Raw genomic sequence first — 72,089 nt, 5'->3', positions numbered from 1 at the left:
AGACCTTAAGAAAAATATGTTCCAATAGCAATATTCAAGGTCATGATAAGAGAAAAAATATTTATAAAATAATTAGAAGATAAAGTTTCATTTTTGAGCTCCATTCGACTAAACTCTCATCAATTCCTAAGACTCAATTTCTAACTTTATGACTTTCATACATTTACTTTGAATCTTGGCTTACATAATCTTGTTCTTTCTCATCTTGGATTTATCTTGAGATGCCTTTGAGTATTCTTCCTCCTTAGGTGCAACTTCAAAGGTTCTTTATAAATAAGAGAAAGAATCTATACATCACTTTAACGTTGGGTTAGATAGATTCTGTTTGAGTTTTGTTATCATCAAAATCAATGCTCATTTTGAGCTACACGGGGTCAACAGATTGGATTAGCAATGGGGACAAATTAAACACTAAGTATTTCCCATGCCATGGAAATAACCAGACAAAATAGAAACATGATTGAGGCTCTCCGATATGAGGCAGATCAATGGTACAGGGATGCAAGAAATTTGCAACAACTTGCTCTTTCATATTTTGTCAACACATATCATGAGTCATTGCCTGTTAGAGTTAATTATATAATTTGTAATTTCTTTCCCGCTTTTTCCTCGACTCAGTGTGATTTTCTTTCTCGTCTTCTTAGAAATCTGAGCTTAGGAGGCTCAATTTAGTATCAGTGCCCACAAGGCTTTAGGCCCAGATAGTTTACCTGAGATTTTGGGACATGATTTCAGAGCAGCTTCTTGATTGCATTCATATTGTGCAATGTACTTTATAAGGTGATTTCTAATAGTAATATTGCTAATATGATCAAGCCTTGCATGGAGGGATTAATGGGAGAAGAGTAGTGCAGTTTCGTACGCAACAGACATATCTCAAATAATATTATCCTAGTTAATCATTGGAGTGCCAAGTAGAGAAACACCACTTGGCCCTTTAATCCTTTTTGTCTTGCCTTTTAGCAATCTGTTACATCTGATCAGGGAATGATGTTAGCTGTTCAATATCCTTGGAGACCTTCCCGCTATTTCTTTGTTCGTCAAACTCTCTACAGTACTAGCTAATACACATGCCAACCAATCAGAAACCATCCAATTCGATGACTATAATTAATTATTATTACTCGTTAAATGCCCGTACTGTTGCACTTAGATTTATTAATTTTTAATTTTTAGTATTTAAATTATTAATGTATTTATATTTAAAATTAATATTAAACTATTATAATCAAAGAAATATAAATTTAATGTTACCTAACTTAATTAAAGTCATAACTATAAAATGAATTAAGAATATATAAAAGATTAACGAAATAATTATCAGTATAAACTTACATTAATATTTCAAATAATTAAAAAAATATTATAAATAAAAAGAAAAATAAAATAGAAAATATATTTTCAATTAAAACATTGAAATTAATTCATTTTAAATATGATACTATCAGTTATAACATTATATTACTTTTTCATGTGCATTATTTAAAATTGATTGTAAAACTTTTAAAAGTTGAAGAAGCAATTAAATAATAATCTTAGTGCAATGATATGAGATTATTTAAATAATATTATATAACTTAATTATGTATAAACAGATTTAATGTACTACATATTTAAGGAGATAATATTGTAATAATGATGTAAAATTCTCTCTAAAAGTTAAAATACATTTCAAATGGTAACAATGATATAAAGTATGTATTTATTATTTAATCAATATGAAATAAATTATAATAATTATTTTTTCATAAAAAAAAGAAAGAAATTTTATTAATCAGAAATTGAATAAAAAATAAAAATAAATCAATATATTATTTTTTGGTATAAATAAAATTATACAAAAAGCAATATAATAAATTTTTTAAATAACAAATTTAGTCACAAAGCCTTGAATTTTGACAATTAATTGATAAAGAAATAATCATTTAAATTATAAAAATTAATGTAGTAATGGAAATAATAATGATACAAAATAGAAAAATAAAATAAAAATTCAATAGTTAGTATAAAAGATAATTAAACATTTACTTTTTATAGAGGGTGGCATGCGACAGAAATATGAGAAAGTTATACTCACTTTTTATAAAAAGTGCCACGTAATAATAATACCTGCTTGCTTTATATTATTATTAGGAATTGCTCGTGTTGATGCACATGGTTACTAATAATTTTAATATATAAATAATATTAATTTATATATTTTTCTTTTAGTTTTAATAAATGAAAATTAAACAATGTCTCAAATTTTTTATTAATTATTTCATATTTTATTTATATATTTTTTATTTTGTATTAATTACATATTATTTCATATTTTTAAATTTTTTTTTTTATCTTTTATACCTTTAATGAAGATATCTTAGTAAAAATATAGTAATACAATAGAAATATTGATTAAAAATATAGAATTATTTGAAATTGGTTTAATTATGTGATTTATTTTATCATTTTAAATATCAAAATTTTTTTATATCATCTTCATATATTAAAGAAATATACTATATTTAAATATTATCTTTATTTATTAATATTAAAATTATTTTTAAAAGCAACATAATGATATGAAAAAACATAATATATATATATATATAATTGGGGAATTAATAATTTAATTATAATTTAAAACAATTGGATAACTAATTAATAAAAAAATTTAATTAAATTAAATAAATTATATTTTATAAATAAATTGTCATTTTGTATAATTTCAAAAAACAAAATCTGTGTGCTATATATGCATGAATATTAAATAAAAATATTATTATTTTTATTTTTAGGTAAAAAGTAATGTAATAATTTATAAATAATAAATTTAATTAAAATAATCTTGAGTTTTGATAATTATTTATATTAAAAGAATCATTTACATTATAAGAATTTAGCAATGATAATAATAATACACTTATAAGAAGAATAAAAAAAATTAATTAGATAACACTATGTAACGTGACAATATTATGAAGAATAAAAATTAATGATATGAAAAAACATAATATATATATATATATATATATATATATATATATATATAATTTCAGGTATATATAATAATATATTATAATTTACCTTATAATACTGACTACTTATTATAATATTAAGAGGATAACGATTAAATAATTTATAACTTATATGTATAATTGGAGAATTAATAACTTAGTTTTAATTTAAAATAATTTAATAACTAATTAATAAAAAGGAGAGAATTCAATTAAATTAAATTAATTATATTTTATAAATAAATAATCACTTTGCATAATTTAAAAAAAATCTGCAAGCTACATATACATGAATTTTAAATAAAAATATTATTATTTTTATTTTTATGAAAAAGTAATATAATAATTTATAAATAATAAATTTAATTAAAATAACCTTGAGTTTTGATAATTATTTATTAAAAATAATCATTTACATCATAAGAATTTAATAATAATAATAATAATAATAATATATTTAAAAAAAGAAAAAGAAAAAACACCAGGTAACAATATCATGACGAATAATGTCACGTGTCAATTCTTTATATATATATATATATATATATATATATATATATATATATATATATATATATATATATATATTACATAGTGTGTATTTTTAATCGATAGCAATCAACTTGTATGTAATTTTTTTTATTTAACTTTTAGTAAAGAATTCTAATGAATTTAGTCATACTAAGTAAGCTGGCTGCTTTTTGTTGAACGAGTGTTAAATATTATCCCATGGATGTAGGCATGAGGCATGTTTCATCATCATCACATGCTTCATCGGGATAAATAATTTTGGCTTTCTTTTTTTTTTGATAATTATTTAATTAGCAACTTGTAATATTAATGGACTGTGTCTTTTTTTTTAGTTAACCATCGGGATAAATAATTCTTTTTTTTTTAGTTAACCATAACAATAATTTTTTTTTTTAAATCCCAAATATATGGATATTTCACGCCTTTTTCCTCCTATAAATGCCCATCTAACGTGAAGAAATCGTCACCACTCTCATTCAAGTTTTCATCCCTTAATATTGTTTTTAAGTTATAGTCATTGATATTATAATTAATTTCTTTGACTTGATTTATTCGAACTGGGACTAATTAATATATTTGAAAGAAAAAATAAATTACATGGTTTTATGGTTTAGATGCAATAATAGACATTTTTTTTTCTTAATTAATAGAAAGGCGATTTAAAAATCAATGAAAAAAAAAATCTTCTATTAATGTCATGATTTATGAAATTCACCAAGAAAATCAATTAAATTCGAGTGTATTCGTTGCATCTTCGAAGGTGTATTTTCATTCCAGATTTATTAAAGTTAAATAATTATTTATCTATATAATAATAATAATAATAATAATAATAATAATAATAATAATAATAATAATAATAATAATAATAATAATAATAATAATAATAATAATCTGTATGAAAGGGGAGACATTGAGTTTGACAAAAATACCCATGATTATTTATTGATATAAAAATAAAGAACTGATTTTATTTTATTTTAATTTATTAATAGAAAAAAAATTAATCTTAATAAGAAATATGAATCCTAATAGATTTTTAATTGATATTAAAAATCAATTTATTTCTATTCTTAATCTAAAATAGAGAAAGTTTTATAATATTATTAGTTAAAAAGTCTTATTATTTTGTTGTTAATTTAACGATTTTTAAGAATGTATTTAACAAGTAATTTTACTAATAATTACAAAACTGTAAATTAGAATTCTAATTTAATGGAGTGATCTTGAAAGATTTCGTAATTCAAAGAAGCAATAATGTGGTGGAAAGAGCTCTAGATGACATAATTTCTTTATCTTGTTTAGCTTTTGGGGTTCCCTTGTATACTTGCAGCTTTGGGTTGTTTAAGGTGTTGATCTATCCTTCTTTTTGTGTGTTGGTGTGCTTTGCTTGTGCTTTTGGACTTTTTCCTTGCTTAGCTAGCATTGGTCATCTAAGTTTTCCTTGAATAAAACTTTTGTTTATAAAAAAAAAAAAAAAAAAAAAAATGAAATAAATGAGCAACCGCGATAGTTTGAATAAACATCCAATCCATGGCACTCGCCTTCAAAAAAGGTCTTATGTTTGCTTCTTGGAAATGATCAGCATGCTTTTCTTTCAAAGAGATCACACCAGACTCAAAACTCATTACACCCTGAATATGTTTTCTGTGGACAAGTTCTACATCAAATGTGAGATGACTGCCGCCTTAATCTATAATGTAATAAAAACCTGCCATCAAAATGAAACCAGATTATGTATGCATTGAAATAACCATTTGAACATAATAATCGAAATATGCGATAATTATACATCAATATACTTGATGGATCGATTTGATTATAACTATTTTCTATTGACACATCAAATGAGCCTAAATTATAAGATAGCTAGATGATTTTTCTCATTTTTTATAATTAAAATCAACATACTCATTAGGATAAATTAAGAAAGTGTGAAAATTTGAGAAATAATAACATTAAAAACTTAAAATATAAAATAATCAATCAAATAAAAAAAATTATAAGATACAAATCTAACTAACATTATATTTGCTTATTAACAAAATGAATTTATTATTTAGAAAAAAAAAATATTTGAATTTCAGTGGGTTGATATTGATTAATTAATTTGAATTGGATTTGTGATCCCCCTTACTCGTCTACTGTATAGCCGAGCAAGAAGTGTCACATTCGGTGCTGGAGCACTCTATCTTGTTTTATCATATCTATTGTAAACTTTTGATGTCATTTAAAACATGTATTCTATGTGTAGAAATTTTTTTTTTATGACTTATTTCTGTGGAGACCGGAACAAAGCCTCCCCTGTTTTATTAGCATCTGGCGGGTTCCACTATTACCTGTTAACATATTCATAGTCATCTCACATATTCCATATTATATTCTCTTTTATCATATCATTCACAACTATTTATGAGATCTCAAAATGAAGTATCATCTATTGCATTCATATGGAAATTCATAGATAATAAATTACAAGTTTTCATTTCAATCTCAAATTTAATTTCAAGTCCAAAATGAAATACATCATAAACTAGTAATTACATCATGACTAAACATAATGAACCAAAATACTAGGGCCCTACCAAAATACAACTATAGAGGTGACTAGTAAACACTGGCAGATCTGATCGGTCTCTGTGTGAGCACTACTACTGCTGCTGCTGTGGCTGTTGGGACTGATCTCCAGTACCTACGCGATGGAAAACCAACGCGCTAAGCATAACGCTTAGTGGTGCATAATTTATAATAACAATAATTTAACAATTTAAATAATAATTGTAAATTCATAATTTTTGTATCTTTTACATTTTTATTTCACTTTGGGAACAATTTAATTTATCAGGATCTTTTCTGTTTACTCATTGTATATTCAATCTTAATTAATCATTTTCAATGCCCAAAAAACCTATAACAAATTATAAAAGCTGGATGCATGGGTATATACTAGTTAGACAGCTATATGTCCGCCCAAAGATATCGTCATAGGCACGAGGCCACCGTATCGGACACGAGACTACCACAGCTTGTAAAGCCAGAAATAAAGTAGGCACAATGGCCAGTAAGTAGGCATATAGCCTGTAGAACAATCATACCAGACTTATATTGTTAGTTCATGATTTTCTTGGTAGGCAGTACTGCTATCTGTAGTCCTTAATTGGTATACCAATTTATCCAAACTAAATAAATAAGTTTAGGTATACTATAGGCAATTAAATATTTTTAATTAATTTAGTAATATTCACTGTTACTATTTTCTTGTAATGGCCCGGCCCACTAGTGATATTGTCCGCTCTGGGCCGAAGCCCTCACGGTTTTAAAACGCGTCAATAGGGGTTAGGAACCTCCATCTTATGAACCCAGCATCTCTCTTGTGTTTTGTCGATATGGGATTTGCCTAGGGTGTTACAATCCACCCCCCTTATGGGACTCAGCGTCCTCGCTGAGGTTTGCCCCACCATCGTTCAAGGTTGCACGCGAACCAGGCTCTGATACCACAAATGTAATGGCCCGGCCCACTAGTGATATTGTCCGCTCTGGGCCGAAGCCCTCACGGTTTTAAAACGCGTCAATAGGGGTTAGGAACCTCCATCTTATGAACCCAGCATCTCTCCCGTGTTTTGTCGATGTGGGATTTGCCTAGGGTGTTACAATTCTAGTACTGTTTATTGGTACCATTAACTTCATATTAATAGGACATTAGTCCCAATTTATATATTCATATCATTTTTAATATTTAATTATCCTTATGAGTATTTTAATTATCATATATAGCATTTTTCCCATGAACCTTTCTTTAGGTTCATGTTGATGTGTTATCTTTATCTAGGAATTTGACTAGGTTAGGATGTCCATTTAGTCACACTTCCTTCATAACAATTGCTCTCTATGTTTAAACTTGAATTTCAATTTTTGAATCATTGAATTTGGAGTTATAGAACTCAAGTTATGGTCAAAATACCAAAGGAACAGTATTTTGGACAATTTCTGGGTTGGCAGTTTTAGTGACTTAAATTGTGCTAACAATTTGATTTGGTTAAAGGCAAAACGGGGTTAAATGGTCTTCATGAAAAGTGTAGCCCTATTTCTAAGCTTTCCATTGATGTAAATTTTAGGTCATTTGGACCAGTATAGAGAGAGTTATGACCAAATGAACACGTACTGTTCATTTGGTCATTTTCTAGGTTTCAGTGTTTGGTCATCCGGGTTTGGGTAGAGAATTGGTCATGATTTTGACAAAATTTAGGCAGGGTTCCTTCTTGAAAAATGAAGGTATGGATGTCTCAAAACACTTCCAATTGGCCTCATACCAATTGGGGCAACACAAAGGGAGATATGGCAATAAAAAACTACTGGATTCAATAATAACACAACCTATAGAAAATTCACACTCCCAATTTCAATCTCCTCCTTCTCCCAAACTCCAAATAAGCATATATGGCACTTCTATAAGCATAAATCTCCACTCAACCAAGTTAATTTCAAGTATTTACATAAAGTCCCCACATCATATATATAAACCCTAATTCCAATCACCCAATTTACACAAACTCAACTCTTTTACACTTCTTATCATATCAACTATTCAAACATCCTTATGGAACCATTTTTTATCATTTAAAAATAGCAAACCTCACAAGATTCATGGCTGCCAAAATTAGAGTTCTTCAATTTCTTTTTATTTATTTTCATTTTCATAGAATACTCACTCATCTCATTATTCTTACAAGATTTAAAGAAGAGAGAGAGTGATATTTTTTCACTTACCTTGTGACCCAACTTGCAAACTTCAATTTCTCTTCTTCAAATAGGTATCTAAAGCTTTCTTAGGGTGTGGGGAGTATTTTTAATGAAGAGTGTTATCGGTTTTGGTGAGGAAATGAGGGAGAAATCAAGCTTGGAGCTTGAATGACAATGGTGGAAATGATGGACCAAGGGTGGGCGGCAACTTGAGGGAGAGAGAGAGAAAGAGTGGAGAAGAAGATGGTGTTTGGTGGCTTTTGTCTCTTATGGATATATATATATATATATATATATACACATTTATGTATACTTAAATTTTTTTTTTAATGCCATAAGTCTTTTTATTTTCCTTTCTTTTCTTTTCTTTCCTTTTCTTCTTCTTTCCTAATTCAACTCATAATATTAATTTGTGTTAATTATTTTTATTCTCTAAATTTTATTTTGACATTTAGGTCAAAATTCACCTCTAGGAGTGAAATGACCAAAATGCCCTTCATAATGCATATCGGGTTATTTTTATTATTTTTGTATCAATTTATAAATCCTCTAAACTTTAATTTATTTTTCTCCAAATTTTTTCTATATTTTATTAACATTTATTTCTTCAATTTATGCCTCCTCACTATAGTTTAGGCATAGTTCCAGACATTTTGACTGTCCTAACAGACATTAGTCGTCGAAACAGTAAAATGTACGGACTACCTATGGTGAGGGCGTTACAATTCTTCCCCTCTAATAACAATTTCATCCTCGAAATTTACCCAATGTGAAGAGCTGAGGGAACTATTGCCTCATCGTCTCCTCGCGCTCCCATGTCGCTTCTTCCGTGTTGTGGTGTCTCCACAAGACTTTCACTAGTGGGATCCTATTATTTCTGAGTTCTTTCACTTCCCGTGCCAAGATTCTGACTGGTTCTTCTTCATATGTCAGATCAGGTTGCACAATTATCTCCTCTGCTGAAATGACATGTGAAGGATCTGATCTGTATCTCCTGAGCATCGACACATGGAATACACTGTGGATCTTATCCAGCTCAAGTGGTAAAGCTAGCCTTTAGGCTACTAGACCCACACGCTCAATGACATCGTATGGACCAATAAACCTAGGGCTCAACTTACCCTTCTCACCAAATCTCAGCACTTTCTTCCAAGGTGATACCTTAATAAAGATCTTATCGCCAACCTCATACTCTATATCATTTCTCTTCAAGTCGGCATATGACTTCTGTCTATCCGAGGTGATTTTCAAATTGTCTCTGATGAGTTTCACTTTTTTCTCTGTTTGTCTCACTAAATCTGGGCCCACTACTTTCTCCTCACCCATTTCTGTCCAGCATAAGGGAGTTCTACATCTCCTCCCATACAATGCTTCATATGGAGCCATTTTTATACTGGCTTGGTAGCTGTTGTTGTAAGCAAACTCTACCAAAGGAAGATACTTCTCCTAACTTCCTTCAAAATCAATGACGCAGCATCTGAACATATCCTCCAATACCTATTATGTGATTCATGTCACTTTTAGTAGTATTTTAACATTTATAATAATTTAATAGGTTCTAAGGGTTACTTGAATCACCCGTTCTGACTGTCCATCCGTATGTGGATGAAAAGCCGTACTGAAGTGTAGTCGAGTGCCTAAAGACTCCTGTAGCCTCTTCCAAAACCTCGAAGTAAATCTCGGGTCTCGGTCAGATATGATCAATGTTGGCACTCCATGTAGCCAGACTATCTCATCTATGTAAATTTCTGCTAATCTCTCTAATGAGTAGTCGGTTCTAACTGGTAGGAAATGAGCTGACTTGGTCAATCTATCCACAATCACCCATATAGTATCATGCTTCCTCTGTGTCAATGGTAGCCCAGTCACAAAATCCATGGTAACGTGGTCCCATTTCCATTCTGGTATGGATATAGGTTGCAACAACCCTGATGGAACCTGATGCTCAGCCTTAACCTGCTGGCATGTCAAACATCTAGTCACAAAATCACCAATCTCTTTCTTCATTCTAGGCTACCAATAATGTGTTTGCAGGTCTTGGTACATCTTAGTACTTCTTGGGTGCATAGCATGGAAGCTACTGTGCGCCTCTTTCAAGATATTCTTCTTCAGTTCCTCATCTCTTGGTACACATATTTTGCCTTTATAGTGCAGGCACCCATCTCCTTTTAACTCATAATTAGTCTCCTTCCCCTCTTGAGTTCTGCCCATAATAGTTAGCAACTTTTCATCCCTTAACTGTGCTTCTTGTATTTGCTGTAGCAAGTTTGGCTTTACAAGCAACTCAGCCATAAGTACCCTATCCTGTGCTAAAGACAATCGAGCATTCAATGCTCTTAAAGCCATCATGGACTTCCTGCTTAGGGCTTCAGCCACTACATTTACCTTCCCAGGATGGTAGTCGATCACACAGTCATAGTCTTTAAGGAATTCAATCCATCTCCTCTGTCTCAGATTGAGTTCCTTCTGAGTTGGCAAGTACTTTAGACTCTTGTGATCAGTGTAGATGTAACACTTCTCACCATATAGGTAATGCCTCCATATCTTTAATGCAAATATTATTACCGCCAATTCCAGATCATGAGTTGGGTAGTTCTTTTCATGTGGCCTTAGCTATCTAGAAGTATAGGCAACTACTTTCCCTTCCTGCATTAGAATACACCCAAGCCCATTGTGATAGGCATCACTATAGATCACATAGTCTTTCTCTGACTCTGGCTGTGTCAACACGGGAGCTTCTGTAAGCATAACCTTCGGCTTCTCAAAGTTAGTTTGACATTTATCATTCTGGTCAAACTTTGCATTCTTATGTAATAACTTAGTTAGTGGGGCTGCTATAAGGGAAAATTCCTTCACAAATCTCCTGTAGTATCCAGCTAACCCCAAAAAGCTTTTGACTTCTGTTACATTTCTGGGAGGCTTCCATTCAACTATTGCTTCAATCTTCATTGGATCTACCCTGATTCCATCTGCTGACATAATGTGTCCAAGAAAGGATATCTCATCCAACCAGAAGTCACACTTGGATAACTTGGCATACAACTGCTTTTCTCGCAGTGTCTGTAGTACTACTCTCAAGTGTTCATCATGCTCCTCCCAGTTCTTAGAATACACCAATATATCATCTATAAAGACCACAACAAACCGATCTAAGTAGGGATGAAAGATGCGATTCATTATGTCCATGAAAGCTACTGGTGCATTTGTCAGCCCAAATGGCATCACTAGGAACTCATAGTGTCCATACCGGGTCCTAAAAGCAGTTTTAGGAACATCTGAAACATCCACCCGTCAATAATCTGCACTCTCTTCTATGGGTTCTACCACAATGTACGCAAGCAAGTGGTGGGGCTGATCCCCGTGTAGCTGCACTAGGTGAACTACCCACTGATGCACCAGATTGTCCTCCTCCTCTCCTTGGAGCAAAATGAGACTTCTATTTCTTGCTCTGACCCTGAGTCTGACCCTGAAACTCCTTAGGCCTCTTACTACCTGTGTCTGCTGAACCGGACTGATAAGACCCAGAACCCCTTTTGCGTTGCTTATCCTTTCTGGACTGCTCTTCATTTCTGACTCTCTCAACATCAAGGGTTGATGCTATCAACAGAGAGAAATCTGTGAAGTGGTGAGATGTCACTATCAACCTGATGTTGTCATTCAGTTCGTCCTCAAATCTTTTGCATTTATCAACCTCTGTCGGCATTAATTCCAATGCATATTCGCTAAGTCTCACGAATTCTCGCTCATATTTGGAGACTGTCAACTGCCTCTGTCTCAATGCCAGGAATTCTCTACTTCTGCCCTTCAAGTACACATGACTGATGTATTTCTTTCTGAATTCAGCCATAAAGAAATCCCAGGTGATCTGTGCAGGCTGTACTACTCTAGATACTGTCACCCACTATTTATATGCATCCTCCTGTAGCAGTGACAGAGCACACTCCAACTGCTGCTCTGGGGTGCAATGCAACTGCTATAATACCCTCTCTGTCCTCTCCAACCAATACTCTGCCGTGGCTAGATCATCATCCCTCTTACCTCTAAAGTCAACTGCCCCATACTTTCATAGTCTCTCTAGTGGAGATCTGTGTATAGGTTGCAGCTGTAAGGGTGGAGGTGGCTGTACAGGTGGTGGTGGCTGTGGCTGTGGCTGTGGAGGTCGAGGTGGCTGTGGCTGTGGAATGGCTTTGTGATCTGACGGAACAGTTGTGTCATCTATTCATAGAAGCCTGCTGTGCCCTACTCACAGTACCTCGAGATGACTCTGCTCTACTACCACTTCTCCCCTGACTAGGAGTAGGTACGTGACTCTCTACTTCCTCCTCTATCGGTCCTGGAGGTCTGTGCTCTGAAGGATCAGATACCATCGATCTTATAAAACAGACAAAGAAATAGATCTGCATTAGTGTCACCTCGACTCTATTTAAAGGCCCATGCATGTGATGCACTCTATCTATTTCCAACTATTTAGGTCTAGGACCGCTTAAACCTCTGCTCTGATACCACTAAATGTGATGCCCCTTACCTGTCTACTGTATAGCCGAGCAAGAAGTGCCACATTCGGTGCCGGAGCACCCTATCTTGTTTTATTATATCTATTGTAAACTTTTGATGTCATTTAAAACATGTATTCTATGTGTAGATTTTTTTTTTTATGACTTATTTCTGTGGAGACCCAGACAGAGCCTTCCCTATTTTATTAGCATCTGGCGAGTTCCACTATCACCTGTTAACATATTCATAGTCATCTCACATATTTCTATATCATATTCTCTTTTATCATATCATTCACAACTATTTATGAGATCTCAAAATGAAGTATCATCTATTGCATTCATATAGAAATTCATAGATAATAAATTACAAGTTTTCATTTCAATCTCAAGTTTAATTTCAAGTCCAAAATGAAATACATCGTAAACTAGTAATTACATCATGACTAAACATAATGAACCAAAATACTAGTCTATACATGGGCCCTACCAAAATACAACTATAGAGGTGACTAGTAAACACTAGCAGATCTTATCGGTATCCGTGTGAGCACTAATACTGCTGCTGCTGCGGCTGCTGGGACTGATCTTCAGTACCTACGCGATGAAAAACCAACGCGCTAAGCATAACGCTTAGTGGTGCATAATTTATAATAACAATAATTTAACAATTTAAATAATAATGGTAAATTCATAATTTCTGTGTCTTTTACATTTTTATTTTACTTTGCGAATAATTTAATTTATCAGGATATTTTCTGTTTACTTATTGTATATTCAATCTTAATTAATCATTTTCAATGCCCAAGAAACCTATAACAAATTACAAAAGCTGGATACACGAGTGTATACTGGTTAGATAGCCATATGTCTATCCAGTATATGTATGTCAGCCACGAGGCCAGCTGTTGAGCACAAGACCCGCTGTCAGGCTTGTAAAGCTAGAAATAAAGTAGGCACAATGGCCAGTAAGTAGGCATATAGCCTGTAGAACAATTATACCAGACATATATTGTCAATTCATGATTTTCTCGGTAGGCAGTACTGCTATCTATAGTCCCTAATTGGTATACCAATTTATCCAAACTAAATAAATAAGTCTAGGTATACTATGGGCAATTAAACATTTTTAATTAATTTAGCACTATTCACAGTTACTATTTTCTAGTACTATTCATTAGTACCATTAATTTCATAGTAATAGGACATTAGTCCCAATTTACATATTTATATCATTTTTAATATTTAATTATCCTTATGAGTATTTTAATTATCATATATAGCATTTTTCCTATGAACCTTTCTTCAGGTTCATGTTGATGTGTTATCTTTATCTAGGAATTTGACTAGGTTAGGATGTTTATTTAGTCACACTTCCTTCATAACAATTGCTCCTCTATGTTTAAACTTGAATTTCAGTTTTTGAATAACTGAATTTGGGGTTATAGAACTCAAGCTATGGTCAAAATACCAAAAGAACAGTATTTTAGATAATTTCTGGGTTGGTAGTTTTAGTGACTCAAATTGTGCTAACAATTTGATTTGGCTAAAGGCAAAATTGGGTCAAGTGGTCTTCATGAAAAGTGTAGCCCTATGTTCCATTGATGTAAATTTTAGGTCATTTGGACCAGTATAGAGAGAGTTATGAGACTGTTCATTTGGTCATTTTCTGGGTTTCAGTGTTTAGTCATCCAGGTTTCGGTAGAGAATTGGTCAGGATTTTGATAGAATTTGAGCAGGGTTCCTTCTTGAAAAATGAAGGTTTGGATGTCCCAAAACACCTCTAATTGGCCTCATACCAATTGGAGCAACACAAAGGGAGATATGGCAATAAAAAGCTACTGGATTCAATAACAACACAACCTGTAGAAAATTCACACTCCTAATTTCAATCTCCTCCTTCTCCCAAACTCCAAATAAGCATATATGTCATTTCTATAAGCATCAATCTCAACTCAACCAAGTCAATTTCAAGTATTTACATAAAGTCCCCACATCATATATATAAACCCTAATTCCAATTACCCAATTTACACAAACTCAACTCTTTTACACTTCTTATCATATCAACTATTCAAACATCCTTATGGAACTATTTTTCATCATTTAAAAACAGCAAACCTCACAAGATTCATGGCTGCCAAAATTAGGGTTCTTCAATTTCTTTTTATTTGTTTTCATTTTCATGGAATACTCCCTCATCTCATCATTCTTACAAGATTTAAAGAAGAGAGGGAGTGGTATTTTTGCACTTACCTTGTGACCCAACTTACAAACTTCAATTTCTCTTCTTCAAATGGGTATCTAAAGCTTCCTTAGGGTATGGGGAGTATTTTTAATGAAGAGTGTTATGGGGTTTGGTGAGGAAATGAGGGAGAAATCAAGCTTGGAGCTTGAATGACAATGGTGGAAATGAGGGACCAAGGGTGGGCAGCAACTTGAGGGAGAGAGAGAAAAAGAGTGGAGAAGAAGATGGTGTTTGGTGGCTTTTGTCTCTTATGGCTATATATATATATATATATATATACTTAAATTTTGTTTTTAAATGCCATAAATCTTTTTATTTTCCTTTCTTTTCTTTTCTTTCCTTTTCTTCTTCTTTCCTAATTCAACTCATAATATTAATTTGTGTTAATTATTTTTATTCTCTAAATTTTATTTTAACATTTAGGTCAAAATTCACCTCTGGAAGTGAAATGACCAAAATGCCCTTCATAATGCATATCGGGTTATTTTTATTATTTTTGTACTAATTTATAAATCCTCTAAACTTTAATTTATTTTTCTCCAAATTTTTTCTAGATTTTCTTAACATTTATTTCTTTAGTTTATGCCTCCTCACTATAGTTTAAGTATAGTTCCAGACATTTTGACTGTCCGAACAGACATTAGTCGTCGGAACAGCTAAATGTACAGACTACCTATGGTGAGGGTGTTGCAGGATTGATGTATATAAATATAAAATATAAAATCAATTAATTAATTAATTTAAAGAAACTCGACTGTTTATTAAATTTAAGAAAAAAAAAATTCAAACATACTTGTAAAACTTCCATAAAATATTTGACAAAATCCCATATACATGCATTGACACAATGTCTATATTAGAAAGTATTTACATCTAATTATTCAATTTGAGTTTAATTTAAATCATATTTCAATTTGAGTTTAATTATTTATTTTAATTATATTTTAATTTACATACCTCCAAAAAGGCATACGACTATTAATCATGCAATTATCTATTAACATAAATTTTTATTAAATATGAATAAAATATTAAAAATTTTAATAATTATGCACTAGGATTACATTAATCTGTTATTTTTCATAAATAAAGCTTTAGAAAACAAACATAGTTTTTTTACATTTATTTACATTGACAATATTAGATTGTCTTTATGTAGCAAATTATTTTATTTATTAATAATTCAATGTAAAAATTATCTTTATAAAAATTTAAACTATAATATAATCAACTAATTTAATTTTTAATATTTATTTCATATAATTAAAATAATTATAAATTATAAAATATTTGATAAAAGTAAAGGATTCCTAAACTAATGCGTGCATTGCTAATAATGATACAAGAAGATAGTTTAACTCTAAATTACATAAATATTTATAAATGTTATAATGAGCACGCAAATCTAAGGCATATACATATACCGCACAATCATATAGTATAGAAAAGAAAAAAAAATAATACAGAATTTTACGTGGTTCAATCATAAGGTTTACGTCTATCGACAAAATAAGAAAAAAGGTCCACTATGATGAAAATAGCAAGATACAATCACTCAGAATTCTCAAACTCTAATCCCAGTGTATTTTCTAAATATCTCACAACTCTATCATAAAGGGTAGAATATTATAATATTTATACTAGTCCATGCCACTACAGATCTCACTTTTTATCCCAATCGGGTTGCAGCGTGAAACTTTCGAGTCGAGTCATAATTCAGGTTCATAAAAAGCATATCCAAAATTCAAGCCATAAAATATAACAATAAATAATGGAAAAAATATAAAATATGCAAATAGTAAAAAAAAAAAGATGATGGTTTAAAAAATTACAGTCTAATTTTGTTTAAAATTAACAATTTAAATGCATAAAAAATTTGAAAATATATATAACTTTAATTAGAAATAAAATAAAGTTATGGTAATTTCGTATTATGTCAATGACTAAATTAAATTCACTATTGATTATTATTATTATATTATTATTTTATTTACGTGAAATTAATAGAAAGTTATATATAAAAAAAAAATTAATCACGAGCAACAACTAAAAAACGTATGACATACTTTCTAAAATGCATGAATGAGAGGACGAATTCATGAACGAACAGAAATGTTTTTATTCTTTTTAATTATTTACAATATTAAAATTTTAATATTACTTAAATAATAATAATAATAATACTAATAATAATAATAATAATAATAATAATAATAATAATAATAATAATAATATCACCAAAGTTTGAGTCCTAACCAACATCAAAATTGCATTTATTATTGACTAGTAATTATTAAAAACAAAATTATCTCATATAAAAATTATATTTATATAATTTTTATGTATTTAATAATATTATTAAAATAAATCCAATTTCAAATCTTATTATAATTCTTTTTTTCTAATTATTCTTCTTAGATCCTGAATTCTAAATAATAATATGTGAAATAAATGGCAATTTTCCAAGTAGTTGGATTGACAGTAGAACAAAGAAATCTACATTTAATCGATAGTATTTTAAGTTCAAATCCTATTATAATTCCTATATCAAAATTAATTTATTTATTTATATTATAAATAATTATAATTTACCGTCATAATTTGTAATTCATTTAAATTTATTTAATCCATTCAATCAAAATTGAATTTGTCAAGTTCAAGATTTATTAAATTTAAATCAACTTGAAAAATTAAAAAAAAAAAAAATCAATGCACAAAAATCCCAAAATCAACTTGAATTTTTTAAAATTTGGACTCCAATTGCTTTCGTGTCATCAATTCTAATCGAAAAATTAGTTATATTATTGTGTTTAAAGACAAGAAAAATAATTTTAAATGCTTTAATTTAATTTTAAATGTGAACTTGTCAACATGAGTAGCCAATCGCATCTTTACTTGTCGACTACTGTATTTTTCTTTTGGAAGTATATATATATATATTATTGGAATAGAGAAAGAAAAGGGAATATAATGGTACAAGTTTGAGTTCAAGCAATGATCAGAAGAAATTGTCAAAGAAGAACTGTTGAAACTGAATAGGCTTTGCTTTAGTCATTCTACAGTTTCAAGTCGATACTGTTGACAACATTTTTAACCTTACTTGGAAAACTTTTATGTGTCTGTCCACATACCACTTTACAAAATTTACTTCATCATTTGATCAATTTAGTCATGCATTTGGAAACCTATTCTCAAGCTATTCTTTGAACAACTAAACTATATAAAGCAAATCAAAAATCAGTTTCCAACACAAGCATTCAAGCACTCAAAATTCACCACCATCAAAACAGAGAAAAAAAAGTCTCATCTTTTCTGCAATACTAGTTTTGGAAATGGAATCTCAATACGTAATGGGATGAATCATGGTTTCTTTGTTGGGGTTTCTATTGTTTTATAGATCAGCAGTAAAGAGAAAAAGCAGCATTTCAAGGGAGGATGCGAGAGGTGAAACATTGAAGAGCTCTGAAAATGGAGTAAAGGCAGAGAAAGCCACAAATCCAGATATAATTATTGTTGGAGCTGGTGTGGCTGGTTCTGCTCTTGCTTACACTCTTGGCCAGGTGACTCTCTTACCGTACTAGTTGTTGCGTCTGTGTATGCTCTCTCTCTTTCTCTCTTTCATCTACAGGGCAATGACGGAGCCAACAATTGTTTTTAGGGGGGCAAACAACAATTTTACATGTATTTATATATATATATATATATATATATATATATATATATATATATATATATATTTAATAAAAATACATGGGTATAAAACATTTTTTCACCAATCTAGTGGTGGGCCATGACACCCCATAGCCTCCCCTAGCTCTGTCAGTGCCACATGGGACAAATTATTTATACACTTGTTTATTTCTCTCAATTGCAGGATGGAAGAAGAGTACATGTGATTGAAAGAGATTTGACTGAACCTGATAGAATTGTTGGAGAACTCCTACAACCAGGAGGCTACCTCAAACTAATTGAGCTGGGCCTTGAACGTAAGTAAGAAATAAGCTACAAGTCACTTTATAGTATGAAATTGCAAATATTCATGCAAAGTTGAACTCATTTCTAATTCTTAGGTTTTATATATATGTGTGGATGTAGATTGTGTAGAAGATATTGATGCCCAACAAGTATTTGGATATGCACTGTACAATGGTGGGAGAAGTACTAAACTTTCCTATCCCTTGGAAAGCCTTGATTAAGATGTGTCTGGTAGAAGCTTTCATAATGGGCGTTTCATTCAAAGGATGCGGGAAAAAGCTGCTTCTCCACCCTAGTAGTTTTCCTTTCCTTTCCTGTGTCATCTACGAATAATTAGTCTATTTGGTGGTCCAACCTATATATATTATTGGAAGGCGATGTCCTCTTTCTTTCAATAGCTAATACAAAATCTATTTGATGAATTTTACTTTACAGTGTAAGATTGGAAGAAGGAACAGTAACATCCCTACTTGAAGTAAAGGGAACAATCCAGGGCGTGCAATACAAGACAAAAGCCAGTCAAGAACTTACAGCATGTGCTCCACTCACAATAGTGTGTGATGGTTGTTTTTCAAACTTGCGACGTTCTCTTTGCGTCCAAGGTCAAGATTATGTTTCGATCCATGATTAGATTCAAACATTATTTCATGTGTTGCTGTTTTGAACATCCCAGGTTCATTTCAACACTTCTAATATTTAAATCTTGCTTGATAATTTATGCAGGTTGATATCCCTTCTTGTTTTGTTGCTTTGATATTGGAGAACTGTGAGCTTCCATTCCCAAATCATGGACATGTCATTTTAGCAGACCCTTCTCCAATCCTATTCTATCGAATCAGTAGCTCAGAAATTCGTTGTTTGGTTGACATTCCTGCTGGCCAAAAACTGCCTTCCATTTCAAATGGTGAGATGGTCAACTATTTAAAATCGATGGTGGCTCCTCAGGTACTCAAAGTTTGTTTAATTACCAAGCTAATATATATTTTTTGTCCTTTTTTTTCTCTTTTTGATTCCATGGATGCTTATGAAACACTTGCATGGATCAGATTCCCCCTGGGCTATTTGACGCTTTCATTGCTGCCATTGACAAAGGAAACATAAGAACTATGCCTAATAGAAGCATGCCTGCATCTCCTCATCCCACTCCAGGTGCTCTTCTTTTGGGTGATGCATTCAATATGAGGCATCCTTTAACTGGTGGGGGAATGACTGTGGCGCTCTCTGACATAGTTGTTATAAGAAATCTTCTCAGACCTCTACATGATTTAAGTGATGCCAAAGCCCTCTGTGAATATCTTAAATCTTTCTATACACTTCGCAAGGTAACCCAACTTATGGTTTCTATTGTCCAGGAAAAGACAGCAGACAAGTATTCTTTATTTTAACCAAGAAAATAAATTTGTACTAACCACATGAATGCATTTCTTCCTTCTCCAGCCAGTGGCATCTACAATAAATACATTGGCAGGAGCCTTATATAAGGTGTTTAGTGCATCACATGATCTAGCACAGAAAGAAATGCGTCAAGCATGTTTTGACTATTTGAGTCTTGGAGGAGTATTTTCGAATGGACCGATTGCTTTAATATCCGGTCTTAACCCTTGCCCATTGAACTTGGCTGTCCATTTCTTTGCTGTGGCTATCTACGGTGTTGGCCGCTTGATATTTCCGTTACCATCAGTTAAGCGCATGTGGATGGGGGCTAGAATGATCTCAGTATGTATAGCTACCCACATTTTTTTTTTTTGCCTAAATCAACTAAGTATGAAGTTTCTATTTGCTTGACATTCTTCTTCTTTTTCTTATAGGTTGCATCAAGGATAATTTTTCCAATAATAAGGGCTGAAGGAGCTCAACAGATGTTCTTCCCTAGAGCCATGCTAACATATTATAGATCTCTAGCTGTTTGAAATCAAGAAACTGGAGAAGCAAAAGCAATGAAACTTGGCTGCATTGCATTTCTTAGCAATGTTAAATTTTGCATTGGATTATTGACAGAATTTTTTTTTTTTTTTTTTTTTTTTTTTTTTAGTTCAGGACTAGGAATTTGTTTGTTGATTCTTGTACCTGCTTTTCTACTGGTAATAAATTTGCAACGTTCTCAGTACTTTATAGCCAATGCGACATTTTTTTTATGAAAAAAATATATCAATTAAGATTTTTAGAAAAAATAAATAAATAATTAAAATTGACCCTGAATGATTACCCAACGCTCAACTAGACCCCTGAATTTTTATTTGAACAAAGTTGTGATTATTCCACAAACACAACCAAAAAAATAATAATAAGATAATCGGTTGCTAATCGATTTAGCAACCGATAATTGGTTGTTAATCGATTTAGCAACTGATTCAGCAAATTGCAATAAACTTGGTTGCAAATAGTAACTGACAACCAAATTGGTTAGTAAATTAATTAATCTTAAAAAATTAAAGCTTTTGATAAAAAAAACTATCAGTCGCTAGTAACAACTTATCTAGCAACCGAAACACAATCAGTTACAAAAAATTTGATGTCTTTAATTTTGTAATTTTATAACTATTTTGTAAATCAGTTGTTATTTGCAACTAATTTAACAAATGAAAAGTCGGTTGCTAATTTAAAAAAAAAATTATAAAAAAAATTAAATTTCCAAATAAAAAATTCAAATAAATTAAATTTTCAAAAATTACTAAAATAATAAATTATTAATGAAAATTAATACTAAAAATTAATATAAAAATATTTTTAAAAAATTACTAATAATAACTATTAAAAATATTAATAAATAATAAAATATAAAAACATATTTATAAGACAAATTACTAAAAAAAATTACCACATATACATTACAACAAAAAATTACTAAAAATTAATACTATAAATAATTTACTAACAAAAAATATATTTGCACAAAAATTTTTATTTTATGCCAAAGTAAAATAAATTAAATAAAAAAGACGATGAAAAGAAAAAGATGATGAAAAAGAAAACAGATGAGAAAGAAAAAATAAAAAAGAAAATATATGAGAAAGAAAAAGATAAGAAGAAAATAGATGAGAAAAAAAAAATGATGAATGAAATAAATGAGAATGAAAAAATTGACAAAAAAATGAGAGAAAAGAGAAAAAGGAGAGAAAAAATAAGTAGTGGAGAAAGAAAATAAGTAGTAATCAATTTTATCAATCGACTATCAGTTGTTAATTTCTTTTAAAAATTGAGTGGCAATTTTTGAGGAGAAAATTTTGCAACCAATTCACAATTGGTTACAAAATTAACTGCTATTAGCAACCAATTTATAAATTACTTGCAAATCAAAATAAAAAATAAAAAATGGACGGAAATTTTTTTGAGAAAAAAATCAATTGCTAATAGCAACTAATTTTAATCGGTTTCGAAATTCGGTTACTATTAGCAACCGATTCATAAATCTATTGCAAATAAAAAAAAACAAAAAATTAGGCGAAAATTTTTAAAGAAAAAATTAATTGCTACTAGCAATTGATTTTAATCAGTTGTAAAAATTGATTATTGTTAGCAATCGATTTGTAAATCTGTTGTAAATAAAAAAAAAAAAGATTCGACGAAAATTTTTTGGGAGAAAATCAGTTGCAAAAATCAGTTGCTATTAATAATCAATTCGCAAATTGATTGCAAATCAGAAAAAAAAAAATTGGACGAGAATTTTTGAATGAAAAATTTAACAATCGATTTACAATTGATTGTAAAAATCGGTTGCTATTAGCTACAGATAAGGAATTAGTGTTAAATTTTTTGTGTATCTTATTAAATCTATATATCTACATCATTATAGTCTGATCTAGATTAAAATCTTTGCCAAATTAAAGGCGAGGACAAAATTTTATTCTACCTCTTATCCAAGTATGGAATTGAGAAATTCATAATTATTTGATGTGTAAAATCTAAAGGAGATAGAAACATACATGCAACCTCAAGTATATCTTATCAAAAGAAAAAAAGGAAAAACTTATATATAAGCACTCCTTAAATATAGATAGGTAACAATTGCAAAAGCTTTTTTCATTCTAACATTATCTATTAATACATATCTAATGATACTACATGCCTAGAGTCAAGTCAAATGGTCAGCGATCAGTCAAATGATTCAATGTGATGGTCAAATGTCATCGCTAATTGTTTTAACGATGGCTATTGTGTTGTCGCTGCTTGTCATAAATGCCTCTTTCTTTTGTAACGAAGTCATTCCAAATAAAATGTTTACAATGACTTGTCACTGGTTGTAATTGGCTTTCATTGTGTTGGTAATAAACAGAAAGTAACGAGATAGATGAGGAAGCAAATATTAGCAACAAACAATTGCTCATTGCTAACAATAAATCACAAAATCTTCTATATGCGATGGTATTTTTCGTCATTAAAAACATACAATTTGTTGCTAATTGGTAGGTAAGTAAGGAAACCTATCTATATAAAATAAGCAAGTTTTCCTTTGATACTGCCACATACGATTTTAAATGACTCACAATTATGTCAAGTGACAAATTTTAATTGAATTTATTGATATTAATTATTTTAGTATTTCTTAAACAGTTATAATATTTAATTATTATTTAATTTTATTAATGATAATTGTTTCAATATTTTCTAAACAATTATAATTATTATTTAATTTATTTTTTTAAATACAATCTAAATTTTACTCCTTAATTAATTTAATCTCTCAAATTCTGGTAATATAGTATCAAAGTAACTTTGGGTATTTTACTAAATAAACAGAATATTATAAGTAAAAATTACTTTCCAAATATAATGTTTCCTTACTAAAATAATCATCAAAATTTCAAGCGTATAATTTTTTTATCCAAACTTTCTAAAAAAAAAAAAGTTAATTATTTAATTTAATTACCCATTTAAAATCTAAATATCACTCTTAAATTAATTTTTGCTTTCTAACTTCAAATAATGGTAAATTATTTTTGTATTTCCTAAATTGTTATAATATATAATTGTTATTTAATTTAATTTTCTAAATACAATCAAAATTTTACTATTTAATTAATTTAATATTTCAAATTCAAAAAATAATAAAGTATTAATTATATTGAAAATTAAAATTTTGACAGTTTAAGAGAGCTAATTGTTTTTAATTTAAATAGTTAACTATCTATTAATTTCAACATTAAATTGTGTTAATTAATTTTAAATTTTTTTAAAAGAAAAAAGAGAAAGGCTGACAATAAATTTTTTCCATATTTCGTAAGTGGTTATAATATATAAATCCTTAATTAATTTGACCTTTCAAATTCAAATAATCTTATCATTTATTTATGAAAATTAAATATTTGAATTTTTGTGAGAAATTAATAATTGAATTTTTTTTTTAAAGATATCAAATTATTAAAGGTAATGCAATATCAAGATGATTTGGGGTATTTTACTAAGTAAATAAAATATTATAAGTAAAATAAAAATTACTTTCTAAATATAATGTCTCCTTACCAAAATTTCAAAATGTATAATTTTTTTAATCCAAACTTTCTTAAAAATAACCATAATTTTATTAATTAAAGGTTAATTATTAAAAAAATATAAACTTTCTTTAAAATTTGATCAATCTCTTAAAGAATTATATTGTGAAAATTTATATGTTATAATTATAATGACTAAAAATTTAAATGTTTACATTTATTTTCAATTTTAAATGATTGATCTTTTAATTTTATTGATTTTGTAGTAATTTAAAAAATTGATAACAACTATAACTAACTAATTAAAATTATAAATATATAATCCTTTTCTTGAATCATATGGCAATAGTAACTATTGCTGATTGGGAAATATAACCACTTCCTTTTTTTTTAATTTAAAACTAATTATTCACTAACTTAAAATATTGAAAATCAAAACCTTGACAATTTAAAAGAATTAATTTTCTTTACTTTGGATAGTTGACCATCAATTAATTTTTAATTAAAAAAAATGTCAACTTTAATTTTTTTTTCTTCTTCCCAAAATGATTGTAATATATAATTGTTATTTAATTTAATTTTAAAGATATTTTATGTATTAAAGAAATCTCGTTGTCGAAAATAATTAACGATAAAGCTTACAGTTACAATGAATTTATTTTTATTATTATTAATATAAAATTTATTGCTAATAAATAGATAAGTGTAAAGACTTGTTTAGCATCAAATAAATATTTGTCACTAGCAACATTAAAGCCAATTTTCCATCGCAAATTTAATATTATTTGTCACTAATTTTTTTAAATTTCTTCTATTATTCCTATAAATTTATCACAATAATCTGTAAATAAATATAATATACCAATTATAATAATCTTGATCAACATAATTAAAATGTATGCATTATTAAAATGCATATATTATTAAAATTAAATAATCCATACAAAGTACTTAATATTTATAATTAAATAAAATTCAGATCACATTCATAAAAGATTCAACGGTTTGTATCGCAACATATAATATCTTCTTTAGAAAAAATTTTATAATATAATCATCGTATTTACAATGGCTATATTATGACAATTGATCATGGTGAATCCCATCATAATTCACGATTAAAGTATATTTGTTGTGCATACAACGGTTGCAATATAATAAGATGATAATTAATTATACAAATAGTAATACTCATTGTACAAATATTATTCCATATCTAGTAAGGACGCTGTTTTTGATAATTCCATGTCTGTTTTTGATATCCAGCATCAATATCATAATTATTTAATTCTCGTAAGACAGACATTCTTAGATAACTTTAGCAACCATATCTAGTAAGGACGCTGCCCAATATAGTTGCCAGGAGGGTCATAGTTGCACCCAATGAAGGTTCCTCCACTGTTGCAGGTCACCTTAGCACACCCTAAGCGAACCGAGTCTCGCCAAACCACCTGAGTATAGTGCCCACACATTTGGCCTGGAGCACAAGAATTAGAATTATAATCATAATAGGCCTTTTCATCAACCCACATCTTCACGGCGTCTGTGCCTGAAAGGTCACCACTTCCCCATGCCAGGTTCTCGCCGTAAGGCCCGCCAGAGTGCACAAGATTGCAGTCGCTAATACGTTGGTTTGCGTAGTTCTGTGCGTAGGCTGCGACCTTGTCGTCCCAAGTCAAGGGTCCAACACCAACATGTATTCGAGCCTGGTTGTGAGCATTCAGATAGTCATGTGGTGTGTCTTGGGCGTAAGAAGAAAAGATTAGGGCTCTGCCCAAGAGAAAACAAAGGGCTAATGGGAGCTTGCAAAGCATGATTTTGGTTTTCGAAATGTTGATGGTAGAAAGAGTGTTGGGCTTGATGGGTATTTATAGGCAGGGCTTGAATTGATCGTTTCAGAACTGTCATGAATGCACCAGTCCTGATGTCATTAATTTCAACTAATTGAATTATTAACCAACTTTAAAATTATTAACTGAAATCAAAAATATTGGATTGGTCATTGTTCATTACCGAATTAGCAGATAAAAATAAAATATATATTTTACATTATTAATTAATTAATTATTAATAAAAATATATTTATAATTTATTTATTTATAAAAAATAATAAATATGATTTATTATTAATAAAAATGATTATAAGTTAAATATTATTATAAAATAAAAAATAATTACAATTAATATATTATTAATAAAATTATAATTAATATTTTAATTAACAGAATTCGGTTATCAAATTAAAGATAATCGAACCAATAATAGAAAAGCAAAAATTTTCATTATTACTAACTAAAAATCAAACTGAACCGAATTTATTATTATCGAAATAACCGAATTTCATCGGTTTGGTTCGGTTATTTAATTATAATCGAATAATGCACATCCCTATCTATTTTCACAACTCAATATATTAGGACACAATCAAATAAGGAAGAAATTAATATACTCTTAAATATTAATCATTTACAAATAAATAAAAAATTATTATGACAATCTCATTTAGATTTGTTGCCATATTTATATCCTTTATATATATTTTCTTTCATACTTATTAGTCAACTTGAAAAGAATGTTAACTTTTAAAAAAGTTTAATTAAATTAAAAAAAAAAAATTGTAGTCTATAAAAGAAAATTACATCTTTATTCTTATAAATTAATGTTTCGATAAATAAATTATACTTTTTTATTTAAATTACCATTATCTATTAAATAACTTACTAAAATACAATATGATTATTTTCTTTAAGAAAAGAATGTTACTAATGCACTCTTATTGTGGTATACATTATTCACGCTTTACATATATACAAGCTGATATAGCTAGACTTTATCAATTTTAACCAGAAAATGATACATATTAATGTAAAAAAACTATTTTTAAAAAAAAAAAATATTATAACACCCTCACCATAGGTAGTCGGTACATTTTACTGTTCCTACGACTAATGTATGTTCGGACAATCAGAATATCTAGAACTACACCTAAACTATAGTGAGGAGGCATAAATTGAATAAATAAATGTTAAGACAATATATGAAAAATTTAGAGGAAATAAAATAAAAATTTAGAGAATTTATTAATTGGTACAAAAAATAATAAAAATAACTCAATATGCACTATTAAGGGCATTTTGGTTATTTCATCCCCAAAGGTGAATTTTGACCTAAATGTCAAATTAAAAATTTAGAGAATTAAAATAATTAGTATGAATTAAAACTTTATAAATTGACTTAGAAAAGAAAGAAGAAGAAAAGAAAAGAAAAGAAAAGAAAAGCTTATGACAAATTTAAAAATTTAAGTACAAAAATAAAAATATAAATAACTACATAAGACAAATTTCTACCAACCATCTTCTTTCTCACTCCCTCTTCTCTCTCTTTGGCCGGCTGCCTCCTCCCCCTTCCCACCATTTTTGTCAAGCTTTCAAGCTTGATTTCCCAAGCTTCCACACACCAAAACCCATAGCTCACTTCATTAAAAATCCTCCCCACACCCTAAGAAAGCTATAGATACCCATAAAGAGGAGAAAAGTTGAAGTTTGGGAAGCTTGAAGTTGGGTCACCACAAAAGTTAGTGCTTTAAACTTTTAATCTCTTCTTTAAGCATGAATATCATGCTAAATCAAGTGAAAAATTGCATGAAATTGAAAAGAAATTTTGAAGGAAAAAACCCTTGATTTTTGGCAGCCATGGAACTTGAGGTTTGTTATTTTTAAGCGATGAAAAATGGTTCCATGAGAATGTGTAATGAGTTGAAATGTTTGGAGAGTTTGATTGTGTAGTGTTGTGTAAATTTGAAACTTTGAAAACTAGGGTTTGTGTAAATGATTGAGAACCTTATGTAAATGCTTGAAATTGACCTATTGAGTTGAGATTGTTGCTTATAGAAGTGTATTGCATGCAAATTGAAGTATGGAAGTTGGAGGAATTGAGATATTGGGAGTGTTTGATTTTCTGCAGGTTGGGACTTAAGGAGTCCAGTCCTTTTATTGAACCATAACTGAAAATATGTGACTCCAATTGATATGAGGTCAATTGAAGGTGAAATTAGACTCAAAATAGCTAATTTTTCATGTAGACACCATGCCTAAATTCTATCAAAATCATGACCAATTCCCTGCCCAAACCCGGATGACCAAACACTGAAACTCAGAAAATGATCAAATGAACAATACGTGTTCATTTGATCATAACTCTCTTTATACTGGTCCAAATGACCTAAAATTTATATCAATGGAAAGCTTAGACATTGGGCTATACTTTTCATGAAGACCACTTGACTCAAGTTTTCCTTTAACCAAGTCAAATTATTAGCATAATTTGGGTCATTAAAACTGCCAACCCAGAAATTGACCAAAACACTATTCCTTTGGTATGCTTGACCAGTTTTGATAAAAATGTCATAACTTGGTCTCCAAAGTTGCAAATTGAGTGAAACTAGTTCCAAAAGTTTTATAAGACATAGGTCAACAATTTTTATGTTTTGACCAAGCTCAAAAACCCATTGCATCCTAGGGGAAATATTAGCCAAATTTAGAAATTGAAATCTAGAAAATGTTAAGTTGAATCCAGAATGTCATTTGATACCCGTGTGTTCATTTGGCCATAACTCCCACTAGGAAATTCCATTTGAGATGTGCCAATATGATCTGAAAACATGATACTTAGGGCTACAACATTTATTTAGACACCTTTGCCAAATTCTAAGTGTAAAAACCCTAAAAAAAGGGTCAAACATATTGTCCTGAAGTTTGACTATTGCCTTTATAGGATTGAGAGTCCAGGTCAATACATTGACCATAACTCACTATACCAAGCTTGAAAAATTATGAAATTGTACCTGGGAGTCCCTAAGACATAGAGAAACAAATCTTATGAAGGAACCTAAGTCTAAAAATGACCATAAAATGATTAAATGACTGGTCAAAATTTATTGACCAAGAATTGCCAAATCTGGACAACTTAGAGGCAAATGGACCAGTTATGGTATTTTGACCATAACTTGAGTTCTACAACCCCAAATTGAGTGATTTAAAACTGAAATTCAAGTTTAAACATAAAGGAGCAATTGTTATGAATGAAGTGTGATCAGATAGACATCCTAACCTAGCCAAATTCCTAGATAAAGTTAATACATCAAAATGAACCTAAATAAAGGTTTATGGAAAAATGTTATACATGATAATTAAAATACTCATAAGGCTGATTAAATATTAAAAATGATATGAATATGTAAATTGGGACTAATGTCCTATTAATATGAAATTAATGGTACCACTGAACAGTACTAAAAAATAGTGACAATGAATAGTACTAAAATAATTAAAAATGTTTAACTGCCTATAGTATACCTAAACTTATTTATTTAGTTTGGATAAATTGGTATACCAATTTGGGACTATAGATAGCAGTACTGCCTACCGAGAAAATCATGAACTAACAATATATGTCTGGTATGATTGTTCTACAGGCTATATGCCTACTTACTGGCCATTGTGCCTACTTTATTTCTGGCTTTACAAGTCTAACAGCGGGTCTCGTGCCTAACAGCTGGCCTCGTGCTTGACAGATATATACAGGGTAGACATATGGCTGTCTAACCCGTATACTCCCATGTATCCAGCTCTTATAATCTGTTATAGGTTTCTTGGGCATTAATAATGATTAATTAATGTTGAATATACAATAAGTAAACAGAAAAGATCTCAATAATTTTTATTGTTTTCAAAGTGCAATAAAAATGTAAAAGACCCAGAAATTATGAATCGCAATTATTATTTCAATTGTTAAATTATTGTTATTATAAAATATGCACCACTAAGCATTATGCTTAGCGCGTTAGTTTTTCATCACATAGATACTGGAGATCAGTCCCAGCAGTCGCAGCAGCATCAAATCTGCCAGTATTTACTAGTCACCTCTACAGTTGTATTTCTTTTTGGTAGGGCCATGTATGTCTAGATTTTGTACTTTTTGTTCATTATGCCTAAAAACATGATGTATTCCATTTTGAGATTTGTAATGTAAACTCGAAATTTATTATCTATGAATTTCTATATGAATGCAATAGATGATATTTCTTTAGAGATCTTATAAATAGTTGTGAATGATATGATAAAAGAGAATATGATATGGAAATGTGTGAAATGAATATGAATATGTTAACAGGTGATTAGTGGAACTCACCAGATGCTAATAAAACAGAAGAAGCTCTGTCCGAGTCTCCAGAGAAATAAGTTATATATAAAAAAAAGAATTTCACATATGGAATACCTGTTTTTAAATGATATTAAAAGTTGACAATAGATATGATAAAACAAGATAGGGTACTCCGGCACTGAATGTGGCACTTCTTGCTCGGCTATACAGCAGACGGGTAAAGGGCGTCACAAATATAACGAGTGGATTTTTTTTTCCAAAACATAAATAAGGAAAATATTGTTATTTTTTATTCTTTCATCTAAAAATAGAAACAAGAAATAATATAGGCTATTAATATGGAGAACTATTTTAAAATGGATTCAAATTTTTTTATTTATTAAAAATTTATTTGAGGGTATTTTAGTTTTTTATAAATTACTTATTAAATTCACGATGGCTCCAATGAATTATATTAGAAAAATAAGCATTACTATAAATTAAATTCATTCAAAAATTAATTTTCCAATTAAAATAAAAAAAAATTCTTTTTCTTATATTTAGTGAAAGCATAATAGATCGGATATAATTAATGTGTAATCATCTCTTTCTCTTACAATAAAAGTAAATAATTTAGATTAGATAAATGAGGAGAGCGAAGACTTCTTCAAGTGAAGAAAGACGAACCCATGATTGACACTTTAAGGCTTGGATATTCCAAATTCAAATGTTCCCATTTGACCTTTGGGCCTCTTAATAACCCTTTCTATCATTGCTATTATTTCTATCATAAGACAGATATTCCTTCCCATATATATGAAAAAATGGATTGACCATAAAATTTATGGTCTCAAATCAAGTCAAGATTAGATTAGACATGGGATCTCAATACAAACCCATGAACCTTGCCGGCCTCGTGACACATGATTTTGGAGAGTGACAAGCAAGAGCGGTTCTATATATATTATTAGAATTACTGACTATTATTATCAACTTTTTTATATGAAAATGTAAAAATATTTAATATTATCATGTGTAAATAACATGCTCAAATATAGATTGCGGAAATTTTGGAAAATTAGCTTCAACGTCAACATGAGTGATTAGCATTTAATTAATTGTCAATTCTATATTTTATAAAAATTAGCATTTCAATAATGTTAACCAGTCCTATGTGTAGAGAATCAAGGAGCAGAATAAATTAGGAGGCCGGCACAAGCCGGTTTGAATTGTGAATCGAATTGAGATCAGCTCGGGTTAATTTTAGAATTAAATTGGATCAATAATTTTGGTTCATGAACCAATCATCACACATAAATGCGATCCAAATCATCAAATATTAAAAGGGAAAGATTGAAAAGATAGCTCAAGCTTTTTGTTTAGTTTTTCTTGTAAATAATTGTGACTGAGATTCCAAGTGTTATTATTTGATTATTGTCTTGTTATCAAATTTCTTATATTGTCTAATTTTTCAAGAAACTATAAAATGGGTATGAAAATTGAAAGAGGTAACATGTCATTGTAAATGAGCAAAATGAATACATATCCACAACAACGATACATGTTGATTTAAATGAATTCTATGAAAAAATTTTATGAAATTTATTAAATTACATATTTTATATGTTTAGTTTGACAAAATAGAATGTTATATTTCAATTTTATAAATTCAATTTATGTGCGTAATATAATGCAACATTATCAATTATATAATGTAATTAAAGTTACAATGTAATGTAATTATCATTACATCTCAATATTTAGTTGTAAAATAAAAATATAGTAGTATAATGCAATTATAATTATAATTTTAATATTTAATTTATTTATAGTGTTAATAATAAAATGTAGTAGTTATAGTAAATGGTAGTCGAGTGATGATGGTAGCTAAGAGGTGATGGTAGTAGTGACAATGATGGTTAGGTAGTAGTGGTGGCAAGGCGAGATAGTGGTGGTAATAGTGGCCAGGTGATGATAGAGGTGGTAATGGCAAAGTAGTGATAGTAGTAGCCAAATAGTGGTGATGATAATAGCAATGATGGTAATAAGGTAGTGGTGGTGATAATAGTAATGGTAATAGTAGTAATAAGGTGGTGGTAGTAGTGGTGGTAGTAGTGGTAGTAGCAAGTGGTTGAGTAGTGATTCTGGTGATAGTGTTAACAATAAATAAAAAATAAAATAAAATAAGTAATTATAATTATATCTATTTTTATATATAATGATCATTATGCTATTTTTAGTATAATTGATTATATTATGTAATTGTTATTTCATTACATTAATTTTTTTTTTGTTATCAAATAACATAATCAAATATATTATGTAATTACGATTACATCACAATTTTGATTACATTATACCCAAAATGACCTCAGTTTTATAAAATTAAATATAACTAAACTGAATTTCAATAGATAAAATTTCAAATAAATTTTGTAAAATTAAAATAATTATATTTTTTGAATAAAATGTTTACCTTATATTATGTTTTTCTCACATATTTTTCTCTCTCCTCCCTCCATCTCTTTCTCCTACTTATCTCTCTCACTCTTATATTGTTTCCTCTCTTTCTCTCTTCTACCTTTCACTTACAACAAATACAACAATTGAAATAAAAATTAACCATGATTTATACATAATTAAAATAAATTTATTCGTTAAAAAGTATTATCATAAAATATTTTGCAAGTAAAAATAAGTTAATTTTAAATTATATAATAAAAATAAATTTAATTCAATATACTTTTAGGAAATAGGGATTTTTTTTTATTATTGAAGATATTTTAAGAAATGAAGATAAATAAATTTTAGTTTTAAAATTATATTAAATATGAATTATATAAATTTAATTAAATTTCAAGTATAAGTTAATGACATATTCATTATTAATTCGTTGTTAAAGCTTATTAACATTGAGATTTTCAATCACGATTATAATCAATTTCTAATCCATAATTAATTGAAATTTTGACTTTCGGTGATGGATTTTCGTCCGTTGCTGAAACATTCGTCGCTAAATTATCAATAACATATATATCGCTGATTAATATTTTTACAATGAAATTTTAATTTGTTATTAAATTTGTCTCGAATACTTGTGTTCACTTATAGTGTACTCTATATATATATATAAATGGAAAAATCTAAAACATCTCAGTAGGTCAAAAAAAAGACATTACAGTTCAAAATAAATTACAAAAAGCAGTGTTATACTAAATACTAATCATATGTTGAAAATCAAATAATATGTTTTAATATTTGACCAAAATAATAATTCGACTAAATTAAAATATTGTTGGATGTGTTATAATTAATTAAAATCAATTAAATAATTTGTTTTATTTCAAACTGTCTTTAAAAAAATCAAATCAATTCATAATATTTTAATAATAATTTAACTTCTTGAAATAAATAGGCTAATTACTCAATTTAATTAACAAACTGGAATTTTTGTGATTTAATTTGAAAATTTTTCAAATCCCATTAAATCAGATTGATTAGTGAAATCAATGTATTTATTTTTCATATTTTATCATTAATGTAATTTAAGTAGTGGTGCATTAAGTATTTAATAGAAATCTTCATTAAATAATTAAATTCTTGTAAAATTATGCCACTTTTAATATGAATTATTTCTTTTAAAATTATTTTTTAATTAAATTTTAATAATTTTAAATTTTCAAACACGAGAATTAATTTTAAAAGAAAGGAAAATAGTTGAGGATCAACTTAATCCACAATAAAATGTGGATCAATGGAATTGTAAGATTATTTTGTATATAAAAATTAAGTTACTTTACTATAATGCTCTTTAATGTTATAATTTTAAATGAATCCAATTGACTCAGTTAAAAAATAATTTTATTTTATATAAATAAATAATATATTATTATCTATAATGTATTTATCTCTTTTTTATTATTTTTTATTTATTTTAATTGCATATAAAAATATATTAGTTAATTATTATAATTTTTTTATAAAATTAAAAATTTTTCCTTAATTTTTATGAGATGAAAGACTATCACGTTTTTCTTCTTTAATGTAGGCCTTTGGTTTCAAGAGGAATCATTAATATTTCCACAAAGCAATATAAAAAGTTTTTCCACAACGCAATAAGTCCTGGTGGGAAACCAGTACAAAGACAATTCAGTAATTTTTCCACAAAGCAATAAAGGTTTTCTAAGGATGTGTTTCACATTATTATTTTTTATTATTTGAATTTCCGTTAAAAAATATTTATTAAAAAATTTTAATTTTAATTTAATATATTTTATTTATAAAAAATTAAAAATAGTAAACTAATTTTTAAATTGCCTTTTTTAAAAAATGCTTTTCTGAATAATATATAAAATAATATTTTAAAAAATAATTTTAAATCAATTGTTTAAATTTTCAGCCACAATACTGAATGAAGCCTTAATGGAATTACATTTTTTTCCTTGGTGCCTTACCAATAAAATTAATCTTGCTTATAAAAGGGCAATTAAAAGCTTTCAAATTTTTATTTTTGATTTATACAAGAAGATGATTTGGCGTTTTACTTCATATTATTGAAAAGAAAAAATTTAAATTTTGATTATTTTATTTTCTTAAAAAATTTTTAATGTACTAAAAAGGAAAGTATGTATAAAATTAAATTAACTTTTTTATTAAGGAATTATTTAATTTAGCGGCTGCAATTACAACCAATGATTAAATGCTAAAAGCTGAGAATCGAAAATCTTCTTCTATAAACCAAAAGTATAATCTTAGAGTTCTTCCAAATTGATTTTAAGATTTTACCTATAATTACTCTCAATTTTAAAGATTAAAATATTTAATTTAAATTAAAATATTTAAATATAATTATCAATTAATAAAAATATTTAGCTTTTACGGTTGAATAGGCCTCTACAAATAGGTGCATTCTAGATATAATTCTGGACCGAATGATTTATGAGACTTCTTCATGGATTTATCATCTTTGTCATAATTTTTATAAATAAGCTTTTTGAAATCATTGGGAAAAAGAACAACTTATCAATTTACTACATGATGCAACTAATATCTACCGAATGTTGCAGATCAAAATATGTGCTAATGAAAACTCTATGTACTAGAAGATTTTCATGCATAGCTTTTGTTAAATTTATATTAAAGATAAATTATAGTTCAATTTTTTTTTTCTATTTTTAAAATTAAAAAACTTATTTATATGACTATTTGATATAATTTTAAGGGTCAAAATGTATAAGCCTTCTGCCTCTTATCTTCTTTTTTTTAATATTTTAATTTTTAAATAAACTTAAAAATTTAAAGAGTCAGTAAATTAAATAATGAATATAAGAACAGAGAAAATCAACGAGGAAATTATAATAATGTATTTATTTTCTTTTATCCATGTTTTTGGAATATTTGTTGGACAAGCGATCAAATTAAAAAATGTAAAATAAGTCAAATACCATGGTTTAAGGGATTACACAATAGCATGATTTATGGAATCCATGAAGAAAATCAGGAGTAAATTAGGCATGTGAAAATACAATGGAAGCTCAATCCATCTAATCAAGCCTTTATTTGATACCGAAATTCATGCTGTTCATCTTTCCTTAAAGCTGTGGAAATGTATAGAATCAGAGGACTCCCTTGTATCTGGCAAAAGTCCTACTTAATTCCTTCATCATTATGTCACCACAAGATTTTTTTTTTCCAAACTTATTCTATTATGAACCCAAATCATAAAATATATAAGATATATGGTGAAATTTATTTATTAAATATATAAATTTTATATGTTTAAATATTTAATTCACGATAAATCGAGTTTAGATAAAAAATTTTCGTCACAAAAAAATAAAACAATTGATATAAAACAAGAAATAGGTGAAAAGATTAAAAAAAAAAATTAGCATCCCTTAGTTTTTTTTTTTTTTTTAATTGTTTCTAATTGGTGTGCAACCTTGAGAGTTCACAATACTGAAAATGCCTCCAATACCCAATGTTATTAAACTCGGCTTGGAAGTTGACTCGGTAGATGAACCGAGTAGATGGGTTAATAGTTCAATTAACAGGTTAATAGTTCAATTAATGGGTTATTAAAAAATAATTAAATATATATAATAGTTAAAAATTAATTAAATATAATCTATTTTATATTTATATAAATTTCAATAGTATTTTTAATTTTTATATAAAAGTGTTTAATTTTAAATATTATTATTTATTTTTTAATAGTTATGAGTAATATATAAAAATGTTTATAAATTATAAATATATTTTTAATATTTTTAAAATATTAATTATATTTTTAAAAATAAATAAACATATTATTTTATAAAATTTATTATCTTATTATAGAGTAAGAGACATATATATATATTTTTATTAATAAACACATAATTAACAAGATAGCTAAATTGGTTGTGGTTTTGAACACTTCTTATGAAGTCTTGGGTTTAATTTCTTTCACAAACACTAAAAACAATAATAATAAAAAAAAAAAGTCCAATTGACCAGTGGAACTGTTCGAATCACACTAATTCACCAGTCCCACTAATCAATTCAACCGTGTCACTTTTGAATTTTATTGGTAATCAAATATTTATTTTATAATATAAAAATTAAGAACTCAAATTCTAACAATTTCATCAAACATTTATAAATCAAATTTTTATTTAGTATATCCGTTGTATATACAATAATTTAATTATAATTATTGATTATTATAGGACCCACAAAAGACCCACCACAATCAATAGTTAGAATCATACCATTCCACGCCCATTGATTTTATTTATTGTATAATATTTCTATTTATCCTGACATATATTGTCTCTCCTTGATCGACTTTAACATTCTCCAACAAATGCTACCACCCAAACATGGGGTTAATTTTTTTTTTTATGCACCTTTTTAAATCTATATATCTGCATCATTCTAGTCTGATCTAGGATTAAATTCTTAGCCAAATTAAGGGCCAGGACTAAATTTTATTCTTGTGCAAGTATATATGAAATTGATAAATTCATAATTATTTGATGTGTGCATAGTCTAAAGAAGAGAGATGCATACATGCAATATCTTATATTAAAAAAATTTAAAAAAAAAAAAAAAAAACCTTATATATATTTAAGCACTTTTTGAATATATGCCAATAACAATGGCAAAAGCTCTTTCATGAAGGCTTACTTAATACATATGGCAATCATTATAACGTTATCTGCTAATGCGTATCATAATTATTTAATTCTCACGCAAGACAGACAAATACGATTCTTAGATAACTTCAGCAACCACATCTAGAAAGGTCGCTGCCCAATAAAGTTACCAGGAGGGTCATAGTTGCACCCAATGAAGGTTCCTCCGCTGTTGCAAGTCACCTTAGCACAGCCTACACGAGCTGAGTCTCGCCAAACCACCTGAGTATAGTGCCCACACTGTTGGCCTTGAGCACAAGAATTAGAATTATAATCATAATAGGCCTTTTCATCAACCCACATCTTTACAGCATCTGTGCCTGAAAGGTCAGCACTGCTCCATGCCAGGTTCTCGCCGTAAGGCCCACCAGAGTGCACAAGATTGCAGTCGCTAATACGTTGGCTTGCATAGTTCTGTGCGTAAGCTGCGACCTTGTCATCCCAGGTCAAGGGTCCAACATTCACAGCTGCCCGAGCCTGGTTGTGAGCACTCAGATAATCTTGTTGTGTGTCTTGGGCGTAAGAGGGAAAGATCAGTGCTGTGCCCAAGAGAAAACAAAGGGCTAATGGGAGCTTGCAAAGCATGATTTTGGTTTTCTTTCTTTGCTATTGAAATGTTGATGGTGGAATGAGTGTTGGGTTTGATGGGTATTTATAGGCAGGCTTGACAGTTTCCGAACGGCATTGAATGAACCAGTTCTGAAAATTCACTGAATAAATTTTCAACCTGATAGCTTTTCCCTTTGGCACATGAAAATTCCAAAAACTTAACAAATAAAATTTGAGTGACTTTGAAATGTCGAGTCTTCTAAACTACTATTTATTATTGAGAAGTGGAGCGTAGATATATAATTGATTATTAACTTACTAATTAAGCATAAAAAATTATTATTTTTTATGTATAAACTCTAAAATTTAAATTTAAAAATTTAAAATAATTTTAAAATTAAATAAAATTTTATAATTTTTTAATATAATTGATTTTAATTAGATACAAACTCAAAATTTCAGACTCCAAATTATAATAAATTACAGACATAACAATTTAAATAAATTCATATGTAAGTCTTAGCTTTTATTTTTATAATATATAATAAATTAAATTCATTCAAAAATTAATTTTCTTAGTAAAAACGACTTTACTTTTCTTTTGGAGGCTTGGATATTCATATTCCACATTCACATGCTCCCATTTGACCTTTTGGCCTCTTTTAACCCCCTCCATCATTGCTATTATTTGTATCATAAAATAGATATTCTTTCCCCTAACTTATAAAGCCATAAACATTTATGGTCTGAAGACAAGCCAAGATTGGACATGGGATCTCAGGATCACTTACTATTCGGAATCAAACAAATGGTAGAATTAAATAACAGTACAAATTTTAATAACAACATTAATTTTGAATAATTTCTGCATAAAAAATATGATGTCACTAAATTTTTTCATTTATAGCAACATAACCTTTTCTTATGTCACCCATAATTTTATTATAAAATACTTGCAGTTATAATTATAATTTTATAGCAATAACATAAAATAATTTTTTTAATGTTATAAATTTATGATAATAAATTTTATATTTTTTTAAAAAATTTACTGCTAATTCTAATATTTTTTGTATTAAATATTATTTTTCTCATAGAAAATCTTAATTACCAATATTTATAAAATATTTTTAATAATAAAATTATATTATATTTATTTTATAATTTTTATTAATAAATTATAATTAAAAAAAAAAAAAAAGAAAGAAAGAAAGATCATGGGACATGGGAACTCAAACACATGAACCTTGCCGGCCTCGTGAGACATGGTTTTGTGGATTTTTCTTGCCTATATCTACTTTATTATGGACTTAAGATATAAGAGATATGGTGACACTCACTTATTAAATATATGATTCTCACATATTTATATCTTAATTAATGATGAATTGGATCTAAGTAAAAATTTTCTTGATTTTGAAGAGTGACAGGTAAAAGCAGTTCTATATAATAATAATAATAATAATATTATTATTATTATTATTATTATTATTATATAAGTAAAATTATTTTATTAAAAATAAAATATAAGGAAAAATTAACATGAAATTACTGTTTAAACCTTTTTTTTTACACAAAACTGTAAAATTTTGTCGTATCATATGTTAAATAACATGCTCATACATAGATTATAGAATTTTTTTTTTATTTTTTTATAAGGAGATGGAGTAAGTGAAAATTCGAGCCCGATATCTTTTAAATAAATAAATAATATATCTTTAATTAACTAATTGTCAATTTTATATTCTATAAAAAGTAGCATTTCAATAATGTTAACCTGTCCTATGTGTGGAGAATTCAGGAACAGAACTAATTAGTAGGCCAAGAAGACATTAGAAAATGCAGTCACCTAGCGGGATGATCATCGCAGACAAATGGGTCCAAATCATGAAGGATTAGAAGGGTAAGATTGAAAAAGATTGAGGTTCGAAGTGTTATTATTTGATTATCGTCTTGTTATCAAATTTCTTCAACAGTCTAACTTTTCAAGAGAAAATAAAATGGATGTGAAAATTGAAGATGTAACATATCATTATAAAATGAACAAAATAAATATCCACAACAAGGACCCATATTTGAATATTCAAACCAATTTTATAAAATTGAATTGAATTACTTATTTTATATATTTAATTAAAAAATGTTAAATTTCAATTTTATAAAATTGAATATAACTAAACTTAATCTCAATAGATGGAATTTTAAATGAACTTTATAAAATTAAAATAATTGTATTTTTTTAACCAAATGACAATTTTATAAATTGTATTTGAGGTTCGTGAGTGAGTCGAGCGTGCTAAGAGGTTAGTCTTTTGAAATCTCATATTGAATGTGGAGTACGCGTGTGTATAGGTTAAAGTAAACATAATTTTAACAATAGTTCATTCCTATCTTTCTCCTACTCTATCTCTGTCACTTTATATTTCTCATTTTCTTTCTCTTCCCTTTCATTCACATATACAACATTTGGAATAAATATGAAATATAATTTATGCATTGTTAAAATAAATTATCCTTTAAAAAATTATTATATGAAGATATTTTTAAACTAAAATTTTATTAGTGATGAATCAAAATTTCGTCACAAAAATATTAATCATCAACGAATAAGCAATGAATTAACAAATGGATACTTCACTAATTCGTCACTAATACTTTAGCGATGAAATAAAATGTGTCATTGAAAGTCAATTTTTTTAATTAAATATAGATCAACAACAGGTTATGATCGTTGTTAAAAATCTCCTTACTAAAAAATGAGCAACAAATTATCAATGTATCCATCACTGACACTTCACTAATCTGTCATTAAAAATTTTTGTTTTAAGTAAATACAGATTATGGCCGTGGTTGAAAAATTCATAGCTAATAAACTTTAGCAAAAATAGATGACTCCGTTATTAATCCATAGCAAAAATAGATGTGTTTGACTAAAATAATAATTCGACTAAAATATTTTTGAATAAATAAGTGTTATAAATAATTTGTTTTATTTCAAACAGTTTAAAAAAAAATTAAAAGAAATCATAATATTTTAAAAATAATTGATTTAATTTCTTGAATTAAATAGGCCAATTACTAAATTTAATTAACAAAATGGAATTTTATGGTTTAATTTGACATTTTTTTTCAAATCTTATTAAATCAGATGGCCTACATCCAATTTATTTATTATATTTTTCTTTCTATAAATATGATGCCTGCACAGGGTCCATGCCTTACGTCATGATAATCGCCAATCACGGCAATAGATTGATCATGGGCGTGGCGACGTGAGAAATGATTCTTAGCTGACAATGAAAATTGACCATTCACTCCTTCTGGATGGATTTTTATGGTAGAATTTAATTAAATTTTATTAAATAAATTTAATTTAAATAAATTAATAAAAAAAATTTGTGTTTGAATATTTCTTAAAATCATAAAATTCATTAAAGTTTTATTATTTGAAATAATATATATATATATATATATATATATATATATATATATATATATATATTGTCTTTATTTATAGGAATTTATTATTTAATTAAAAAATATATTTTAGTAATGTAAAATTTCTGTCTCTCTCTGTGCCTTTCTCAACTGGAGAAGATTTCTGTTCTGTGTGTTATCTGATCACATTGCCTTCCTAAGGATCGAAGGTAACTTCATTCAATTTGATATTCCTTCAACAAGTTTTGTTATTTGCCTTGTGATCTATTCTTTCATTCCGATTTTTTCATCTTCCTTATCTTCTTTTATTTTGATTTTGGATTCTTATTGAGATTAAAAACAAAATTGAATTGATTTATGGGTGTTCTTCTATTCTATGTTTCTTGAATTCCCAGTTTTACATTTTCTTTATCATGCCCTCTTCTGGTCTCTGTCATAGTTATTCTTGCCGAAGATGATACTTGGACTTTCCATCCCTTGGAAATGGTTTTGTTTTTGCCTATTTTCTTCTAGCTCATGGGTCCTATTCTTTTAACAAGGACCAGAATTTTATTTGTTCATGTGGGTGCAGTGGGAAATTTCTGTATTGAATTTATAATTATTGGTTCAGTTTATGTTTACTTTAGATCATTGGATCAGCTCATCAAGTCCTAAATTTAGGTGATTGGAAGTTGTTTTTGAACTAGGGGAGCATGTAAGTTGTTAATTTTTTTTTGTTGTTCTGAAGATACTGCTGGAGATAATTATATGTGCTATCAATCTGGTTCTATATATATATTAATTTTTTTTACTTGTTGTTTATATGAACCAATTGACTGGCATGGATTTGCTTTCTTTTCTGTCGGAAATTTAAATGTTCTTCCTTTCTGTTGTCATTTATAATTCAGATTTGGATTGCTATTAGCTATCACAGGCAATTTCAATAGGATTTTTGTGCTTGGTTTAAAAGAGTTTGAAAGTGATTAAATGATTCAAATTTGTCTGTGAGATAACATTACTTGGGCTAATTGAACCAAGTAATCATTTTCTGTTCACCAAATTAAAAATCCCTCTAGGGAGATAGATAGCAGATAAGAATTATTTTCTGACACTTCAAATTACGAATACCCAATGTGGAGTAGATTGTTTTTGAGAGAATTCTCTTTAATCACTTACCTTCTTCCTATGTCTGTATTCTATTCTTTTCTCCTTTCTTCTCAAATTCTACTTTTCCCAGTTGACTTGATCATTTTTCATACTGAAAAATTCTGCACATAGCAATTTGCAGCATAAGCTCACTGTAAGTTAGGTCTTCAATGCATCATGAATTTTATTTTTTTATTGAGAAAAAAGTTGTTTTCTTTAAGGAAGTGGAAGTTGTAGTGACTACTGTTTGAATTTAAATTTGATAATCAAGGGAAGGCAAGCTTGTTGCCCCTTCTTTGTTTGGAATACAATGAATGGATCCTAAGAAGTCATGCCTTCATTTGAGATGCCGAATTACTTAATATTTGGGGCCTTGTTTCCCCCTGTGCAGTTACATCTTCATCATAAATGGCTAACAGAGCTCAAATCCCAACTAGCAACTCTGCACTTATTGCAATGATTGCAGATGAGGTGAGAATACAAGAGCCTGAATGGTTGGCTTAGCAACAAAAACCAATGTTCAGTTTTTCTATTATCAACTGTTAATACATGCTGTGCATATTCTTTTAAGCCTGTCACTGGAGCTTGAAAAATCTGTGCTTTATTATGTGGCAACTGATAATAAGTTGAGTTGCTAATGGTGTTTCTTGGTAAATCAAATACAATGCTGTGCTGAAAATTGAAATGGATAGGTAGAGAGATGATTTTTGGTTCTCACATGGAGTTTGGTGCAATTGTGTGTAATGCCTGTTGGTTGACATTCATATGCACACACAGGGACATAGAAAAATTAGGTGGAAATGGTATTGGCATGGCATTTAATTTCTGGGCTCCTGAACCAGGATGACATTTTAGAGTATGAAAAACATGCTGCCAAATTACTAAAATCAAGGTGTATCAGTGGCACAATATAGGCTTGTGCTTGCTAAAACATTGAGAATTTGAGAACATTCAAATTTCAATTTATCTCGTTTCAGTGATTCAGTCTTCTGGACAAGTGGAATCATTTCAGTTTAGCTAAATAACTATTGCATTCCAATTTTGAGTTTATTTGCATTTATTTGATTTTGTTATGTTGCAAAATTCAGGTGCATTCCACACTCGTATACCTTAAAAAAATGAGGCAGTTGATGCTCTATAGGAAATTCACTCTTCAGTTTAATTATGGCTATTATTTTCTGAGCGGTTATCTTCTCATTGGCATATTTCATGTGAATAACTGCTTTTTCAATGTCCATGGAATTTTATTAATGAAATTTGCTAAATAAATAAATAATATAAATTTTTGTTAATCTTGTGACTGGTAGATTGGCCAAAACATCAATGATGCATGCCCATGTGCAGTCTGAAACCTATTTCTCTTACCATGGTTGCAGGTGTTATCTAATGTGATATATAGTCTCTTGGAGCCTATCTGATGATTTGTTCATTGATATAGGACTCAGTAGTTGGATTTTTGCTTGCTGGAGTTGGTAATGTTGACCTGAGACGGAAGTCAAATTACCTCCTTGTGGACTCAAGTATGCTCTTGAACCTTGAATAATTTCTTTCTTTTAATGCTGTGTTATGCATAATTGTATACATGATTCATACCAGGACTTTCTTTCTATATATTATAATGTAACTGGTACACCAAGAATTCTGTCCTCAAATTACACATACGCTATCCTTATCATTCTTCCTTAAATCACTTTAGATCTTGAATCAGAATGTTTTATACGATGTTATGGACAAATATATAGGTGGCGTTTCTTCCCAGGGCTTGACTAGAGATTGGATATAAAACCACCTAGAATTTTGTTTATCGTTTTCTATGGAGAAGTACTAGACCCTACAAAACAAAGATGTTTTAAGTGACCATCTTCTTATGTTTTTGGATGAGTGTAAATTTTTCACTATTGTTTATGATACTTGTTCTGAAATTTGAATAATGTTTTGAGAAACATGTTAGTGGCTGCCTATATGATTATACGCTCTTCCCATGCTTTGGAGTCAAGGCAGGCTAATTTTGATATTTTGGTAGACATTCTAAAGCTGAAATGAAAGTCATAGTTTATTGGTTAGGTTGTAATTTTACTAATTTACCATTTGAGTTTTACCATTTCTCAAAGTAATTTGACGTCCAGACACACGGAGTGTGTGTGTGTGTGTGTGTGTGTGTGTGTGTGTGTTATTTAGAAAAAAATGTACAGATTTAGATACCCACATCACTGTGAAATTTATGCTCCAAATTTCAAACATCAGTTTAAATGTGATTGCGTCCAATATGCGTCACATCCAAGGAATGAAAGAGTTGAACATCGTGTGAGTAAATTTTGATCTGACAAGTGATAAAACTTGAATTCTGCACCTACAGCTTTGAATTTTGGTTTCCAGATTTTAAATTCTCTTCCTCTTACATGGCACTTATTGAACAGAGATTTCTTTTGTAATACTCCCTCTGTTCTATGTTAAATGTTTCTTAAGATTTTTGCACAAGGTTTAAGAAAATGTTTAGATTGCCTCATTTTTATATTAAAATACCAATAATTGACTAAAGTACCCTTAGAATGTAGAAAGGTGATAAGAAGAGATAAATGCATTGGAAATAATAATAGACAAAGGTAAAGTTAGAAAAAATAATAATTAATGCTTCCTTAATTTTCTAAAATAGCATATAAAGTGGGACAAAAAAATTTTTCTAAAACATTACTTGAAATAATTTTCTAATGTTTTATCTGTGCCCATGCAAAAATTTTGGATGTCTTGAAGAAACAACTGTGAAACAAATTGAAGATGCATTTAAGGATTTCACAACAAGGGAGGATATTGCTATAGTGCTGATTAGTCAATATGTAAGTTATTCTCAAACTCATTAGTCGAAGTTGGCAACTTTCATATGTTATGTGGATTGATCAGTTCAAGTTGATCAATCCACTGATCTTTCTGCAGAAATCAGTCTCTTCTGTATTTTAAAACATGGCTACATGCTTTATATTTCATCTTGTCCATTCAACTCTGTTTTCTATTTTGAAATTAGGCAGTGATTGCTTGTATGTTCCTTCTCTTTATCAGGTCGCAAATATGATAAGGTTTTTGGTAGATAGCTATAACAAGCCAGTTCCAGCAATTCTGGAAATACCTTCAAAGGACCATCCTTATGATCCTGCACAAGATTCAGTTCTTTCGCGAGTGAAACACCTCTACTCAGCTGAGTCAGTAGCATCTGGAAGGCGCTAAGCACATACACTGGGTTGATACGTATGTGTATGCCAAGTATTATCCACCTCTCAACCCTGTATTGTGGATTAAATCTTATTTATTTATACCTTTTAAAATTGCTTCTGTTCTAGTTCTATCTCTTTAGTCCATTTTTTACTGCAATTTGGAAGTATCTTTTGGGCAATACACTTAATTTGAATACATGATACTACAAAGTGAATTGCAATAGCTTTGATTTTACTGAAAAGTCATTCATGTTTGTGATATCATGATATGTAACATACCTACCTTGAGTTACATTTTGTGTGAAGCAGCTAATTTGATCATTTTTTTTTCTTTTTTACATGAAAGAGTTTTCAATGAAACTTCGATTCGGGATCGGATCGTGATCATGTCTACCTTAGCCCATACAATATTGTGAAACTTTTTCTACACTATGTTTTGACTTTTAAAATTTGATAATTTTTTCCCTTTAATAAGATTGGACTTTGGTTTCTACATTATGATAATAATTATTGAAAACTCCCTTTGATTTTTTTTTTAAATGTTATTAGCAAGCAAATAATTTGATTTGGAGTGTCCTTCAAATTAAAAAGATTGCAGTCACCCATGTAATTAGCAACAAGCAATAGAAGGTGGGTTTGCAAGGACATTGTTATCCAAAAATTCTCTAGTTGATTTCTTTTTTCTGTTTCAAATGTCTTCCATTTCCAGATAACCCCACAACAACCACAAGCTAACAGAACTTGAACTTAAAATCTGTCGACAAAAAGAATTCAAACCTTTTTTTTTTTAGTACTAAAACGCGCACACGGAAGGGAAAGAGAAGCGACACGTTCCATCATAAAATTATGGCTTTTTTGTAATGGTTTGCTGGCATTTATATGTCATGCATATACGTTCTACATCCGATGTGGGATATTATAGAGACATGGAGACCTGTTCATTTTCTAACATTAAGGAAAATGCTTCTTGTATCAATTTTTTCTTATTGTCTCTATTATTGTAAATACACATCGTTAATTTCATTTGTCAAAATGATTAATTTGTGTTACTATCTTATTAATGGTTATAAGAAATAAGACCCATTGGATTAATGTGTTTTGTTAATTGGAAGTGCTCATCAGGAATGGAAATGAATAAAGTGCGTCTTTCTAAAGCCTTGAGGTTAAAATAATAAACAGTTTAGGCATATAAGGCAAGTTTGTTAAAGTTTATCTGCCTTTCTCCTATAGAGGCATTAGGATTGGAATCTTTTGAGCCTTGAGCCTAAGGTGTGCTTGAGCCACACCTTTAATAATATTAATTAAATCCAATTCATCATAAACTCAATATATAAGTATATTAATCCACATCTTTTACATGTTAATCTTATCATATTTGTTATAAGAAAAAAAAATCTATTATACATGTTATGTCGTGAGTTCGAACAAAAATTTTCCGGCAATAAAATCCTCATGGAAGTGGAAACTATCATCATTTCAAGAACATGTCACATAAGTGAAATTAGAAAAATTTTTGCTTAGATTCGATTCATTCAAATGAATCTAAAAATGTATTAATATTTTATATGAAAAATTCATTTATATTAGTTTACATATATTAAGTCTAAGCAAAAATGAATCGTGCAATTAACCCCGTTGAGCATCTTTTTTCAATTCCATTTCCCTTGCAAGTGAAATGATAAAAATTAATACTGAATTTTCCATGGTAGTGGTAAGGGAAAACTCTAATTCCTCAAGTCATCATACGCTACGTACACTTCTCCAAGGCATTCACACACCATTCTCCAAGCCCTAATACAAGTCTACAAATACCAACCAAACGCACCCTCAAATTCTCATACAAACAAAACCAGAAAAAAAAAAAATGCTCTGCATGACTTCACTAGCTTTCTTTTCTCTCATAATCTGCAGCTTATCATTAACCTCAAACATCCTTCCTTCTCTCGCCCAAAACACACCGCAAGACTACCTAAATGCCCACAATGAAGCTCGAGTTGCTGCAAATGCTGGATATATCACTGGGAACAACACACTGGCAATCTATGCACTAAATTATTCTCTCCAACGCATTGGTGACTGCAATCTTGTGTATTCAAATGGCCGTAACGGGAAGAACATATCTTCGAGCACCAGTGATATTACTAGCGAAGAAGCTGTGAAAATGTGGATTGATGAGAAATCTTTCTATGATTACAATTCTAATTCTTGTGCTACAGGCAGGCAGTGCAGGAATTACATTCAGGTGGTTTGGCGTAACACGGCTCAGGTAGGATGTGCTAAGGTGAGATGCACCATGGGAGGAACTCTAGTTACTTGCAGCTATGATCCACCTAGCAACTTTGCTGGGGAGCGACCTTATTAATTAATCATAAAATTTCCTGCATATAATTATTAAGGCTCTCTATTCTATTATCTGCAGTCGTTTTGATGAATAATCTATGTTTTTGCATGTAACAGTATGGAACTTAGTTTGTATATATACATACTGAGGTACCCATGTGATACATAGAATGATCATTAGCTTATTATATGGTATGCATATGAGAATAAGCTTCGTAACCATTCAGTGAAATATTTGCATATAAATTCATATATTTATTATACTCATTTGAATTAATTATGTACAAATATCGATCAAAATATTTAATCTTACGGTTATTAGTTCATTTTCATATGAGGTCGAGTTTATATTAGTTGAATGCATAAAAGAGAGAGATTAAGAGAGAGATTGGTGATTGTATTCAATTATATATTACATAAATAATAATGATTGAGTTGCAGAATCAGAATAATCATATATCACTGAATTGTCTAATGAAAAAGTATATAGAAATGACTTGATTATGGGATAGTTCTGACAAAATGGTTAAATTTCTGCACACAACCACCAAGACATATTAAAATGTTTCGGTTCTACTCTCGAAACCTGATTTCTTTAAATAGTGTAATTTTGGTGTGTCTAAAATTGTGAGAAATTTTTCAACCACTGACCATGAAACATGAGATTGAGTTACCACCAAAAATCTCTCGATCACTACCTATTTAACGGTATTGATGACTCAATTGAGTGACAATTCCAATCTTTATAGTAGATTATTTTACATTATTTTGGTTTAATATTTGTTGGAAAGTAAGGTATTTTGCTACTGGAACTTATTTCTGGTTGAAATGTGTTATTTGAAAAAGGAATGACTCTCCATGTTTGTAACATAAATTATGGGAAGTTTGTATAAGTGTTATGTGTGTGTTTATTAACTTGTAAAAGGTATTCCTTTGCTATAAAAACAGAAGAGTGCTGTAGTTTTGAGAAGCTTATGTGTGCTATGCGTGTGCTGTGAGCAAAGAGTGTACAGAGAGTGAGGGAGTGAGCCATAAGAGAAAAATGAAGAAAAAGAAAATTAAAAAAAAAAATTATATTTTAATGTTTTAATAAATACAGTTTTTAAGTAATGAAATATGTGTTTTACTCTTTATCTTTAATCTAGTTGATAATCTATAAATGGAAGCATCGAGGTTGCAGTTGAATCATGGAACGTGCCTGTAACTTTTATCAGTGTAATCCTTCTTCCAACAGCAGGAATTATTCTCTGATCAACGGTCCATGCTTGTTTGGCATGAAGGATAAGGTTGAATCGTGGTCAACTTGCCGGGTCCTCGATGATTTGCTCTCGCGCGGCTGTTGTTTTTTGTTTTGTGCTGGGAAGTTGATGATGATCTCTTAGCTTGTTTTGATTGTTATTAGACTTTTTCCGTTTCTGGTCTGTTGCGTCTCGAGAAGAGTTTGACTTAAATAATGGTTTAATTTTAACCATAAGCTTAATTGAATGATTCAATTAATAAAAATATTATTTTTCTAAATCAAATAAGATGTTGTTTTAGCCAATTTCTCTCTCTCTCTCTCTCTATATATATATATATTATTACATATTTTATACTTAAATATTTTTTTTTATCAACTTAAATTTGAGATAAAATATGTGAATTAAAAGTATATATAAAAAAATTTTAAAAAATTAAAATTATGATAACAATATTTCTAATATTGTTTAATTATTATATTTTTTTATTAATATGTTGTTTGCTAAAATTTAAAAAAAAAATTAAATGGTTTAATAAATTAATAAAATTAAAAGAATTAGTTAAAATTGATAATGAGTGAAAACTTTGAATTATTTTTATCAATTGTGAATATAAGTATTTTTAATTAAATTTATTATTAAAATTAAAAAATAATATAAAAAATTTAAGATTAAATTAATAAAAATTAAATATTCTAACTAAAATTAGTAATTAAGATAAAGATTTTTATTTTTTTTTCTTTCATTTAACCAATTAAAAGAATTTAACTCTATAGAACGTATGTTGTGGTTTATATATATATATATATATATATATATATATATAGAGAGAGAGAGAGAGAGAGAGAGAGAGAGAGAGAGAGAGAGAGTCTTGCTTCCATTTCTTTATTAAAAAAAAAGAAGCAGTTCTTATCCTTTACCTTTAGTCAATAAGTGCTGTGTTGGCCATTTCAATCTTTGAAGTCAAATTATTAGAAATGGAATTGCTGCTGAAATTTCAGAGTCTAAAATTCAGCCAGACTAATAATAATTACTGGCAACTGTTAAACAAAGCTTAGTCTACTTGGTTTATTAATTAGGTTTAAATATTGAAATTAAGGGTCTTTACTTTTCAATTAAAAGTATTTTATGGTATTTTTTTTTATTTAAAGAAAAAATAAATATATAAACTCATATATTTAAATATGTAATTTTATATTTTAAATTTATAATATATTAAATTTAAATAAAAAATCTATAAAATTATTATTAATTTAACTTACGTGCTAAATTGAAGAAAGAAAAATTGATTAAAATATTATTAATTTGACTTATGTGATCTAATAAAAAGCCCACATGTATTGCAAATTGAACCAAATTACAACAATACTATTTGAGTTTTATAATAACCAAAGCAAATCGTATATAACTCTATTTAAAACCATATCATGAGAAAGCTTTTTTTTTTTCATAAATTTTTCTAATTTTCATGTAAAATTTTTATTCTAATTAAGTTAAAAAAAACAAATATTATTTATATCATTTACGAATAAGTGCGTAATTAATTACATAATGAAAGTAATTTTTATTAATTTTATAAATTTCTTGCATTCTCATTTCATCAAATATCATATTTTAATAATTGAGTTTATCTTGCAATAAAAAATAATTAAAGATATAAAAATTTTTAATTAAAAAAAACAAAAAAAAAACTTTTCCCACATAATATATATGATCCAAATAAAAATTTCAAATTTTTACAGTTAAAATATTTCTTGGGGATTTTGCTTATCATTCATTTTTGTTCTATTTTGCCTCTCTCCCTCATATCTTTCAAAAATGGCAATAGAGAGAAAATTTCAAACCATGGCATGAAGATTAATTAGAAATTTCAGAGTACAACTTTAGGTTGACTCATCTATTACCTTCTTTGATTTAATTTTGATGGCTAGCATCCTAAAAATATCCTTCTAATTATTGCTTCTGTATCTTTTTCCACCCGATTTTGAAAATTATAATTTTATAAAAATTAAATTTAATTAATTTTTTTTTATCAATTTTCGTATTTAAAAGTTTAAAAGTGAAAGCATTTAATTTTTTTTAACTTAAAAAAATTATTTTAAAAGAAATTAATAGCAATTGTGTAAAAAAAAATCAAGTTAAATTTTTATACACTAATAATTAATTTTTGTTTCCTTTAAAATTCTATTTTTTAAAATTAAAAAAAATTTTCTTTCATGAAAATTCTTAAAAATTCTAATACTTTAAATAAAAAAAATTAAATTCTTTACTTGTTAATAATTTTTATTCCAAGGAAGCTTATATAAGTTGCTAAGTATTCCGAGCAGAATGTCGCCGTGATTGGCGATTATATATCATGATATCGAAGATGCATTGTTTCTAGCAACCCAAATGAAAGAAAACAATGGATGAATGGCAGAGCAGTGTCGGCTTTTGACCACAAACCACACCAGATTTATCATTTTCAAGTTTAGCTCATTCCAACAAGGACTTTACGTTTCCCTTTTTTTTAAAAAAAAAAAAAAAAAAACCATCATTCATCTATTAATATTTTTAGAAGATAATTAACATAATAATAAATTATATATAATTTACTTTAATTAATATAAAATTTTAATATTATTCATAAAATTAAAAAGTAATTTAATAATTAATTTATATTAATAAATTTGAAATTAATAAAATATTTAAATTGATTCAATCAATTTAAATTTCTCATAAAAGTTAAATTAATAAAATTAATTTGTTTTTGAAAAGATATTAATAATTTGATCTAAAAATAAATTAGCCACAAAGTAATTATGAACTTTTTTTTTTATATAATAAGAGAAATTTCATTAATTGAAGAAAAACTTAGCATAAATGAAGCCATCTACAACCAAGCCAATAGGTCATCCCCCATGCACCAATTACGAACATTGTTAATCAATGCTTTAATATCAACCCTATCAATCTATATTTATCTATATCTAACTATCTATATCTATTTATTGATCTCTATATCTATAGTATCTATATAAATATATAATAGTAAAAGATAAGGTCAATTTTCTCACTCTTAATTGATAAATATTATAAATTTTAAACATATTTTTCTTTTTTTAAAAAAAATTTTGAATTTTTCTATTTTTCTATGTTTTTATTTATCAATTAGCATATTTCTTTCAAATTTAAAAATTAATATTTATTTATAGTTAATTAAAACTTTGAAATTCTAATCACATTAATTATATCATTAAACAATGAAATTGCTTAGATATTACTAATTTTTATTTTTTGATTTTTAATATTTAAAATTTTAAATATATAAAATATACTTAATAAAATATTTAATTAAATTAATTTAATAAATTTAATATATAATTTATAGCATATTTAATTGATAAATTTTAAAAAATAAAATAAATAATTAACACATATTTTTAACTATTTTACATTTAATGTATATATCACAATTATTAAATTGGCATAATACACCTACTGAGCAAAATATCTTTTATTAAAATATTTACATATAAATAATTAACGTAAATTATTGCAATCCTTGCATTATATTTTAGGCACCTCCTTTCCTTACAAAATCCTTTTTAATATTTAAAATTTTAAATATATAAAATATATTTAATGAATAAAATTTCTCCACATTTATAATTTATATATATAATATTTAACATGTGCGAAATAGTTTGCAAGTATTTTACTATATTATTTTTATTTACCTTTTAAAATTTTATCATAAATTTTATTTAATATTTTTTTAGTTATTTTAATAATAAACGTACTTATAAGTTATTTTTTACTAAACACATTAACTATTTATCAATCATTTATAAGCATTTTAACTAAACATGAAATTATTTAAAATTTTAAATATTTATAAGTATAAATTAATTAATTTATATAAATTAAGCCAAATATTCTCTTAATTATATTAATTTCTATAATTAATTTCTTCTATAACTGAACTTGTCAAAAAAAGACGTTAAATAAAATGAAACAGGGTTTTACCATTAGCAAACCTTCATGGACCGTCGTCCTGCAAAGACAATTGCAGATTATCATAAGTCAAGTCTTTCGTGGAAAATTCCTATACGAAAGTCTTTAAATAAAAAAAATTAAAAAAAAATAGAAATTCTTACTGATAATTTTTAATATGGATAATTAATTTCAAAAAATATGTTTTTTTTACTGAATTTAAGTTTAATCAGAATTTAAACTAACTGATTTATAATTTTAAAGACAACTCTAATATTATTTAATTAAAATTTATTAATAAAAAATAAGTATAATTTCACGTTTTATCATTTAAGGAGTAAAATTTTATTTTCACAAATAAATATTTCATAGTCTTACATCGATTATTTTATCATATTTACTCTTAATATTTTGTTAATGTGACATCCATTTAATTTGATCACAGATGATTGATGTTATATGAGATTAAATATAAAGTAACAACATGAAATCACATACTTTTTTGTTGAAAAATAATATTTTGTCCCTCAAGTAAAGTAATAAAATGTGAAATCACAAAATATTTTTTTTAAAAATCATTTCTTTTATTTGATAAGAGTTTAAATATTTATAATTTAAAATAATTTAAATTCAATATTTCTTAACAAATTAAAACCCAAAATACTCTTAAATTTAATCGGTTGACCACATTAAACTGTGAAAAAATTTATAAGACATAAATATATAAATCTCATCTATTTTATATATTTATACATATTCCTTCGCTTTTGCTCTTTTGGTGCCCAAAAAATAAATCTTGAACTGCAATTTTTTAAACGGCAATTAATTAATGGGACTAAATTTCATATTATATATACAAGAAAATAAATTTTAAAATATTCAATGTATGTTCCATTTCCTTGCGACTGTAATTAATTTTAATTCCGTGTCCACTCTACCCCAATGACTTTTCCATGTTACGTATAGCTTTAGAACAAGCCCAGTTTCTCAAGTCATTACCAATTTCTTGATAAGTTTTCCAAATCCTTCACAAAAATTTCCACACCCTCATCCCTATAAATTCCAAGAGAAACACACATCTATTTTCATCCATTGCCTAAGATCTTAAACAAACTCAAAAATGGTGTTCTGCAAGAATTCACTAGCTCTCTTTTGCCTCATTAGCCTAGCCTGCTTAATCCTACCCTTGAATGCCCAAGACTCACCACAAGACTACCTTAATGCCCATAACCAAGCACGAGCAGCTGTGGGTGTTGGACCTATGACTTGGGACAACAAAGTGGCAGCCTTTGCACAAAACTATGCTAATCAACGGGCCGGTGACTGCAATCTTGTGCATTCCAGCAATCGTCCTTACGGGGAGAACCTTGCGAAAAGCAGCGGTGACCTTTCAGGCAAAGATGCTGTGAAACTGTGGGTTGACGAGAAGGCCTTCTACGATTACAATTCTAATTCTTGTGCTGCAGGCAAGCAGTGTGGGCACTATACTCAGGTGGTTTGGCGCAACTCGGTTCGCCTAGGATGTGCTAAGGTGAAGTGCAATAATGGAGGAACCTTCATTGGATGCAACTACGACCCTCCTGGCAACTTTGTTGGGCAGAAACCTTATTAATTGAAAAATCTTCATGGTATCGTGTTTTCTGTTCATTAATAAGTGAAGAAGCTTTGTTATATGTATTATCAAGCATAACAATAAAACAGTTAATCAGCTTTAACTCAATAGTGTTTGATTTTTTTTTTTTTATACAAGTAAATAATGTTTATTTTTTTTATAATTAGATATATATGTCAAATATATAATAATTTTATAAAAATTATTATTTAACACTATATTTTAACAAAATTAATTATTTAGTCATTTTATTTTATTTAATCCCTTTATTTTTTTTAATTTGTTACTTATTTAATCTTTTTTTATTGTGAAATAAATTATTTTTTCAACTCAACTATTTAATTTTTATATTTTAAATAATATAAATATTTAGTCCTCATAGTTTTAAATCCATTGTTAATTTAGTCCTCATATACTAAATAATTTATAGACTAAAAGAATAGAATGATTAAATAATATATTTTTAAAAATAAATAAAATAAATAATTAATTTTATTAAAATATAGATATTAAATAATAAATTTTCTTAATTTTATATTAATGGAACATATGAAATGGGTCATACAGATCAATGTGAGCAAGAAATTTTCATGGGCCCAACCCAAATTTTTTGATCCTAAACAACATAGCATGGCCCTGGACTTTCTTCCTTATAAAAGAAGAGGCAAACATACACACCTCAAGCAGGAGGGCAAACCCAACGTTAAAAAAATTAAACTGGGCACTACTTAAGCAGTGCTGTTTAATTTCAACCACTTACTATGAAACATGGGATTGAGTTACCAACAAAAATCTTTCAATCACTACATATTTAATGGTATTGATGACTCAATTGAGTTACTATTGATAGTTCCAATCTTTATATATATGGTAGATTATTTTATATTATTTTGATTTAATATAGCTGGCTAGGTATCTAGACTATTATTGGAGTAGTTCCAGTGTCTGCTAGCACCAGTAAGGCATCATTTGAAATAGAGAGCTGTGACAGATCTACTGCATGATCTTGTAGCCTGTAAATAGTCTAATGATTGGGCTGTGGGAATGCGAAATACAATTTTGAGCCTGTCTGTAGTAACTAGTTGATAAACTACAAATGGAAGCATCAAGATTGTAATTGAATCATCTGTTATTCACTGAACCCCCAGCTCACCACTTTTTCTGCCTTCCCCTTCGGTGGCAAGCATAAAAGATGCGGTCAATGAATTATACTAACTGAATTTCAGAGATTATTACCTTAATTTTATTTGAAGGCGTATATAAATTTTGTAGAATTTATTTTAAAATAATGGCATATAATTTTATTATTATATTATTGTACTTCGCCACTCAATATTTTATAATATTAAATTAAGTATTTTAAATTAAATTTATTATTAAAATTAAAAATAATATAAAAAATTTGGAATTAAACCGATCAAAATTAAATATTCTAGCTAAAATTAATAATTGATGTAAAGATTTTTATTATATATAGAGTCTTGCTTCCATTTCTTTATCTAGACTAATAAGAAATTCAAACAGTTATTATCCTTTATTTTTATGTTAAAAAAAATACAGTTCTTATCCTTTATCTTTAGTCATAAGTGCTGTATTGGCCATTTCCATCATTGGAGTCAATTATCAGAAATAGAATTACTGCTGAAATTTCAGAGTCTAAAATTCAGTCAAGGTAATAATAATTGCTAGCAATTGTTAAACAAAACTTACCCTTCTTTGTTTATTAATTAGGTTTAAAAATTGAAATCAAGGGTCTTCACTTTTCAAATAAAAGTATTTTATGGTATTTTATTTTTTAAATAAGAAAATTTTTATCTAAATTTAGTTCATTATAAATTTAAGACATAAATATATAGAATTTATATATTTAATAAGTTAGTCTTTCATATATCTTATATTTTAAATTCATAATAAACTGATTATTAAAAAAAATCTGTTTAAATTTATTAATTTGACTTAGGTGATCTAATAAAAAGCCCTCGTGCATTGCAAATTGAACCAAATTACAATAATACTATTTGGATTTTATAATAACCATACCAAATTGTATGTAACTCTATTTAAAGCCATACCATGAGAATGATTTTTCTTTTTTCATAAATTTTTCTAATTTCGTATAAATATTTTATTTTTAATTAAATTAAAAATAAATATTAATTATGTCATTTATAGATAAGTGTATAATTAATTATACAATGAAAATAAATTTGATTAATTTTACAAATTTTTTCATCCCTATTTCATCAGATATTGTATTCCAATAATTGAGTTGATCTCACAATAAAAAAAAAAAATTTAGAGATTTAAATCTTAACAGCACCTGAAATTTTTAAAAATTTTTAATGTAAAAAAAAAAAAAAACTTGTTTCACATAATATTTTGATTCAAATAGAAATTTCAAATTTTTACAGTTAAAATATTTCTTGGGGATTTTGCCTATCATTCATTTTTGTTCTATTTTGCCTCTCTCTCATATCTTTCAAAAATGGCAATAGAGAGAAAATTTCAAACCATGGCATGAGGATTAATTCGAAATTTCAAAGCACATCTTTAGGTTTACTCATCTATTGTCTTGTTTGATTTAATTTTGATGACTAGCATCCTAAAAGTATCCTTCTAATCATTGTTAGAGTTGTGCTATTGCTGTTTTAATTCGATTCTTTGTAAGAACTTGTATCAGAATCAATTTCAGTTCTTTCATTTTTTAGATCCAAAAGAGAAACTAAATTTTGGTTTCGATTCTAGTTCAATTCTAAATACTTTCGTTTCTGGTTTAGTTCTAGTTTCGGTTTTATTTTTTGTTCTAGTTTTGGTTTTAATTCGATCTAGTTATCAGTTCCTATACTTAAAATTATAGTGTTATTGTATTTCTTTTAAAATAGCAAAAATAATTATATATTTCTAATATTAAAATATCAATAAAAATAATAGCAGTAATACTAAAATAAAAATACTAATGTCAAAATAAAAAATCAATAAAGTAACATAAACATAACAACTTACTCAAGAGAAATATTAAAATTAAACCAACAATTCTCACATAAAAATACAAGAAGACATCAAATATTCATAATGTTGGCATTGAGTAGGATAATTCAGTGGGCTAGCATTCTGTTTAGATAGCTCAGTGGGCCAGCATTCTACCTAGATCCCTTCGACCTATGACATTTAGGTTGTTACGTTATAAAATGTTAGAGTTGTGCATCTGCTAAGGGTTTAAGTTTTTGACATAGTGGTAAGTGCTCGATCCTACAATTGGCGTCATAGCCAAGGTAATAAGTTTGAATTCATGGTAGGTGCTAGGAGTGGATTGTTGACATTGAATGGGATAGCTCAGTAGGCAAGCATCCTATTCAGATCCCTTCAGCCCATAATGCTTGGTCTACTATATTATAAGGAGTTAGAATTACGCCTCTACTAAAAGTTTAAATTTTTGGTATAGTAGTAAGTACTCAATCTTACACATAATAAGTCATATATTGTTTCCATCCAAATTATAAAATAACAATAAATCAATGAGTACAATATGAGTTATGATTAATATAACCTAAACTAAGAGCACAAAACTATTTATTATATTTTCATTTAACTATTTAAAGTTAAAATTTTGTTGGACAATATACAAGTTTTACTAATTTAAATTTTAATTCAGAATAATAAGTATTAAAAATATATTTAATTTTAATATAGTAAATGTTATTTATAAAAATTTTGTAAATTATAATTAAAACTTTTTCAAATAAAAAATAAGATAATTAATGTAATCTTAAACTTATTGAATTCAATTATTATCACTAACTCTTAAATATTGTTTTGGCTCATACTCTCTACTATAACCACATACCTCACAAACATTTTATTCTGATCACACCACTGACATTTTGATTGGGTCATAATTCAATAACATGAAACAACACATATAAATTAAGTCACTTCATAGCATATATTTTAATAAATATATTCTACTATCTTATATATTTTTCAATTATATAATTTTTAATGAAAAAATACTAAATGATGAAAAGGTAATTTAATAAGATAATTAATTACTATAAAGTGACTTAATATATTTATAATTAAAAATAATAGAAATTAATATTGAGTTATATATATATAACCATCTTAATTGCATATAATATATATAATTTTATCGAAATTATGTAATATATTTAAAATATATAAAAACTACTTATGTATAAAATCAGTTCTTTGGTTTGGTCCTAGTTCAGTTTTGGTTTCGATCCGATTCCAATTTAGTTCTGATAAAGAATCAAAACCGAACTAAAATAATAAAATAACTTTGATTGGGTTCAGTTTAGTTCCTACAGTAATGATTCTTTTTCAGTAATTGTTCGGTTCAATTTGATTTTTTTATTTAGTTTGAATCTCTTAGGAATCGTACACAGCCTAGTTTCTGTATTCCTTTATCACCATATTTTGAAAACTATAATTTTATTATAAGACTTCAATTTAATTAATTTTTTTCTTAATTTTTGTATTTAAAAAATTACAAATGAAAGAATTTAATTTTTTTAACTTAAAAAAATAATTTTAAAATAAATTAATAGAAATTAAAAAAATTCCTTTTAAATAAATTATTTATAAAAAAAATCCAACTGAATTCTTTTATAATAATACTTGATTTTTATTTCCTTTAAAATTTATTTTTTTAAAATTAAAAAAAAAATAAATTCTGCCGTGAGGATTCTAGAAAATTCTAATATTTTAAATAAAAAAAATTAAATTCTTTTTTTTTTTTTGGGAACGAAGCTTATATTAGTTTGTAAGATTTCTGAGCAGAATGTGAACGCGAGTGGCGATTACACTATCATCGTATCGAAGATGCATTGTTTCCAGCAACAAAAATAAAAGAAACCAATGGACCACATACCATACCATTTATCACGTTTAACTCCTTCCGACACGCCAGGTCAGCCAGGACTTTGAGCCTATTCAGTATTCTGTCAGAAATATGGTTGAAAAAATTATTTTTGTTAATATATTAATTAAAAAATATTAAAAAATAATTTAAAATTAAATTTAATAAATTTTAATTGTAAAATAATTAAAATAATAAAATAATATTTTTTAAATTACTTTTTTCAATAATATCTTATATAATATTTCTATTTAAATAAGTAATTTTCATTATCCAAATACAATACTAAATAGATATATTATTTTTTTTTTAAAAAATATGACATCATTTTTTATTTAAAGTTTTTATATGGTAATAAAAAAATAATTAAATTATATATAATTTATTTTAATTCATATAAAAATTTAAAGAATTCATAGAATTAAGAGGCAATTTAATAATGAAAATTTTAAAATATATGAATGGATTAGATCAATTTAAATTTCTCTTAAAAATTAAATTAATGAAATTAATTTTTTAAAAAGATATTAATATTTGATCTAAAAATAAATTGTGTAATTCACAAATTAATTTAAATTTAATAAATAATTCAATTTAATATACAAATAATTTAATTTAGAGGGTGTTTTGTTCACATGTTGGGTGTAGCTGATAGCTGATAGACACCCAAACAAGTGAACTAGAGTGTTTGGTAAGTTTTAAAAAATAAAGCTATAGCTGTTGAGTAACTGATATGGTACTCATCAGCTACAGTTTGTATCAGCTTTATTTTTAAAGTTGTTTCTCATCAGTTGATAGCTGATTTGATTTTATTTTTTATTTTGATCATATTATCCTTTTTTATTTAACTCAAAAATTAATATTATTAATACTTTTATATTTTTCATTTATAATTTTAACATTTTAATTAACACATTTCACATTTGTTAAAATATTTTTTATTAATAACATAAAATAGAAAATATTTATTTATATCTAAAAACTTAAAATTAATTATAAGTTTTCTCTTTATCAACAATAATAATTACTTTATTATTTTATCTATATTTTTAAAATTATTTAATGATTTTTTTAAAAAAATTAATTATTTTCTTATTTCAATAATAAAATAAATAATATAATGTAATAGATTAATAATTATATTTTTATTTTAATAATATAATAAATGATATAATATATTAATTTGATAATTGTATATTTAATTTAATAATAAAATAAATAATATAATATAATAAATTTATAATTTTATATTTATTTCAATAATAAAATAAATTATATAATATATACTCTTATTGGTCATTTAACATATCAACAGCAACAGCTAAATATAGTTTTACCAAACATTTAACATAAATCAGCTATCATTAGCTACCAGCTATCAGCAATCAACTATCAGTAACAGCTATCAGCTAACAGTTATCAGTTGTATTCAGCAGTTAAACCAAACAGGCCCTTAAACACATTAATAAAGGATGTGTCTAATTAGCCATTCTGGTTCGCCACCTCTAATAATTAGCCACATAGTAATTATGCACTTTCGTTAATCAATGTTTTAATATCAGCCTTATGTCTATATCTAGACATTTTTTTATCGATAGGTAGAACTCACACACTCAATGCTCAGAGACACAAATTGACATCTTGATAAAATCATGACAATTTTACTATTAGAATTATGACTCAAAATCCTAGTAGGATTTTGAAAGATCTTTTCCCAATTTGAGTTGAAGAAATATTCCTCAATTGGATTGAGGTATATTTTCTATATTGAGTATAACTCTTATTTTAGTATTATTCCTAAATTAAGTGGGATTCCTAATCAGACTATGATTGAGGGAATTAACACTATAAATAGGACAATGGTAGAAAAGGTTATTTGGCTTTCAATTCATAGAGTGAGGTTGTCGCTCATTGTAGAGAGGGGCCTTGCCAATTGCTGAGGATTTGGCACTGCCCATTGATGAGGGGCTTTTGCCCATTGCAGTGGAGAGAGGCTTCGGCCTAAGGTGGAGAAAGGATATAGACATCAAGAGGAATGGATTATTGTCCATTGGTGAGAGGGCTCTTGCTTATATAGTTAAAGACACCCTTTGTGGTGTAGTGTTGTAATAATAAATATTTTGGATTATGTCTAGAGACGACTGAGAGGGATTAACTAATATATTTACTATGAGTAATTTGATGTTATATGAGTTCTCTTGGGTGTAATTGGATTGGTGGGTAGTATAGCTATGAGTTTGTAATGATAATTTATTTATTGATGATAGTGAAAGATGACATGCCAGTTGATGTAGCCCTATGTTGAGAGGGTGAACCACGTAAATATTGTTATTTTGTGTGTTTGCTTTATTTCTTTGTAGTTTATACACTTTCACAGTGCATAACATTTATTAAGACCCCTCATCCCATATAAGCGTCAGGCACATGCCCTTCATATCCGATGTAGAATCTCGAAGGATCAGCCCTTAGATATGCTCGACTCACTTGCGGACCTTAACCATGGCAATTTTATCTATATCTATCTATCAATCTATATTTATCTATATCTACCCGTCTATATCTATCTATTTGTCTCTATATTTATATTTATCTATCTATATAAATATATAATAATAAAGGATAAAGTTAATTTTCTCACTCTTACTTGAGAACTCTTATGAATTTTAAACATATATATATTTTTTAAAATATTTTGAGTTTTTTTTTTATTTTTCTATGTTTTTATTTGATCAATTTACATATTTCTTTTAAATTTAAAAATTAATATTTATTTATAATTAATTATGTCACGACCCAACCTATGGGCCGGACCGGCACTAGGACTTGGGCCAGCCTAAAGCCCCCGAGGCCTGTAGTAAGCCTAACTATTCATTAACCCAACTCTAAGGCCCATTTGGGCCCAATTTCAAGAAATCAACCGGACAGAATCAGGCAATAAAATGGACCTACCAACGGGGAGTTTTTGACTCACCCGACCTGTAAACACAATAAATACTCAATTGGGGAGCTCAGCTCACCCTCCACATATTCATCAGCATAAAAATAAATGGGAGCTCAGCTCCCTCATCCAATCCATCAAACATGCATAGCATATTAAGTTTACAGGTCCAAAATAATAATTTAGTTTACAGACCCATATCAAATAAACATTTCTAACACATGCGGAAATTCTAAGATTTAACAAGTTTATACAAACGTTAATAATCGACCTGCGAGGAAGAAAGCAGGTTAATCTCAAAAATATCCTCCTGTGGCCTGAAAAAAATATTGAACAGGAGTGAGCGTTCGACTCAGAGAGTAAAATATCAATTTTAACCATAATCTCTATAACTATCTAAAACTAATGCACCCTGTAGAGTGAAATGCAACATCAACAACATTTTCACATCATAACATCATAAAGGTAATTTGGAGCACTCACACACCCAGTGATATCAATCATAATATATGGGAGCTGATCCCCTATACAGCTCTCTTAAATCCAACCTGGTGCCAGCGAAGAACTCAAGCCGGACTTTCGCTTAATAAACCAAATCGGGGGTCCCAGCGAAGAACTCAAGCCGTGACTACCCCCCGAAGGATCGGGTCCCAGCGAAGATCTCAAGCCGTGACTACCCGTCCTATCCATAGTCCACACCACATCACACGCACGCCAACGCACGCACACTGCTCCAAATTACCACAGCAACATACATGGCACTTTCACAGTTATGAATGCAACATAAATTGTGCCTAAAGTTTATCTACATAGATATATGCATATAAGTGATGCATGGGCATGCTTGAACATATAATAATAGTGAAATTATAATTAAAATTAATATTTTACTCACAGACTTGACAACGGTTACTGTGGCGGCTGGGCGGAGGAAGAAGGCTGTCTCGGCTCACCTGACAATTACATTACAATTATTTAACACAATTGACTTAATACAAATCATGAAAAGACCAAATACATCCTAAGTCGTGCCGAAAATCCGGCAGAGTCTCCCCTATGCCTAGGACCTACCCAACCTGCAAAAGGGCTCAAAACGCACTTCTATATTCACAATCCATATATCCACAACTCAATCACATCACACAGCCCCTCCTGGGCTCATCAAATCAATCATTCATCACAGTATGTAAAATTTCTATTTAGTCCTTATAATTGATCATTTTTGCCAAAACTGCCCAAATAAGCTCTAAAAATTCTAAAACTTTGCCCCGCGGTCCTTAGTAATATTACTAGGCTATTGCAAAAAGAATCATAATTTTCTGAGCTACCACGAATATTTTATGAATTTTTAATCCTATTTAAGCACTAGAAAATTATGAAAAAGCAAGGTTCGGGTTTACCTTTGCCTATTCCGACTTCGGGAACATGCTCGGGACGTCTGACAATGGGGGGGGGGGGTAGCCAAAACCTCGGTCCAATTCGGAGACTTTTCCAGAACAGTCCGTTCGCCCAAATTTGCGCATCGGTCAACTGTCGAATTTCCGCGAATTGAGGATACCTACACGAAGCCCACAACACGGGGGTTAGTACATAAATTTTTCAGAATTTTCTAAGCTCATTTAATGCTCGGAAAGACACTGCGAAGTTCCGTGGGACCCACCGAAAAACGGTGTCGAAAAAATTCGAAATTTATGTCGCCGCGAAGCTCTCGACGAGTGGAGCGCTCTGGTACTCTCGGTTTTCTCGTGGGATTCACGGTTTGCGAGAAATCTAGCCCGAAAGTCAAAATAGGCTAAAACTTCCCGGGCAAAAATTGAACAAACCGCTCAATGGATTTCTGTGTTCTTGGTGTCTATGGAAAGCTCTCGACGAGTAGATAATTTTAGACACAAGACCCGATCCGATTGGTGGCCGGATCGGCCGGATTTCGGCCGAGAAGTCGAGGAGTCGCGCGCTCGCTGCGTTTCGTTTATGGAGCCGTTTTCTGGCGTTTCAGGCTGCGGCCGGCCGTGGGGGAGGGCTGAGGTGGCGCGTCGGCGAGGTGGGGAGGCAGGGGAGGTGGCGGCGCGGCAAGGGGAGGAGGGAGGAGAGAGAAAAGAGAGAGAGAAGGGGAGGAGGTCGGACGCGCGCGGAGAAGGGAAGAAGACCGGTCCGGTTCGATTCGGGATACAAAATTTTAAATTTTTACTCTGCCTCGGGACCGAAAACGAGGTCCAAAAATTTCGAAAAAATTTCAGAAAACTCAGAAAAATTCGTAGACTCCAAATATATTTTTAGTTTTGCCACGTGGTCTTTAAATTAATAAAAAATCATCAAAGTTTATATTTTCGGAAAATCGAACCCAATTTTTAAAATCCGAAAAATCTCAAAAAAATTCCTAAAATTTAAATAAAATTAAAATATAAAAAATGCTCATAAAATAATAAAATTTAAAATTTTGGGGTGTTACAAATTATGACTTTGAAAATCTAATAATATTAATTACATCATTAAATATCAATTAATCAAATGCTAATCACCTAACTTAGCTTATCTAGTAATTAAAAATATATTTTTACTTGATAAATGTCAAGTTTGAATTTTTACTCATTCAATCTCCTTATGTGATATTAGAATAAATTACAAATGTACATAATTAACTTAGTTTAATTATCCTTAGGGTAATTTGGTGAAAATTAATTAATTATGTTAAATAGAAACGTAGGGTTATTTAAAATTTATTTGTAAATTAAATTCTCAATAATAAATTAATTTTAGTCATCTGGTAAATATCATTTAAATAATTAGTAACCCCATAGATAAGAATTACTTGTGCATGAAAATTGTGTGTAAACAACAATCCTTTTGTGAATTACTTGTGTGTGTAGGATTAGAATTGCATTTTTAGGATAAAGTTTAATAAAGGAATAATAAACAAGACTTCTAGAAACATTAGTAGAGGACTGGCACTCGAATTAACGAGGTTAGACCAGGCGTAAGGGGCGCCTAACATCTTCTCCTTACGTACCCACTATCCCGAGCCTAGACATTGGGCTATGGTAATGACGGTTGTGGAAACTCTGCAAGGAGTAAGTTGCCATCCATGACCCTCGGAAGAAACACTGAATATGTCCCGGTTATTACCCGGGTGGCGACTCCTGTCTATCTATGCCTTTGTGGCATAAATCCTTAGTACCGTGGTAGTGTTATGGGAAGACGGTACTTACCAGTGGTTTGATCTATTAGGACTGTATGAAGTGCATGTCTAGGAAATGCTGTCTAAGGAGGTGGTACTTAAGTGAGACCATTGTGACTCCACCATCTTTCCTGGGCATTACCTGATACATTTTATATAATTTTAATGGATGATATTTCGCCTCACGCCCTCCACCCTTACACACCCTATTTTGAAAACTATAATTTTATTATAAGACTTCAATTTAATTAATTTTTTTCTTAATTTTTGTATTTAAAAAATTACAAATGAAAGAATTTAATTTTTTTAACTTAAAAAAATAATTTTAAAATAAATTAATAGAAATTAAAAAAAATTCCTTTTAAATAAATTATTTATAAAAAAAAATTCAACTGAATTCTTTTATAATAATACTTGGTTTTTATTTCCTTTAAAATTTATTTTTTTAAAATTAAAAAAATAAATTCTGCCGTGAGGATTCTAGAAAATTCTAATATTTTAAATAAAAAAATTAAATTCTTTTTTTTTTTTGGAACGAAGCTTATATTAGTTTGTAAGATTTCTGAGCAGAATGTGAACGCGAGTGGCGATTACACTATCATCATATCGAAGATGCATTGTTTCCAGCAACAAAAATAAAAGAAAACAATGGACCACATACCATACCATTTATCACGTTTAACTCCTTCCGACACGCCAGGTCAGCCAGGACTTTGAGCCTATTCAGTATTCTGTCAGAAATATGGTTGAAAAAATTATTTTGTTAATATATTAATTAGAAAATATTAAAAAATAATTTAAAATTAAATTTAATAAATTTAATTGTAAAATAATTAAAATAATAAAATAATATTTTTTAAATTACTTTTTTTCAATAATATTTCATATAATATTTTTATTCAAATAAGTAATTTTCACTATTCAAATACAATGCTAAATAGATATATTTTTTTTTCTAAAAAAATATGACATCATTTTTTATTTAAAGTTTTTATATGGTAATAAAAAATAATTAAATTATATATAATTTATTTTAATTCATATAAAAATTTAAAGAATTCATAGAATTAAGAGGCAATTTAATAATGAAAATTTTAAAATATATGAATGGATTAGATCAATTTAAATTTCTCTTAAAAATTAAATTAATGAAATTAATCTTTTAAAAAGATATTAATATTTGATCTAAAAATAAATTGTGTAATTCACAAATTAATTTAAATTTAATAAATAATTTGATTTACTATACAATATAAAATAATTTGATTTAAACACATTAATAATGATGTGTCTAATTAGCCCTTCTGGTTCGCCACCTCTAATAATTAGCCACATAGTAATTATGCACTTTCGTTAATCAATGTTTTAATATCAGCCTTATGTCTATATCTAGACATTTTTTTATCGATAGGTAGAACTTACACACTCAATGCACAGAGACACAAATTGACATCTTGATAAAATCATGACAATTTTACTGTTAGAATTATGACTCAAAATCCTAGTAGGATTTTGAGAGATCTTTTCCCAATTTAAGTTGAAGAAATATTCCTCAATTGGATTGAGGTATATTTTCTATATTGAGTATAACTCTCATTTTAGTATTATTCCTAAATTAAGTGGGATTCCTAATCATATTATGATTAGGGAATTAACACTATAAATAGGACAATGGTAGAAAAGGTTATTTGGCTTTGAGTTCATGGAGTGAGGTTGTCGCCCATTGTAGAGATGGGCCTTGCCAATTGCCGTGGATTTGGCTCTGCCCATTGATGAGGGGCTTTTGCCCATTGCAGTGGAGAGAGGCTTCGGCCTAAGGTGGAGAAAGGATATAGACATCAAGAGGAATGGATTATTGTCCATTGGTGAGAGGGCTATTGCCTATATAGTTAAAGACACCCTTTGTGGTGTAGTGTTGTAATAATAAATATATTGGATTATGTCTAGAGGAGACTGAAAGGGATTAACTAATATATTTACTATGAGCAGTTTGATATTATATGGGTTCTCTTGGGTGTAATTGGATTGGTGGGTAGTATACCTATGAGCTTATAATGATGATTTATTTATTGATGATAGTGAAAGATGGTATATCCGTGGATGTAGCCCTATGTTGAGAGGATGAACCACGTAAATATTATTGTTTTGTGTGTTTGCTTTGTTTCTTTACAGTTTATACACTTTCACAGTGCACAACATTTACTAAGACCCCCCCATCCCATATAAGCGTTAGGCACATGCCCTTCACATCCGATGTAGAATCTCGAAGGATCAGCCCCTAAATATGCTCGACTCACTTGCGGACCTTAACCATGGCAATTTTATCTATATCTATCTATCAATCTATATTTATCTATATCTACCCGTCTATATCTATCTATTTGTCTCTATATTTATATTTATCTATCTATGTAAATATATAATAATAAAGGATAAAGTTAATTTTCTCACTCTTACTTGAGAACTCTTATGAATTTTAAACATATATATATATATTTTTAAAATATTTTGAGTTTTTTTTTATTTTTCTATGTTTTTATTTGATCAATTAACATATTTCTTTTAAATTTAAAAATTAATATTTATTTATAATTAATTATGACTTTGAAAATCTAATAATATTAATTACATCATTAAATATCAATTAATCAAATGCTAATCACCTAACTTAGCTTATCTAGTAATTAAAAATATATTATTTACTTGATAAACGTCAAGTTTGAATTTTTACTCATTCAATCTCCTTATTAAAAAAAAATATATATATATAATAATTTTGCAAAATTTCGATAATCTATACATGAGCATGTTACTTAACATATGATATGAAAAATTTTTACATTTTCGTGCAAAAAAGTTGAATCATATTAAATTTTTCATGATATTTTTCTTTTTAATAAAATTATTTTACCAATAATAATAACAATAACCAGCAATCCTCAAAAAATATATATAAGACCGCTCTTGCCTATCACTCTTTAAAACTATGGAAATTCTTGCTTTGATCCAATCCATCATGGATTAATACATAAATATGTAAAATCCATATATTTAATAGGTGAGTTCCACCATATATCTTACGTGGAGTAAATCTAAATAAGGATAATCTCCAAAACCATATCTCACGAGGCCGATAAAGTTCATGTATTTGTCTTGAGTTCCCATATCCCATGTCCATTCTTCCTTTTTTTTTTATAATTATAATTCATTAATAAAAATGATAAAATAAATATAATATAATTTTATTATTAAAAAAATATTTTATAAATATTGATAATTAAAAATTTCTATTCATCTCATCTAAATAGAGGAAAATAATATTCAATATAAGAAATGTTAAATTTAGTAGCAAAAATTTTTACGGCTAAGAATATAAAATTTATTGTCATAAATTTATAATAACAATATATGAATTATTGTATGTTGTTGTTATAAAATTGTAACCATGAGTATATCGTAATAAAATTATAATTGCCATAAAACAGTTATGTTGCTGTAAACATTTTTTAATGACAACAATAATTGCTGACATATTTTTTTTATATGTCATTAGCTAAAATTATTCATATTTTTGCTGTATATTAATTTTATAGGCATCAAAATTAACGATGATATAAAATTTTTCCTGTTAATTAAGTCTTTAATAAAAATTTAATTTTTCATTTTTAATACATTAAATTTTTTTAAGAAAATAAACTAATTAAAATTTTTTACTTTCGATAATATGAAGTAAACCAAGGTAAACAAATTGATTCCATTAAGTCTCCATTCAGTATTGTAGTAGAAAAGTGAAAAATTAATTTAAAATATTTTTACAAAATAGTATTTTATATATTATTCAAAAAACTAATAAAAAAGACAATTTGAAAAATTATTTTATTATTTTAAAATCTTTATAATTAAAATATATTAAATTAAAGTTATGTTTTTTAATAAATATTTCTTTTAACAGAAATTCAAATACTAATAAATAATAATGTCTTATGGAATGTGTTAGAACAAAAGAGGGTATCTATTAGGTACATACAAGTGTTGAAAGATATGTATGAAGGAGCAACTACTATTGTGCGTACAGTGGGAGGGGACACAAGAGATTTTCCGATTTCAATTGGATTACACTAAAGATCAGCCATAAGCCCTTACCTTTTTATATTAGTTTTAGATGAATTGATGAAACATATACAAGAGAGTATTCCTTGGTGCATGATGTTTGCAGATGATATTGTTCTGATAGATGAGACACGAGAAGGAGTCAATAGAAAGCTAGAGCTTTGGAGAAGTACTCTATAGTCAAAGGGTTTTAAGTTAAGTAGAACGAAGACAAAATACATGCATTGCAAGTTCAGTGAAGGCCAAACGGATGATAGGGAAGGAGTTAGTTTGAATGGAGTTGTACTGTCCCAAAGTAATCACTTTAAATATCTAAGCTCAGTCCTTCAAGTAGATGTGGGATGTAAGGAGGATGTTAGTCATAGGATTAAAGCTGGATGGTTGAAGTGGAGACGTGCCACGACAGTTTTATGTGATCGTAAGATTCCCAATAAGTTGAAAGGGAAATTTTACCGTACAGCCATACGACCAGCCATGTTATAGGGTAGTAAGTGTCGGGCACTAAAGGAGTCGTATGTGTCTAAGATAAGAGTTGCGAAGATGAGAATATTAAGGTAGATGAGTGGCCATACTAGACTAGATAAAGTCCGTAATGAAAGTATTAGAGAAAAGGTAGGAGTGGTGCCAATTGAAGATAAGTTGAGAGAAGGAAGATTGAGGTGGTTTGATCATGTGAAGCGTAGACATACGGAGGCTCCAGTTAGACAAGTAGAGCACATTAGGTTAGAGGATAGAAAGAAAAAAAGGGGTAGACCTAAATTGACTTGGAGGAGAGTAGTACAACATGACCTAGAAGCATTACATATTTATGAGGATTTAACCCAAAATCGTTTAGAGTGGAGAAAACGAATCCATATAGCCGACCCCAAATTTTTTGGGATAAAGGCTTAGTTGAGTTGAGTTGAGTTAATAATGCAACACAAAGCGTGCCTATAATAGCTATATACATATAATTATAAGTGAATACATGAGCAAGCCTTGTATGTATAATAATATTGAAATTATAAATAAAATCAATATCTACTCACAGTACACTAGGAATTACTGTAGCTGCCGAGTGGAGGAGGATGGTTGACCCTAATCACCTAAACAATTACATTATAAATTTATCAGCACTAACTCAAAACAAGATTTTAAAGAGATAAAAGACATCCTAATTTATGCTGAAAATCCAATAGAGTTTTCCTTGTACCTAGAAACTATCCAACCTACAAAGTAGCTCAAATTACAATTCTATAGTCACAAGTAAACTCAACATCACCTGACCCCTCCTAGGCCCTCCAATCCAGATAAATCTCATATAGTCCAACGGTTCAATATTTATTTCAAATGTTGTATGTGTGAGAGAAAAGGTAGGAGAGAGAGAAAAAGAGGGAGAAATATAAAGTGAGAGAGAGGGAGTAGAAGAGAGATAAATAAGAGAAAGAAAGAGGAAAATATGTGAAAAAGACATGATAAGGTGAAAACATTTGGTTAAAAAATACAATTATTTTAATTTTATAAAGTTCATTTAAAATTCCATCCACCGAAATTAAGTTTCGTTGTATTAAATTTTATAAAATTGAAATTTAACATTTTTTTTCAAATTAAATATATAAAATAAGTAATTCAATTAAATTTTATAAAATTCATTTGAATATTTAAATATGAGCCGTTGTTGTGGATATTTATTTTGTTCATTTATAATGACATGTTACATCTTTCAATTTTCATACCCATTTTATTTGCTCTTGAAAAGTTAGACTGTTGAAGAAATTTGATAACAAGACAATA

General features: G+C 28.2%; 5 protein-coding genes and 1 pseudogene across 6 annotated transcripts; 4 read left to right on the top strand and 2 right to left on the bottom strand.

The window, feature by feature from the left end:
- Nucleotides 1-18,340: 18,340 nt before the first annotated feature.
- On the top strand, nt 18,341-20,893 carry LOC110642235 (squalene monooxygenase SE1-like; annotated as a pseudogene).
- A 4,850-nt stretch (nt 20,894-25,743) lies between these two features.
- On the bottom strand, nt 25,744-26,253 carry LOC110642102 (pathogenesis-related protein 1-like). Its single transcript, XM_021794053.2, has one exon. It carries the CDS (start codon nt 26,224-26,226, stop codon nt 25,744-25,746), a length of 483 nt encoding a protein of 160 aa, XP_021649745.2. The 5' UTR covers nt 26,227-26,253.
- An 11,388-nt stretch (nt 26,254-37,641) lies between these two features.
- LOC110652910 (pathogenesis-related protein 1C) lies at nt 37,642-38,371 on the bottom strand. Its single transcript, XM_021808527.2, has one exon. It carries the CDS (start codon nt 38,314-38,316, stop codon nt 37,834-37,836), a length of 483 nt encoding a protein of 160 aa, XP_021664219.1. The 5' UTR covers nt 38,317-38,371; the 3' UTR covers nt 37,642-37,833.
- A 3,465-nt stretch (nt 38,372-41,836) lies between these two features.
- Nucleotides 41,837-46,481, top strand: LOC110652795 (V-type proton ATPase subunit F). 2 transcript variants are annotated; one of them, XR_009150593.1, is made up of 6 exons: nt 41,837-41,927; nt 43,235-43,314; nt 44,282-44,363; nt 45,595-45,677; nt 45,898-46,171; nt 46,355-46,481. XR_009150593.1 is itself a non-coding variant. In XM_058151346.1 (5 exons), the coding sequence occupies exons 2-5, from the start codon at nt 43,252-43,254 to the stop codon at nt 46,060-46,062; spliced, it is 393 nt and encodes a 130-aa protein (XP_058007329.1). In that variant the 5' UTR covers nt 41,837-41,927; nt 43,235-43,251; the 3' UTR covers nt 46,063-46,310. The 2 variants fall into 2 exon arrangements, 1 of the variants encoding a protein (XP_058007329.1); XM_058151346.1 differs by lacking the exon at nt 46,355-46,481 and having other exon boundaries at nt 45,898-46,310.
- A 1,432-nt stretch (nt 46,482-47,913) lies between these two features.
- Nucleotides 47,914-48,411, top strand: LOC110653031 (basic form of pathogenesis-related protein 1-like). Its single transcript, XM_021808650.2, has one exon. The coding sequence runs from the start codon at nt 47,914-47,916 to the stop codon at nt 48,409-48,411; it is 498 nt and encodes a 165-aa protein (XP_021664342.2).
- A 6,120-nt stretch (nt 48,412-54,531) lies between these two features.
- On the top strand, nt 54,532-55,317 carry LOC110649475 (pathogenesis-related protein 1). Its single transcript, XM_058151345.1, has one exon. The coding sequence runs from the start codon at nt 54,723-54,725 to the stop codon at nt 55,212-55,214; it is 492 nt and encodes a 163-aa protein (XP_058007328.1). The 5' UTR covers nt 54,532-54,722; the 3' UTR covers nt 55,215-55,317.
- Nucleotides 55,318-72,089: the final 16,772 nt, after the last annotated feature.

Source organism: Hevea brasiliensis, chromosome 8 (genome assembly GCF_030052815.1).
Source record: "Hevea brasiliensis isolate MT/VB/25A 57/8 chromosome 8, ASM3005281v1, whole genome shotgun sequence".
NCBI classification, from domain to species: domain Eukaryota; kingdom Viridiplantae; phylum Streptophyta; class Magnoliopsida; order Malpighiales; family Euphorbiaceae; genus Hevea; species Hevea brasiliensis.
The sequence above is the reverse complement of the archived record's forward strand: the minus strand, read 5'-3'. Positions and strand labels throughout refer to the sequence as shown.

Coding starts and splice junctions, on each gene's coding strand:
- LOC110642102 (XM_021794053.2), bottom strand. CDS start 26,226: ATGCTTTGCAAGCTCCCATTAGCCCTTTGTTTTCTCTTGGGCAGAGCC.
- LOC110652910 (XM_021808527.2), bottom strand. CDS start 38,316: ATGCTTTGCAAGCTCCCATTAGCCCTTTGTTTTCTCTTGGGCACAGCA.
- LOC110652795 (XM_058151346.1), top strand. CDS start 43,252: ATGGCTAACAGAGCTCAAATCCCAACTAGCAACTCTGCACTTATTGCA. Junction 44,364..45,594: donor TTACCTCCTTGTGGACTCAA/GTATGCTCTTGA, acceptor GATGTCTTGAAG/AAACAACTGTGAAACAAATT. Junction 45,678..45,897: donor TAGTGCTGATTAGTCAATAT/GTAAGTTATTCT, acceptor TCTCTTTATCAG/GTCGCAAATATGATAAGGTT.
- LOC110653031 (XM_021808650.2), top strand. CDS start 47,914: ATGCTCTGCATGACTTCACTAGCTTTCTTTTCTCTCATAATCTGCAGC.
- LOC110649475 (XM_058151345.1), top strand. CDS start 54,723: ATGGTGTTCTGCAAGAATTCACTAGCTCTCTTTTGCCTCATTAGCCTA.